Source organism: Sesamum indicum, linkage group LG5 (genome assembly GCF_026168435.1).
Source record: "Sesamum indicum cultivar Baizhima isolate 11 linkage group LG5, ASM2616843v1, whole genome shotgun sequence".
Lineage (NCBI taxonomy): Eukaryota > Viridiplantae > Streptophyta > Magnoliopsida > Lamiales > Pedaliaceae > Sesamum > Sesamum indicum.
Window position 1 is genome coordinate 12,977,742 of NC_142661.1, and position 67,496 is coordinate 13,045,237.

Here is a 67,496-nt window from a genome sequence, read left to right on the forward strand (position 1 = left end):
TGTTATTGGAGAAGCCAATTTCCTTTATGAGACCATCTAACCATATAGCCTCTTTGAATGCTTCCGTTGTAGCAATGTATTCTGCCTCTGTAGTGGAGAGTGCAACTATATGTTGCAGTTGGGATTTCCAACTTATGCAGGAACCACAGAATGTAAAGATATAAGACGTAGTGGATTTTCTGCTATCCCTATCATTTGCATAATTGGAATCAACAAAACCAACAAGTTGAGTGTTTTCACTCCTTTTTGAAAACCGTATGCCTATGTTTTCAGAGCCATGCAGATATTTCAAAAGCCACTTTAGGGCCTCCCAATGAGGAGGGCCGGGATTTGACATGTATCTACTTAAGCAGCTAATAGCGTATGCAATGTCAGGTCTCGTACAAACCATGAGAAACATGATGGATCCTATCACATTAGAATAAGGAACTTTTTCCATTTTAGTTTTTTCAATATCACTATGAGGGCTCTGGTTTTTACTAAGTTGGAAGTGGGCAGCAAGAGGCACAGAAGTTGGCTTGGATTTTTCCATTGAAAACCTTTTTAAAATGGATAGGATATATGACTTTTGGTTTAGCAGGATAAAGGACTCATGTCTAACAATGTTCATGCCAAGGATCCGTTTTGCATCACCTAAGTCTTTCATTTCAAAAGTTTTGTGTAAATCAGTTTGCAAATTATTTATGAGATGCAGGCTAGGACTAGCAATAAGCATGTCATCCACATATAAGACAAGAAAAATAGGTGTACTATCAACATGCTTGAAGTATAGACAATGATCATAATGGCTCCTTTTAAAATCTAGTGAAAGCATGAAGGAATCAAATTTCTTGTTCCATTGTCTAGGGGATTGCTTTAAGCCATACAGAGATTTATTGAGAAGGCACACATAATCAGATTTGATTTTGTCAATAAAGCCAACAGGTTGATTCATGTAAATATGCTCATCTAAATCACCGTGTAAGAATGCAGTTTTAACATCCATTTGTTTCAGATTCCAATTGTAGTGTGCAGTGAGTGCAAGAATAACACGAACAGTGGTGTACTTCACAACGGGGGAAAATATCTCATTATAATCTATGCCTTCTTTTTGAGTAAACCCTTTTGCTACTAATCTAGCCTTATACTTAATGGGGTTTTCTTGTTTAATCTTAAAAAGCCATTTGCAATCAACTACGGAGGAGTTCTTGGGCCTAGGAACTAGTGTCCATGTATTGTTTTGTTTTAATGAGTTCATCTCTTCTTTCATGGCACTAAGCCATTTTTCTGATTTCATAGCTTCCTCAACATTTGTGGGTTCAGACAGTTCTATGTTCAGAGCAGTGTCGAAATCTCTGAGTTTGATAGGTATCCTAGTTTCTCTTCTAACTCGATCTCTAGTGAGTTGGTAGTCATTTAAGGGGTTTTCTATAGCTGTGGTCTCATTGTCAGTGGTTACTCCCTCATTTTCGGTTGTTTGTTCAGCTATATTTTCATTATTCCCTTCCCCCTCTTGGTTATCCCCTAAGTGATTCTCCACCTTATTGAGAGTAGGTTCTTTTTCTCTAAGTTGAATTTTATTAAGGCAAGGAAACTCATTCTCGTTAAAAGTGACATCCCTACTTATAAGTACTTTGAAACCTGGTTGACTACGAACCCAAAGTCTATACCCTTTTGTCCCCTCAGGATAACCAATAAATACACACTTAACAGATCTAGGTTCTAGTTTGTCTATGTTTTGATGAACAAACGCAGAGCATCCAAAAATTCGCAGGTAAGAGATATCAGGTTTTCTACCATTCCACACAAAATCAGGAGTTTTACCAGATAACGGCACAGATGGAGACAAGTTTATCAAATGAGTAGCAGTGAGTATAGCTTCACCCCAAAAAGACTTAGGCAATCCAGAACTAATAAGCATGCATCTAACTTTATCAAGCAAGGTTCGATTCATACGTTCAGCCACACCGTTTTGTTGGGGGGTATAGGGGTTAGTTTTATGCCTCTTTATACCAAATTTGTCACAGAGATTAGAAAAATCTTTATTGCAAAATTCGAGGCCATTATCAGTCCGAAGGGTTTTCACTTTCTTTCCAGTTTGATTTTCAACAAGAGTTTTCCATTTTGTAAATTTCTCAAAAACTTCGGACTTGTGTTTCATAAGAAAGACAAACACCTTCCTAGAGTAATTATCAATGATGGACAAGAAGTAACGGTTACCCCCATGCGTAGGCACACTAGATGGACCCTAAACATCGGCATGTACATAATCTAAGATGCATGAAGACATGGAAGGGAGTGATTTAGAGGGAGTTGGAAAATGTACTTTATGGTGTTTTCCTAAAACACAATCATCACAGAAGTCCAAGTTTTCAATTTTGTCATTCAAAATTCCATCCTTTTTCAAAAAACCAAGACCTTTCAGACTCATATGCCCTAGTCGTTTATGCCATAATGCTGTCATATCACATTCATTCACAGAGGCAGTCAAAGAGTCATAGGTTACAGAACATAGATAGAGATTTCGTTTCTTTTCTGCTTTAAACACAATAAGAGAGCCTTTCATGATCTTCATGAGGCCTTTGCCCCATCTACCTTCTAGACCATCCTCTTCTAAGGCAGCACAGGATATCAAGTTGTGACTCAAATCAGGAACATATCTCACATTTTTTAGGGTTAACCTATAACCTTCTTTGAAATTTAAAGAGATGTCACCAAGACCCAAAATTTCACATTTCTTTTCATTTGCCATAGAAACAAAGCCAGATTTTTCATAACGAAAGTTTGAGAAAACTTCTTTGACAGGGCTCATATGGAAAGTACAACCAGAGTCAATAAGCCATTCAAATTTGTTCACAGAATGCACAGAATTTGCTTCATAAACCATAAAGACTTCACCATTTTCATCAGAGACATTATTCACCTTCTCTTGGTCATCAAAGTTTCTATCCCTATTGTCACGTTTGGGTTTTCTGCAATCTTTGATGTAATGACCCTTAATGCCACAGTTATAACAACGTCTTTCCTTTGTTTTATCATCCTTATACGTGTAATCTCTAGATCTGGATTTACTATGGCTGTTTCTACTTTTACCCCTGCTGTGACTTCTACCTCTGTTTTTAAAGCCATTGTTCCTGAAATTAGGCCTACTTCTAGCAAGATTTACCTCATAATTATTCTGACTAGGTCTAGCAATTTTTAGGTCCATTTCTTTGCTCTTAAGACCATTAACCACAGTATCAAGGTTGATGCTATCTCTACCATACTTAATGGCGGCTTTCATGTCAGAGTATGATTCAGGAATTGCATTCAAGAGCACAATAGGAGTGTAATCATCAATGTTTTCATCACCAGTAAGTTTGATGTCTTGTATCAACTTGGTAAACTCATCAAGGTTTTCATCAATATTTTTGGAAAGATCCAATTTATAATGAAAAAACTTTTCTAAGAGAAAAAGCTTACTGGGTAAAGATGTTTCAGTATATAAATCCTCCAATTTTCTCCAAAGTTCTTTAGAGGTTTTTTGTTTTCCCACTTTTGTAAGAACATTATCGGAAAGATTTAAAATGATGGATGAGTAGGCAAACTCATCATTTTCCAATTGTTTTTCTTCAGAAACATTTTCAGAGTATTTTCCGTCAATAGCTTTAAACACCTTTTGTTGTATTAAAATGCCTTTCATTTTCTGTTGCCAGATAGAAAAATCAGTTTTTCCGTCAAAGGGTTGTAAACTATATCCGGCCATTTTGAAAGTAATTAGAAGCAGAGGTCACGGTTTTTAGAAAAACAGAGGTTTTGATTTTTAAGCAAAAACTTTCGAAAAACAGTGATCAAGGAAGAAAATTCACACAGGATCAGTATATCGAAAACAGAGACAGAAATTAATCAGTCAATATCGGTAATAGTGCAGACAGCCAAAGTATGAACAATGTTCTCAGATTATCACAGGTCAAGATAGTGAACACAGATCACGATTTCAAATCACAGATTAATATGATAAATCACAGATCAAGATATTAAACCAGAAGAGTGGCAAGAACAGGATATAGCAGTTATCGCAATAAATCTCACAAATCATAGAGAGAAAGAGAAATAAACAGGACCAAGGCCTTTCCAGCCTAACACCCAGTCCAGATACCCGACGACCTCAGGGGTCCGGCCAGGAGGGTGGTTAGGGGGATAAGCACCTCGGTTATCGAACAGATATATAGTGCTGAAAAATAAAAACAGTAAATAGAGGAGGGGTTCAAGCGAGTTACCACCACCACGGCGCGGAGAGGATCAGAACAGTGCTCTGATACCACTGTTGGGTACGAAACCCACGGTGGTATCCTTTATCAACAATGCCTAACCAACTATTACACTTTATATTTTGGAGTACAAAACTCCTTAAGGATTACAAACCAGAGATACAACAATAATTTGAAAAACACAAGAGCAATAAGATAAAGGAATAAAACCGTATTCCGAAAGAGGCTCAGGAACTAAGCCAGATTCAGTCGTTAAAGGGTCACGGTCACCGGGCACCGCACCCACTCAAGCCAACCCACGGTTGCTCCACACAAACTCAGGATCACAGAGATCAACTCGGCAAGTCACAGGTCTCAACAGACTCAACGTTCACACAGAACACTCAGGGAAATGGGTTTCTCACAGAGAGTATCTATTTCCGGATTTTTTGCTCGTCACCGATGAAGGGATGAGGAACTCCCTTTTATAGGTCTCAAGAACCGGTTACAATGGAAGGTGAGGTGGCTTTCCTAAAGCCATTAAGTTGGCTTAGGAAAGCCACCGTGACTGTCGCCGGTGAACGGAGAAGGAAAGGGGAAGTCAAAAAAGGGAACAGAATATTGAGAGAAGAAGAGAGACATTCCGTCGGCGCTGGTGAAGAGAGAAAGGGGTGAAATGGGTTAAAACTAGGGTTTGACAATTATATATAGAAGAGGCACCTGGGTCGGGTCGTGGATCGCAGCGGGTCGAGCATGGGCCTCCAAGTGGGTCGGCCTTATGTGGGCTGGTGCGTAGTATGGGCCTACCAGTAATTGGGTCCTGGGCCACAAATTACAACAGCTTCTCCAGTGAAACGATTTCTTCTTCTTCTTCATCGTGGACTGAGAGGAAAGTTTGCAGCTGCTGTAGCATCTGCTGTAAATAGCTGAAAAAGCTCCACGAGAATACCTTTCTTTACAGATTCTTCTAACAAATACGTTAATTCGTTAGTCAAAATCGGGATTTGTTGATATTAACAACCAATAAAAAAAAAAATGAATGAACATTCATATTTACCATCGATTAACTTATTACTGAAGATTTTTTTGAGATGTTTGGTCAGAAAAATATTTGTTAAGCTCCAGTAAGTCAATAATAAGTAAATCATGGGGGCAAATATGCGTTTCATTCTATTTTTTTTTTAACATCAATAAATTCAATAAATTTTAACTAAATAAGGGACATATTTATCATATGGAAGCAAACCTTAGAGGTACTAAATATAATTTTTCAAACTATAAAAAATTTACATGTAATTACACCAAACCTCAGAAAACAATGATAAAATTATCCCTAATTATAATTAGGGTCTAATTCGAAGAAAAATAACTATTGAACGATTTAGCCAATCTTTTGCCCTTATATCCAAATCAGACGAATGATTGCACATTAGTATCATTGCTTGACTCTACTAGAGTTTCCTTTGACTAGGCTCAACTCAAGTATAGTTCACCATGAGTTTGAATAGATATGTTCACTCGAACTCTTCTCTGAATATTAAAATTAATTGACGTTGTACCCCTCAAGGGGTTATTGATCAAGTCGAGTTTCTTGTGCCTTATGAAAATTACTAGCGTGTTCACTCATGCACATGTCAGACTTCGAAACTTGTGTTTTTGGGTCGATTTAAATGCTTTCCAAAATCTTTGACATTTTTCTTTACTATCTCCAGCCATATGACACTATTGGAAGAAGAATATTAAAATAAATAAATAAATAAATATATGGTGCTATAAAGATTGTAAAGAATCATATGTATTGACAATAATTTTTATTTTATCATTATAATATTTTTTTAAATTTTAATAATAACATATAAAAAGAATAACAAACGATAATCAGCCATAATAATTCTCTCTTCCCTACAACAATAAAACTCTTTTAAGTATAAAAAAATTCCATTTTTACTGCTAAAAAATAAAATAAAAATAATAAATAATTTTAATTATAACAATAATTAATCTTTAAACCGGCTAAATTTTATTTTACCCCCATGTGTTTTGTTAAATTAGCAAAAAAGCCCCTTGTATTTTAGAAATAGAAAAAAAAAGAAAATCCTCCTGTTTTCAAAACCCTAACAAAAAACCTCATTCTGTTAACAATAACGGAATGTGGCATGAACGCGCAGGTGGTGTGCTTCGTTGTCAGTTTCTGGCGTTTTAATCAGTATTGTAGGTCATTCTTGACTAAAATACCTTTATATGTCTATATAAGAGACTAAGAGTTTTTCACTTGTTTTGTGTGCATTTTTTTGCCATTATGACTAAAATATTAAATAAATTATATTTAAATTTATTACATTATAAAAATTATACATTATTATTTTTTTATTTCAAAATTTTTTAGAAATACCAAAAAGATAAAAATATATTTTTATACATATTTATATACATTATTTTTTAATTATAAATTTTTTAAAAATATATTTATATTAAATATAAAATACCAAAAAAATAAAAAAAAATTACATTAGAAAAAACAATATACTAAAATTTTATTTTTCAAATTTAGGTTAAATATTTGTAATGGGCGAAAAAAAGAATATTTTAAATAATATACTAAGTTTTATAAAAAAAAATTCATATACTAATTAATTATAAAAAGTATTTTAAATAATATACTAAATTTAAAATTTAGGTTAAATATTTTATTAATTATATTATTTTTCCAAATGATATTTTTATTTAAATTAGTAATGTATATATTTAAAAGAAAAAAGAAATCAAATATATATCAAACAAAATAATAATTAAGTATCTAATAATTAAGTTAATTAGCACTAACTATAGTTAAGTTAATTAAAAAAATTAGGGGCTCTTTTTATGGGCGACGAAGCTTTTTCTTTTCCTTTTTTTTTTTCCGTTGTCGCCCTCTCTCTTTTTGCTCGCTGCCGTCGCCGTTGCCAGTTCGGGGATTGGCCGGGGCGGGGGTGGGGATGGGCGTAGGCGGCGGGAGTGGGGTGGGAGTAGGGTTTTTTCTTAAAAAAAATTTATATACGTATATAATAATTTATCATTTTATAATTTTTAATTATTAGTCAATATAAGGGTATAACAGTCAGACAATGCAAAAATTTAACGCCGTCACAGGTCAGTCAAGAAAAGGGAGAGTGGATTTGAATTATTAAAGCACAGGGAGGGTGTTTTCCTTGTTTTTAAATCAGAGGGAGATTTTTTTACTGATTTTTTAAAATACAAGGAGGTTTTATCAAATTTTACCCTTTTAAACCTGATACACGTAGGTTGAGTATGACAATCCTCCATAATTTCTTATAGTGTGAGGAAAAGAAGAATAAATTATATTGATACGTATTTGAGATTATTCTAATTACACGAACATTTTCCTATTATTTTTTAAACTCATATTTTAAAAATTATAATTATAATTACAAATACATTCTCTATATACTGATATTTTCTAGGAAAAAGTATTATTTTAGTCCGCTAAATATGTCTAATTTTAATTTTAGTCCGATAACTATGTCCATTTTTAATTAGATCCAGTAACTTACTAAATTGCTTACTTTTAGTCATCTGACAGATTTCGGACAATTTTACCCCTATGCAACTTTTGGAAGACAATTTTAGTTCATATGCATTCATAGGGGTAAAATTGTTCGAAAATCTGCCAGAGGACTAAAAGTAAGCAATTTTATAAGTTACTGAATTTAAACAAAAATGGACATAGTTATCGGACTAAAATTAAAATTAGACATATTTAGCAAATTAAAATAATATTTTTTCCTATTTTCTAGATATCGCACTAAACCCCCCACCCTAAAGGTATATACATAATTTTATAAAATATAAAAAGTATTTATATAATTAAATTTAATCTTGTATTCGAAAATACCAATGTAATTTATTCAAAAAAGAAAGATAAGATAAGATAGAGATAAAAAGAGGGACGAAAAAAGTGGAAGTGAGGTAAGATTTCATTGTGGAAAGACAAAAGGGTGACTGTTGATGATAGTGAGAAGACATCGTCCCATCTCACTTCATCCAATCAAGTTTAAAAATTTGTAAAGATTTTTATTAGGAATAATTATACTGCCCTCGTCTTAGATTTTGTGTAATTATATATGGATTTTTCGTGATTTATAAAATTATATTTATTATTTTTTAGGTTTATTTCCTTATATTGAATAATTTTTGTTAGTAAAATTACTTGATTTGATATTAATAAAAAACTTAGATGAAATTCGATATTTATTCTGAGTTAACTTATTATTGACTTATTACGTATAAAAAAGAAATTGTGACTAAATTACCCTTATAATAATAAAGATATACCTCATTACATGCATGAACTGTGTGAAGATGTATAAGGATAATTTAGACATAAAAAATTTATTTGACCTCAATAAATCAGTAATAACTCAATTATGGGTAATCATGAGTTTTTATCTAATTTTTTGCTAATATTATCAAATTTCATGAATTTTGATTAATTGAGGAATTTGTTTGTTAGATAGTAGCAACTCCAGAGGTACTAGATCTAAATTTTCAAATTATAGGGGGTGTACGTGTAATTATCTTTTTTTTTTTATTAAATGTGTAATATGATTATTCAATATATATATATGATGTTTACTTCAATGTAATAGATAAAAATAAATTACAACAGACTCTTTTGAGATTTCATATCATTTCAAATACCCCTTATTGTTGTGAAATTATCAATACTCCCTTGATTTTTGTCTCTTCGGGTACATCCGATAAAATTGGAACGATACAGAGAAGATTAGCATGGCTCATGCGCAAGGATGACATGCATAATCGAGAACAATATCCCCTTGATTGTAGCGTTTATCCAACAACTAATTCAATCCATTAGTTTATGTTAGGTTTTCGGTCATTTTATGATGAACTGAGCAAAATACTTTTGTGGATTATGAATTACAATTTTACTTATTTTAACTTTTTCTAATATTTTTTATCCAGTAAATTGCAATCTTTTATATTTTTTCTATCAAACTTATCCAATTTTCTTTTCTAATTTTTTAAATTTTATTTAAAAAAATAGCAAAGGTAAAGTCGATAATACCAGGTATTCATGCAAGGATAACATAATTTCATCAAATACTATGGGGTATTTCTAAATTTTAAAACAACAAAGGGTATTCATAATTATATCAAATCTCATGAGAGCCTACCGTATTTTACCGGATAAATAATGGATAAGAAAGAGTTGTTCAATTAATGTGTTGTTTTCTTGCTATGATACAAGTAAATTAGTGTTAATTACCAAATTGCCCTATGCACTTGATGTGGATGGACATTGGTCCGGGAGAATACTGAGAAAATTTTCCGCCTTACCCAATCATTCTATTGTGGCCTATTTCTAGGCTTAAGCCTAACACATTTATCACATAAGAGTATGTTTGGTTCGGGTGAAAAGTTGGAGTGTAAGAGAAGAAGAATTAAAAATGAATGTATAAGAGATAGTTTGATATTTGGTTAGGAAAAAGAGATGGAGGTGAAGTAAAACTCAATGTATATGAAAACTTTCCGGAGTCCAATTTTATTTCCGTCTGAAAATAGATGGAAAAGTGAAGTATAAGGCCAAAAAGAAAAAAAATTAAGTTTTTACTTTTATTTACTCTATTACCCATATATATCTATATATATAATTTTTCTCCAATTATTTTCTTCTTCCCGCTGATAATACTATACATAATTGTCAGAGAAAAATAACAAAATCGCTAGAAATGCGTGCCTTCTTTGTATCTGCCTTCTTCAATGCGTCTAGAGATGATATACAAAGTTATTTTTTGTACCAACAAAGGTGTTGATGCTTGAATTTTGAATTCGTTAGTAAAAAATATTGTTAGTAATTTTATTTTATTTAAATTAAATAATTTAGAACAAATAAACAATACTCATTTTGATAAATATTTTTATTAATAAAAAATATTTTTTTTCTTATTTGATAAATATTTTCATTAATAAGGTTTTTAAATTTTTGATATATTAAAATTATATTAGTACAATATTAATTCATTTATTTTCTAATACAAAATAAAGAGAATGATTATTCCGTAAAATTATAAAATTTAGTCTTTCTTCTTAATCTGTTTTCCTCATACCAAACAAGGAAAAGTATTTGAAATTTACTCACCTTCCAATAATACCAAACAATTTGAAAGAGAATATTATTCTTTCTCTCCCCCTCCCCCTTCACTTTTTTTTTGGACAAAATGCATAAAACCACCCTGTGTTTTAGAAAGTATGAAAAAAACACCCTCCTGTTTTTAGAATAGGTTAAAACCCCTCTCATGTTTTGTTTTAGTCAGCAAAAAACCCCTATTCTGTTAGCAACTAACGGGAAGTGGAGGAGACGCGCGTCTACTGCATTTGGTAGTCATTTTTTTGCAGTAATATATAATAATAATATACTTTTAAAATTATAAATTATTTATATATAATATAAGTTAAGTAATTTGTTGAATCTAGACCTTTTATTTTTTTTAAATCTAACGGTTGAGATTAATTGATTAAATCTAACGATCAGTATTTGATCAAAAAAGATCCAACGGTCATTAATATAAAAAATAATATATAATAAGTAAAGGTATAACGGTTATTTTTTAAAAAATTAACACTGTTAGTTGGATTTAACGGAGAGGGGACGATTGAGCTGAGTTTACAAAACACTGGGGGGCTTTTAGCATATTCTCATAACAATAGGGTTTATTTTGCGAACTTTTTAAAATATAGGGGGATTTTATGCATTTTGTCCTTTTTTTTCTCTCACTTGAACCACACGAACCCTAAGGCCCCGTTTACTTCGAGGATTGTATTAAACAAATGATAGGATTATCCTTTATTAAATGAATTATAAAAAAATCTTGTATAATTAGTTAGGTGTTTACCTATATGTCCTATCGAAACATGATAAATTTATCAAATATTTACTTTGATGTATCCACATACTTTTGGTAGAAAATTACCTTTGTGCCCTTGTTTACAAAATTTAATAGACAATAAAATATTATTATTATTATTGTTGTTACTATTATCATCATCATCATCATCATTATTATTATTATTATTATTATTATTTATTCTTCTTCTTCTTATTATTATTATTATCATTAAATTATTATTTTTATTTTTTATTATCATTATCATTATTTATTATTATTATTTTATTCTTATTATTGTTATTATTATTATTATTGTTATTCAGTCAAATTCGAGGGTACAATGGTCATTCACATTTGGTGCAACCTTGGGACTAATTTTATACTACCTCCCAATGTGATATTAGTTATCAAGTGTAACAGTAATTAGTACAGGATTTTGATTTTATACCGAGCCCCCATACAACAAAGTAAATACTATATTTACCTATACTAATTTTTTTATACAGACTTATATATCAAAGTAAACGACGCTTAAATGTACAATTGCATCCTTATCCTCTATTTAGTTCTCCTTTTTGTGGACAACATTCTTTATGTATGGGCAAATTGTATTTTGACATGATTGTACATTAAGATGCGCGGTAGTTCGGATTGAGCTATCTCAACCCAAGAGCAAATTGAACCAATTGAAGAATTGGTTGGTTTGGTCCATCTCTGTTTGGAATTGGGCCGATCATAGGTCTTCATATGTGGGATCAACCCAACCCAACTTAGTCCAATAGCTCAGGATCATCTGTACTTGGGACCAGTCCAACCTGGTGGCTCAGAACCATGTAGTCTTGGACTGGGTTTATTGGGTCATTTTTTTCCTATAACAATGATTATATATAATTTTAATTTTATTATTCTAAATTGACTACTTTTGTTAGATTTTTTTTTTTTTTTTACTTTTGAAACTCTAACAATTTTTTATCTTTATTGTTCAACTTTTAATATTTTTTGTACTTTAATTCATTAATACTCTTAAGTTTATTTTAAGTACTTTTTGAATCTATTATCATCTAAATTTATTATTATAAGTTTGTTAGTCAAATTATTATTTAAGTTCATCATATAGTCTTAAATATTATCTTTTCTAGTTATAATATTTTTCTGTGATTAGCTTTAATATTTATTTATTTTCTAATACCACTTAAAATTTAAGTATTGTTCAAAAGAAAACCTCAATTTTATAAAAAATATAAATAAGACAAGCACATCCGAGCCTGATCTAGGCCGAGTTCGGGCCTCAATCAGGCCGATTCATGAACTCGGCTTGGATTTAAAAATAGATCCAGACCGCCATAAATAGTAGATCGATTCTGGACCAAGTTTTTCTGCTGAAAATTTTCAGTTTTGAGTAATTGAAATAACATTTTGAAATATAACAATCGGATTTAGAAATCAAAAGCAATTAAAGCCACATTGGAACAAATAATATAAAACAATTAGAAACGCTATTTATGACAAGAAAAATTAAATAAAAAACTTACAACGAGAATTTTGTTGTAACAATTTTTAGTCCAATTGTAATCGTTAATATTAATCGAATCGGAGAATTACTATTTGCCTTGAAGAAAATATACGTCCTGTATCAGTAGTGCACCGTGTACAACGTCATTTCTTTCAGGATAAGACGGTTGCAGTTCTTTCGATTTTAACACTATATCAGAGAACACCTCGATCAAACACTCACATGGTCGTTACCGAAACTAAATTCAAATCTATAAAAATATTTTTTGTAGAGCAGCCGAGAGAGATCTTCAAGAAAGAAAGAGGAATTGTTCCAAGTTGTGTGTTGTGAATTGAGGAATAACAACTTTTTATAGGCACGCGCAAACCTCACCACTAATTGCAACATTTAAAGACCAATAATGCCAATTAATTTCCCAAATGAAAGAGCCATTTTGGTCAAAGAAAAGGTCTATGACAGCAAAGTGGTTAAGACTCCATAATGAGGAAGCTGGAAATTAATCAATTCTCATCAAGTTTCAACTGTATGGGTTTCTACAATCAAAATTTCAACAGTTTCTTGGACCGATCCAATCCACTGTACGCCTTATATTGCAAGGCTCTCTGTTAATCTACTCTTGGGATAAATTACTTTGATGCCCTTGCGCATACTTTCATTCATCACAGGAACTGTAACAGAAAATCAATCATTATGTTTGGTTTTGTTTTTAACTTGTTTTGGTGTGGCTTATGGAGATAGAGAGAGAAAAACAAAGATAAATAGGTGTTAGTTAGAGAGAGTGTATATGTTTGGATTTGTTTTTGGAGATAATATAAAATAAGTATATTATATTTGATGTTGGTTAGTGGGAGACAAAAATTACTGTTTATTGTCAAATCATGTCTCGTTTATATGTATTTATATATATATATGAATATATGTATATAATTTATTTAGTTGTGAGTGGATTAAATTAAATAGTATTTTTTAATTATTTTTGTATGAAAATAAAAAAATATAATTTATATAAATACACTTTTATAAATAGTTAAATGCACTCTAGTAATCCATTAACAATATTTTTGTTAGCCGTTCTATGCAAGGTGATAAATTTAAATATATTATTGAAATAATGTATTATATGAATTAACCGCGTAGAATTGACATATTATTTTGGATTTTTTAAATTTTCTAATTATTCTAATGATGTAGAAAAATATTACATACAAAATATTAAATGGTTAAAATGAATATATTTATATTTAAAAATTAAATACAAACCTTTAACATGTAAATCAACCCTCCAATGCATCCTTCATTTTTTATAATTTTGAAAATCCACAAAATCCAGTATTAACTAATTAAAATTTATAACTACATATTGCAATGGTTCAAAAAATATATTTTGGATTAATACGGAGTAGTGTTCAATTAAACTACGACAATCAGTTCACATCAGTCATTGAATGATAAAAGAAGCACAAAATCATGTTCCCGTTATAATTGTAATTAACATATGACAACAAGTGACTGGTTCATATATTCTACAACAATACCACTATGAATTAAGGACCGTCACGTCGCCGTGGTGGAATTCCTTATGGTCGCCGTGAGCGTGTTGTACTGTCTCCCTCACTATGCGAATGGCCTCCACGGTCGGATTGCACGCCAAAGCGACGAATGTAATCTGTCCATGATCCAATCCCGCCAACTCCAGAACCCATGTCTAGACTTCAACGTGGCGCTAATGAAATATTGCGCACCAATCGTGGGCCACCATCCCCACGAGCTACCTGTTCCACTACATCCTAACTGGCAATATGGGTATGCGTTTGGTTCGTTGCTACAGTAGATCCCGAGATGATAATGGGGGCATCTTCGCCACATCTCACAAAACTATGCGGTGCATTACTACTCTGGCTATGCCCCCCGTCACTATGCACCTTTGTTGGACCAAGCGGCAGTCTAATTGGGCCCCATATCTCGAGCATGCTGGGGTAATGAGGCTCTGGGTACTGGTAGTATCGTCTAGCCAACGGGTAAATCTACAACAGGTTCATATTGACAACCATGCATTGAAAAATAAATATTAATTTGAAAATGGCAGTTGTTAGGTTGCAATGATTGAATTAAAGTGATAACATGTCATACCCGTGTCATATGTGGTCGTAGCTCGTGGGGAAAATCCATACAAAATGTTTCAACGTCATAATAAATCCCTGGTATCTGAGTGATTTCGTGGAACTGACGAAAACGCTCCTTCAATTCATAAAATTTCTGACGGACCTGATCTAGTGTGTAATGATACCCAAAATGCCGTCGTAATGCACGAACCCACTGAGACATGTGTGCATCCGCACGATGATCATCTCTCATGGGGACCCGGGTGATGTCGTCAACGATCATCCACATTAAGCACTGCTCAACGTTTAATGTCCAATGCTCCTCCTGTGGAAAGCCAGCCCGCTCCAAGTATTTGCGATATGCCATCCCTGCAAAATAGAAACTCATACGATTGTGAAAAATAATGTTAACAAGAATAATTATGTAAGAAACGTCGTTGGTTTGGTTTATGCTCAGGTTTGCAACATCTAATCTAAGATAATAAAATATAAAACATATATACACTGAGCTGATACCATAATTAAATTCTTACGAATATCTAAATTATATGTTGAACACATTTAAAGGTAGTACACTGGGCCGAATGTAACGATCCTAACCATTTTTTATTCATAATCATCATTTGTGTACTTGTTACACGCTTGTCAAAAGTTGCACATTAATATTACATCTGGATGTAATTACTTTATGTTTATCAATGCCTAGTTTGGATTATAAGATGCCCACATCTGCATCGCTATGTTGTCACGGAATATGCGTTGTGCTTCTAATTCAGTCACGGTAAGATGTCCTCTATGGTAAAATGCATCCATATCAGGAGGAACTTCATCTTCGGGTTCGTTGAAAATGATGTCATCATGACTGAATCTACGGATGAAGTTGTGAAGTGTACAACAAGCGATAACTAAATCCACTTGGTGTTGAAGAAGGTAGCTCGGCATCCCCCACTGCAATATTGGAAACCGCTTTTTTAGTACTCCAAAACAACACTCAATTACATTTCGCAAATGAGAATGGACATGGTTAAATAGGTCCTGTGGGGTACGGTATCGTCGACCATGGCCCCTATACTCGGCTAGGTGGTATCTAGTACCTCGGTAAGGCGCAAGAAAACATTGGTAGTTTGTAAATCCAGCATCCACTATATAGTACTTGCCTGCAGTACTTCATAAATCAACATCAGAATTGATAATATAAGAATTGCTAGTCCCCCTTTAATGGTGTATAATGGAATTGTGTTAACCAGTTTACTCACCATTTGGAGGAAAAGGGAAAGTTGGGTCCTGTGATATAGCATGGTTCAAGATACGGGCATCAGCTGCACTCCCTTTCCACCCAACATACACATACGTAAAATTCATATCAAAGTCACAGATAGCCAAAATGTTCTGTACTAGTCGCCCTTTACGAGATCGATATCAATTCTGATCTATTTGCGGGACCCATGCAGGGACCAATGTACCGTCCATCGATCAGACACAATCCTATGATTCGCTGAAAAAAATATGAAAGTATGACCAGAGATTAGTTATATGGATGAATTGGCAAGTAAAGAGTCAACAATGCAAGGCGAACTCTAGTAGACCTGATGATACAACTTATACCTTAAAGTATGGGTAGAAATCTGGATTGCTAGCCACCCTTGGATGAGTGTCTGCAAAATTGGGGCGAGTGATTAGTTCGGGTGCCATAGCGCACAAAGCGGAAAGCACCTGGTGGAATCTATGGTGAATAGTCTCAAGTGAGTGTTGGAATCGCTCTATATTGTCGCGTTGTCGTTTATGCATGCCAACCGTTTGCATGAAGAGTGCAACCTCTTCAATGGAGCTCACTCTCGAGGTCTGACCATGAGGCAACAATCCCCTAGAAGTTAACACATCAACTAATGCACAGAAGGATGCTTTTATCATGCGAATATTGTCGTAAAACCTGCCAGTGTGTGGGGTTGTCATTATCTCGGCTACCCATCCTTCGCCTTGCAGTGCACTAGTGTTACGAGGTACAGTCTCTCTAAACAACTCCGGGCATATCAAATCTTTAAACGCATAAAACTCTTCAGGGACAGCAGATTCGTTGCTGCCTGGAGTCCCGGGTGTATCCGGGCTGTCACTGGAGGAATTTGTGTACTCAGCAGCTCTATCACTCGCACTCGCCATGGTTCTGCAATTGAAATTTTAAAAAATAACGACAATATGGGATCTCGAGTTGAGATAATAAGCATCAACAATCATAATAAACTGACGAATAATTTAAAGTAACAGAGTAAGGATGTTCAGCCCCATGACGATTGCGACAACACACCAATTAAGGATAACATGGCTGTCCGAGATGTCAACATACCAATTAAACACAAATACCTATTTAACCCATGATCATCCGAGATGACAAGCATGAGTTACTTTCCCAATGAATACAACCAGCGCAATTTGTTCTCATCATCTAAATGGAGGAAGATCGTTCGAGTGCTATGACTATGAAAACGCTCTAATGCTGTGGTAAAGATTATGTCAGGCAGATCCTTAAACTTTATCAACTCATCTACACAACGCTCGATAGCCTCCGTAGCTTTCTGGCCGGTTCTGTCAATCTTTCCGTGCAGTGACTCTTGCAACTTGTCCAGTGTCTCACAGTTCTTGTTGTGCAATTCGCTCATCCCGCGCCTTGTTGGACGCTTGCTACTAGATAGTGATGTAAAGCTTTGTGCCCACGGAGTAGGAAAGTATCCGCCAGGAGTCGGCATCGACTGTGTGTCGGAGAATGCTGTATCTTCATAGTCCTCCCGCGAACGGCGACTGCCTGAATTCTCACCCGCCATATGATGATCGTCCCCGATAGATACGGTCTGGGTTGCTCGGGTTGGTTGTGCGGATGACCGTGCAATGCCTCCCGTTGCGGTGTTCCTTGCGAATATTTGGGTGCACAGGTCAAAATGCGGTATCCCATGTTCAACTATTTTTTTATACTCGGAATTTTCCTACATCAGACAGTTATTAGGCAATTTATGTACGTCGCAAACGTGGAATGTTTCTTTACTAGATGTCAAACAAGATGTTAGGTGTGGTACGCATTATATGTAAAATTAAGATAGAAAAAGTTAATACCCGATAAAGCTCCCCCAAACGTCCAAACTCATCTGTAATAGTGTTCCGATCATAGTCCCACCCCCACCCAGTTCCCCTATTCACAAGGTCATTCAACAAGCGCCATGCACGATGCATCCTGTTCAACTTACCCTTGAGTTGTTCCGGGGTAAACACATAGCTTGGGTTGAATGCCGAATTCATCCTATCGGTTATACGAGCCCAAACAGAGGGTGAAAAAGTTGATGACTGCAGGCGGTGGCTTACAAACTCTTCGTGCATAAATTCGATGAAAATTCATTCCATATATTGGGTCCAATGAATTTTCTCTGCACGAGACGTATGCGAAGAACCTATGTCGTCCGCCCGATGCATCTTTGCAACGAGGTGAAAAAAATTAATATTTTTTTTAATTTTAATCATATCAAATCAAATTGTTATTCCTAACAATTTTTAGGTTGTAGAATCATATTAATTCAAATTTATTATCTAATTCATGATATCATAATTTATTTTATATGCTTATTTTTTTAAAATTCAATCATGATAATTCTATGTAAACAGTTTTAATATTTAATAAGGAAATAAAAAATAACACATAACAATTTTACTAGCCAAATAATATTAATATGAATCTTGAATTGATCTCACATAAATGTGCTTTACTTGTCCATTTTATAAAATCTAATTAAATTGCTTAAAATAGTTCAACCAATGAGAGGTAAAATTAAAAAAATTCATGTACTTTAATAATGTGTCAATAATTAAAAAATGTACTTTAATGACATTTTTGAGTGTAATAAATATATTTTTACGTATAGGTACTAATTAAAACTAAAAAATACATCAAAAGATTTTTCGCAATTCTCAATCAAAATATTTCGTCTTTATCTTTTAGCCAGTTTATTTTTCTTTTCATACTAATTATCAAACTTGATTACCATATTTTTACCCTTTTCTTTTGGTAGTTTCTAGCTACCATCTTTATTTCTCAACATTTATGAGAATGCATTGTTTCAGTCACTTAAATTAAAAGCCCAAAATGCATAGCAAAATTTAAAGAATATGTTTGCATTTATTATTATTTTTTAATAATAAATAGTCATTTTATTAACATATCTATTTTTGTTTAGTTATAAAAAAAGTACATGATGCTTTTAATTATTGATAAATTATTAAAATTAGTGGAATATATCAACCACTTTAATTAGATCATTAAAATTTAACGGTGAGGAGTATATAGAGTTCTGTTTAAAAAATAAGAAATATTACGGGACATTTGAAAGATGAACTAAAATAGTGACTAGTGAAAAGATTTGACCCATTTATAATTGTCACATGTTGTATCTAAGTCAAACGTTACGTGTCTCTACCATTTACTTACCACAAGAAAATATGCTAGAAATCAATGTCTGAACTATTTTAAGCACTTTAAAAAATAATTTATAAGAATTTTTCAATATAATTAGGCACAATCTCTAAATTTTACTGGCTATGGAAAGTTAAATTGTTAAATTACCATTTAACAATTGGTCTCATATTTAAAATGAAGAGGTTTATGAGTGTTAGTAATTAATTAACAAATAAGACTGAAAATGCCTTTTGTACTTATACTAAAAGAGATTGTCCCATGCACGTGGGCCGGCCTTGTTCTCTATATTTCTGATCCTCCAAGTGAAATAAATAAAATTTTACTTACTTTTCTCGATAACAAAAAGGAAATTCAAAAAGAAAAAATCCAATAACTAGATACATGTGTATATTATTTTTTTAAAAGTTGGTCTATATAAAAATTATAAATTAAAAATTTATAAAAAAAACCATACAGGTAGGATGAAAAAGAATACCAAATTGTAAAATAAATAATTCACTTAGTTCATACAAAACAAGGCCTAAATCAAGAATGCTTGTTTACTATAAAAGAAAAAACAATCAGATGTACATGTAATGCAAACTTCCAAATCAGTTCTAGCAGCCTCATTGTGTAAATACTCAAGGAAACCAAGTTAAAGATCTTCAATTACCAAATTAATCATTCCAAACACTTGCCAATTTTCAGGTGGGTGAGATTAGAACACAAATCACCTATACATCAATGAGTGTCAATCATAGTGCCTAGGGGATATTCCTGGTGCTATAAACAACTGGAAAATAGAAAAGATGGAATGAAAAAAAGCTACCCTTCACCCCCTCTGTGGGGATATAAAGCTAAGACTGAAATCCGGCTCAATAACATGCAAAACATTCATTCAGCAGTACCTAAAGTGGGCCTTCTCTGAACTCTCCCGAAAAGCATCACAAAAGGAACTTCACTCCTCATATACAGTGCCAAGAATACAGTTCAAGTAATGGAACTACAAAAATGCTGACCTTTTAATAATAGAACCTAAGTCAAGGAGCCCAAATGAGGTATCCAAACTGTATAAAGGGCATCGAAAGGAAGTCACAAAAAGCAATCAATTTACAAGAGACCACCAAAAGAGACATTGGATACACATATGTATGAATTAGCCCAACACAAACAAAATCCACAAACCATTTGAAGGCAAAATGACATCATATTTACAACAAAAGCATGCTATATCAATCTAAAACATTAACTCCTCTCCAACTTAGACAAAGTCTAACCAAATTGCAGACAAAGCCATATCGTAGAAGCAAATTACATCTCAATATTATGATATCCGATTGAATCCATACACAGACAACAAATATCCACAAAGCTAAAGTTCATATACATACCTTAATCACAAAAAGTAGTAAAGGACAATGTTAGATGGATGACAAAACTCCACCACCAACAAAAATCTCCAACGAAATAAGCGTGTAAACAACTACAACGCAATGCTTTACTCTAAGCAAAGTAACCAAATTGACTACTCATACAATGTTTGCGAATGCGAGGAAAGAATGAAAGTGCAAAATGCATCTAAAGTTACATAAATATATAGAGGAAGGAGTACACTCTCCACCATTATTGTTTCACGGGCGAAACAGTGAAATATTTTGAAAGTATCGATGTATTCATACAGTCTCCACCATTATTGTTTGACGGGCGAAACAGTGAAATATTTTGAAAGTATCGATGTATTCATGTATGAATACAGTATACAAGCACTGATGTATCTGACAGTATAGTAAAAATTAATAAAAGAAAAGCTGATAATATGTCGGTAAAAGTCAGAAACGAACCAAAAGAGCACATGCTCGATTGCAGCAATAATAATGGCGATACAATTGATTCAATAATTCAATTGAAGCCATTTCAATAAATTACAGAAAAAAATAAATTTGAAACCGTATTCACTTGAAAATACATAGAAAATTACCCAACCTTTGTGACATCACCATCAACTGCGAAGAAATCTGTCGGTGAAATGATCGGCATTTCGGTGAAGAAGCTCAATCTCGCCGTACAGTTGTCGAAACTCGATGGGTGAGGGTCCGTTGGCCTCGACGGACGATGGGCAGACGAATGGTGGTGGTTCACGGGCGTAAGGCGCTCAAACGACTGCAAATCGAAGCTTGAATGTACAAAATGATTCAATATACTACACATTGAAAAGATGGATGAGAATTGAATTGAAACATACCGGAATGTTCGCCTTGAGGAGGGGAGTTGATGGGTATACATCTCGGCCGGTGGGTCTTCGGAACGACGACGATGGAGTCGAAATCAAAGGTGGAGAGAAGATGTTCTTTTCCTGCACGAGAAGTCGTTCTTTTGCAGTGTTCTGTAATTAGTTGCAGAGTTAGAGTGGGCCTGCAAAATAAAGTAAAATAGTCTAAAATATGGCATAAAACAGGAAGATAAAGAGAACCAAACATATAAATTTTTGGCCCATCTTTGAGATGGGCCAAAAACAAAAACAAACATATTGAATGTGGCTTGCTTGATGCCATATCCACATATACTTGGTTTTGATGTCATTTCACCTAAGACTCAGTGGGCGAGATAAATGAAGGATAGACCAATCCTAGCCCGTGAGGTGGGATTGGTGATCGGGCCTAATCAATCAAATGTGTTCGGCCCGCCAATTTTATCAGGGCCAAAGTCTTGCAATTCAAATATCGGATTGACTGTAATTATAAATTAGTAAATATGATACATTCTAAAAAATTTTTAAAACGAGAGTTTTAGAGAAATATAGACCTAATTCTCTCTGTTCCCTTTCACACACTACTATACCTAAAAATACACACACTTCACACGGAATTCACGTTGACGCCGCGGCCGACAAGGATGAAGACGATATGGTGGCGGGGGATAGACGGCGGCGAGTTGGGAAATATTGTTGATGAACATGGAGGGCAGGCGAACAACAACAACGACCGATGACAGTTTGGATGGGGAAGATGCGATGGCGATTAATCGGTCCCCCATGGAGTTTCAGTTTGCTTACTGTTTTGGCCAATGGAGTAATCGACAAAGGGAATGACGAATCAGTTCGTGCACTGAACGATCTCCACCGGCATTGGACAGCGAAATATGGAGAAGGCGATAGGAATTCGCAGGAGCTGCTATTTTACCGTTTGGTGCGCTTGACGGCCGAACAGGTGGTGGAGCATCCTCCTTGCTTGGAGCAGTCGCTGCAGATCTTTGAAAATAGGGCTGCTGTAGATTTGAATCTTAGGGTTTCTATGGTGCCGCTAGTGGCGCGAGATGAAGCTACCATGGTTGCACAGCCAATTACTCCTAGCCCAGATCGGATACAGAACATTGGCGAACCAGAGATGATGATGATGATGGAAGTTCCCACGGGTTTGAATCGTCCATTGATGACAGAAAATCAGCAACCTTCGCTGTAGGTTCTATTTGTGGAGAATGCTTCGCGACTGGGTGTTGTTTGCCTGCTAAAAACTGCTTGGATGCCGTCGCCTATCCTTGCTGCGAATACTGCAGCCACTGCACAAATGGGGTCGGCGATTGGACAGGCTGAAACTGCCAAAACCACCGCTGCAGCAGCTTCGGCCGTTAAAACAGCTGTTGTAACTTCTCGCCCGCCGATGATGTTGCCGGAACTGCCTACTGCCGATCCTGTTTCTGTTGATGCTGCGCCAGTGCACGTGACTGCAGATGCCACGTTACAATTACCGATATCTTCGCCGACCGGAATCTTTGTCGGTAATGTGCCATTACAGCCTTGTTTGAACTTCGTGAATTATTACGATAAAATTGCCAATATTTTCCATAATTCGTCTAAAAAAATATTGACTTATGTTCCACCTATGATGCAAAATGGTGAAATTATTGTACGACCCACGTTGGGTATGGTTCGAGATGGTTCACATCGATAGAATGTGACAACAATGGGTTATTTTTTGGGCAAAAGACCGTATTTTCATCACATAAAGGACTGCGTCAAATCTATTTGGCCATTGTTAACAGAAGTCACGGCAAATGGATTTTTTTTCTTCTCAACAAGCCCTTTCGTTTCAATGGTACCCATTTCCAGAGATGGAAAAGCAAAGTACTTTTTTACCTAAGCCTTCTCAAGGTTTCCTATATTCTCACTGATATAAAAGCCCAAACAAGGTGTTGACTCTAACATGAATAACGATAAGTATGTTATCCACCAAGAGAAAGTGGAGAACTGCAACGACAATGCATTCAAATGTCTGTATTATCTTCTCAATTGTCTATTTGATAGTTTTTTATGATGTAACATATTCTACTATAAAGAAAATTTGAAAAGCATTATAGAGTAAATATGACACCGAAGAAGCAAGTGCGAGAAAAAATACTGCTAGCAAATTTTCTCGGTTCCAAATGGTGGAGAACAAATTAGAGGCAGACCAAGCTCAAGATTCTATTGTGATTGTTGGAGGGGTCTAGTCAGAGGACATCAAAATTGGAGGTAACCTTTTTGTTTGTGGCATCATTGACAAACTTCCACCTTTATCGAAGGAATTTCAAAAAACAATGTGTCATAAGTAAAAGAAAATGATGCTTGAAAAGTTGATAATCCGAATCCACATGGAAGAAGAGGCAAGGGCTAAGATGCACTTATGCAGCCACCTGAGAGCAATGCACAACCCATCACAACAAAGGTAAATTTAATTTCATCAAATAATGTTGCACCCAATTCTCATAGAAATACCTATTTGAAGCCAGAAAAAGAAAATTTTCAAGAAAAAGTTTTTGTAAAATTTCCAAGAAAAATAATGAAAATGTCTAAGTACAAGATCAAAATCCAAAAGTATGTTATGTCTGTGGCAAGAGTGGGCATATTGCTCGATTTTGCAAATACAGAAAACGAGAGCCTGCTTCGCAAGCTAACGTGATTGAGGAGCCACTTGTGGTAATGATAACAGATGTACACATGGTTGAAAATATTGACAGGTGGTGGGCGGACTCTGGTGCAAACCGCCATGTTTGTTATGAGAAAAATTGGTTCAATGTGTATACTCCGTTTGATGAGCACTAATATGCTTGGTGATTCTAACGAATCCTAAAATTCTAAAATTGGGGGTAAAAGTTACAACTTTTGATTTTCTTTGTTATGCTTCTAATATTATAGCTTACAGATTTTTAAATTTAGAAAATAATGTGATTATAGAATCAGATGATGCTATATTTCATGAAGAAAATTTTCATCTAACTCTAAAAATAGTGGAGGTCAAAATATTGAAAAGAATATTTTATCTTTACCTAGCTCTTCCACTTCGATTTTGGAAAATGAGAAAAATTATGTTGAACAAAGAAGAAGTAAAAGAGCTAGAGTAGAAAAAAAAAATGGTCCTGATTTTTATGCTTTCAATATTGAAAATGACCCTCTTACTTTAAAAGAAGCTTTTTCGTCACCTGATGCTGTTTTCTGGAAAGTTGTAAATGGTAAGATGGCTCTAATTTCTAATAAAACTTGGAAGTTAGTGGATTTACAATCGAGTTATAAAACAATTGGGTGTAAATGGGTCTTTAGGAAAAAATTAAAGTCGGATGGTTTAATTGACAAATTTAAAACTAGACTAGTTGTTAAAGGTTTCAAGCAACTTGAAGGTATAGAGTTTTTTTTATACATATTCTCCGATAACTAGAGTGACATCATTAGACTTTTAATTGCTATTGCTATAATATTTGATTTACATATCCATCAAATGGATGTAAAAATTGTATTTCTGAATGGGGACTTAAATGAAGAAATTTATATGGACTAACCCTATGGTTTTGTGAAAGCAGGCCGAGAAAGCCAGGTGTGTAAATAAATAAAAAAAACCTATATGGCTTAAATCAGACACCTAAGCAATGACATGAAAAATTTGATTCCTGCATAATTGAAAATGATTTTAAACCAAATAAGTGGGATAAGTGCATCTATCATAAGCTTTGGAATAATTCACATGTAATTGTTTGCGTCTGTGTGGATGATTTGTTGATCTTTATATCTACTTTGAATGTTATTAAACAGACAAAAGATATGCTTAGTAGTCACTTTGACATGAAGGATCTTGGTGAGACAAACTTTATTTTGGGCATGAAAATTACCAGAACTTGTGATCGTATTTTTCTAGACCAGTCGCATTATATTGATAAAATTTTGAGAAAGTAAAATTTTATTGATTGTAAGCATATTACAACTCCTTTTGATCCGAGTATTCACTTATTTTCTGTTGAAAATGATGATGATGTGATAAATCAAAAGGAGTATACTAGCTTAATTAGAAGCTTGAGATATGCAATTTATTGCACGCAGCCTAATATTGCCTATGTTGTTGGAGTACTTAGTAGGTTTACATGAAAACTGGTATTGAACATTGGCGGCCATAACAAGAGTTAAGAGACATTTACTTAATACAAAAAACTGTGGTTTATTTTTTAAAAATAATCCTATTGTACTTAAAGATTTTTCTGATGCTAATTTGAACACCTTATCAGGTGATTCATGTTCTACCACTGGTTATATTTTTACTTTGTTGAAAGTCTAAAAAGCAAACAATTATTGCTAACTCTACCATGGAAGCTGAGTTTATTGCTTTAGCTTCGGCTAGTGAAAAAGCAAATTGGTTGAGAGGTTCATTATTTCCAATACCATATTTTGAAAAATCAATTGCTCCGATTTTAATTCATTGTGACAGCACCGATGCGATTGGTAGAGTACAAAACCGTTATTATAACGGTAAATCCAGACCTATAAGAAGAAAATACAGTACTACAAGATCATACTTGATAAGTGGTAATATCAATGTTGATTCTGTTAAGTCTTGTGATAATCTTGTAAATCCATTAACCAAAGCCTTGGCAAGAGAAAGAGTTTGGAACACATCAAGGGGGATGTGGTTAAAGCCCATACAATCATAAGTCATGTATGAGGAAACCCAACCTGGAGGGGAAAATTCAAAAATAATACTGCTGGATCAATGAGAATTTTGCTGCAGTGGGCCTGAATTTCCTTAAAGAGGGTGAGATATCCGTGTCTCAACCTAAAAATTTATTTTTATTTTTTCAACTGTAAATTATTATTTCTACAACAAGAACTAATCCCCATCTTCCATGAAAAGTTATTAAAGAGTTAAAATGTTTTTAGAAACTAATCATCCACCGCACATCCACCCTTCTTACGGTCCTCCATGTTCTCTAGCTCTAGGGCAAAATATCTTATAAGGGTAATTACATTTATACTCTTGATTTGTAATTTATTTATATAAATTATTTTTAATTTTTCACAATTACAAATATTACTTTTGATAGTTAAAAAGAAAGGTAATTTGTATAATAATGTTAATATTTTTATTGGGTGGTATGTATAATTTTTCAAAAAAATAGAGGTAATTTGTGTAAATTGTGTTGATATTTCTGATAAAAATTTATATAATTATATAAAAGATAGAAATACTTATATAAACAAGCTATAACTAGTATACAACTCATACTACATATATTTATATTTTTTATTACTTAAAATTGAATAAATTTTCTAATAATATATTATACTATAAGTTATTCTTTTGTAAATAAAATCTTAAAATTTTGATAAATAAAAAATAATACTTATTATATTGATGGAGTTATCGTGATCAAGGTATGCAGATTTTTAAGTTCAGTAAAAATAACATTTCATGACCTGAAAAGATTATTACCCAAATCAGGTTTAGTCAAATTAAATTAATCATAGAACAAGTACAGTGCACTTGTCATGTGATTGATCATTTTTCTCAAATTACATACCGATCACACCGTAAATGTACGACCCTTAGCATATAATTATTTCAAATTCGAACGAATGGAGTTTGATCAGAATTCGCCAATATAATAATTAGATTGATTTAATTGGGATGGTTTATAACACTTTGTAAGCTTCGGTTAAAATATTTAAATGCATTAGTTAGATATCAATCTTTGACCCATTGGCAACAATCCAATTTCAGCAGACGCTCTAACAGACTCGAATTCAAACTGTTAACAGTTGGCATCGAAGCGGACTGGAACAAAGTGTTACCTGCATGTAATTTATTTTATGAATTTGATGGATAAAGTGTTACATGTGTAAGAGCAAATCAATTTTCAGAATTTGTAAATAAAAGTAGTACATGTGTGGCTGCCGCCCGTTGAACTTGTAGAAGTAATATTTAAAGAAAAAATAGTATTTTTCTTTCCATAGTTTAGGATCTTTTTAATTTTGGTCTTGTAACTTTTGAAAAATAGCACTTTTAGTCTCATGACATATTCCGTTATATATTTTAATGGAAAACAGCACGTGGGTGTTTCACACTTTTGGTCTCGTATGTTATGGGATTCTCACTTTTGATCCTATAACTTTCAAAACGTAACACTTTTGGTCCCATGCACTTGATGACCATTTGGCTTTTTCAGTTAAACATCTAACGAAAAGGTGCCATGGGACAAAAACTACCAATTTTTTTTTTTTTAAGAAAAAGTTATGAAACCAACAGTGAAAATTCCGTATAGAATAAAAGTGGAAAGCCCTCATAATCTGGTGCAATCACTCAAATGTTTACCTATTTTTGCATCGACCCCATATTTTATGTAAGATTTTATCCAAAAGAAATGTCGAATCCACGAAAAATACCAATCCCACCAAATTTCGTGTCAGACTTTATCATTAATTCAACCATTCACTACAAAACGTACAACAGTTAATTATGGCTAATTACTATAATTAAAAATAAAATAGTCATAGCAAATATATAGTTATTGACCACAATCATGCAACGGTTGTTGGTTGTGATATCTGAAGGTAGCTAAAACATTTGCCATGACTATATTTTTACCATAACTTTTAATCATGGCACATAACTTTTTATTTATGGAAAATCTATATTTTACATCGACTTTATTTAATCTTGGTCACTAAAAATTATTTAACATGACTTTTTAGTCCATTGCTATCAAAGCCAATAGTCAATTTTTTTCCTAATGATTGTACTTTTCAACACCACAAAATAAATAATATACAACAATTTCATCTCATTACATTCAAATTTTAATCATCTATGACTTAATTAGTACACATTAATGCATCCGCAAATGTGTTAACCTACCCAGAGTACATACAAAAAGCAATTTTCATACCCTACTCACTCAGGCTTGGGGCATGACATTTAATTTAAAATTTTATAAGCTTTTTATAGTATCTCAAAATAAAATATTTAAAATTTTATAGGCTTTTTAAGAAAAAAATAGTTCGACCCGTCTTTTTTTCATAAGATCTTTTAAATTTTTTAATTTTAATTACATTAAATATACCAAAACACCATCGCAATGGAGTCTGTTATTATTATTACAATATGAAAAATTTATTCCGTTAAAGACTCTAACATCTTATAAATTAAGATATTTTATTTATTCAAACACTTTAAAACTTATTTTTAAGTTAATAATATTCAATATCTTTAAATCCTTTAATGCATCTTATAAGATACACGAAATTTTAAAATGTTTTAAATCAACTTAGTCAAACAAACTCCTCAATTTCTATGAAACTTCTATATAATGATAAATTACAACGAGTTTTCCTGAAATTTATTTTAATTATAAATACTTCTAGAAATAATAATCGTTTAACAAATACCTTCTTGTGACAATCCATTGTATGAGGTATTTACTACCCAATCATTAATTTCATGAAGTATTTATAATTTTTCAAACAATTGGAGAGTATTTATAATTAGAGTTAATTACACTTATACCCCCTCTGCAAATTCATCATTTACACGTGACCGTCTTTAATTAGGGTCCGGATGGAAAATATCAGCGTTTAAAAAAAATTACATAAATTTTTAATTTTACCCCTTATTTGACATTCCCATATAGTAATTTTGTATTTCCCCAAAAAAGAATATGCAATTATGTTAATCTTATTCCAGGTACATATATATATATATATCCTCTTATAAGTACAAAATATACATAAAATTATTAAATGAGGCACTAATTTCAAATTTATATAATTTTCTTTTTTTTTCTAATATTAGCATTTTCGTTCTAAATGCTAATGAAATGAGTCAAATGTAAACGGAGAGGTTTCAGAAGAAGAGTAAAAATAATACGAAATTATAATTTTACATTTTAAAAAAGATCTAAATATAATTAATACTCGTATAATTATGATAAATTTAAAAAAAAACCTTTAATAACCTACCTAAAAGAAAGAACAATAGAGGCAAAAAGCAATCCCCCGGACCCTCTTCTCACCAACCCGCCGAAGCAAGAACGAAATTTCCAAACTCAAAAGAACAACAAAGGAAACACGCACGAAACTTCAACCACACTTCCATCCACAAAACACAAATTCTACATATAAATAATACTACTCTTCTCTACTCCCAATCACCCAAGAATACCATACCCACCGTTGATTCCCTCTTCTACTTAGCCAGATAAATGGCTGGGATGCTCCCCGGAGTCGAAGCAGCAAGAAGAAGGAGATTTCACCACAGCAATCCCATCGACGGCGCCGGCGCCGCCACCTCCACCACCCGTTCTTCTTTCTGTTTGTATGCAACCAATTACTCCCATCAACTCAACATCTATCCTTCCTCTTCCACGGTACCAAGATTTCATTATTTCCATTTTCTTTTTTAATGACATGAGAAATGAGAAAAAAAATTCCATATTAAAAAAAAATAGAAAATCAAACAGTTAGATATAAATAATGTAATAGTTCATCTTTTTTATTTAAAAAAATCAATTTTTTTTCTTTTTTTCTGGTAATATTTGGAAACAGGAAAGGAAGACGGGAGAGGAGGTGGAGTGTGAGGATGAGAAGCTGGATGCGACGGCGAGAGAAGCTAAGTGGAGATTGGATCAGAGGCTGCAGACCCATTTGAGATCAAAGATCAAGAGGTACTGACTTGTATTAATTCAAGAATCTTATGGGAAAATTCTTGCTCACGACGTGTTTGGTCGGATCAAATTAATTATAAAGTAAGAGTGTATTATACTTGTCATATGATTAGACTTAAATTTGGTCGAATCAAATTCGAACTAGAATTTTCTCGATTTTAAGTGCTTATCAGCTTATTTTTATCAGAAAATAAGCTGAATTTTGAATTGGTTAATGACAGTATAAGAGTTATTTTTGATAGGTAGTAATTAGATATTATGTGTAATTTTATTATTTCTTTAGAATTTGATAGGGATAAAAAAAGGAATATCATAGATATAATAATCATAAGTAGTATATATTTAGATAAAAATATTTATAATAATTTACATTAATTAAGATTTTATTTTTTAATTTAATTAGATTATTCGACTTTAATCTTATAAATACACCAATTAAACTGATTATTCAGTATCTCTAAATCGTTGAATAAATATTTTTTTTAAATTATTGGTAAATTACAATGAGTTCTAGTGAAATTTGTCATAATTACAACTACTCTCTCGTTAATATTTTTTTCTCTTGCTCTGTTTCAAATATTTTCTTATCAGAATTATTTTTAAATTATCACTTCTCCTACAACAATAAATTTTAGTAAATAATATTAAATTATTTATAATATTTAACTTTCGTATGAATATACATCGAATATGCCACATACAGTCAGTCCGACGGAAAAGAAAAATGTTCTAATTATGTGAAGGAAAAACTATTGAATTTTCAGGGGCACAAAAGGAAGAGAAACATCAATCTCTGTGGAGGGGAGGCTAAAGGAACAGACGGATGTACCAACAGATGTGTATAAAGAAGTGAAGAAAAGTGGATATCAAATATTTAAAGCAGCTAAATTGTCAAAAATGCCCTTTAGTTTATGAAGATTCATGGTTTCACAAAATTTTGGGGAAGATCAAAACCTGGATTAGATTTAGGTTAATATTCCAATCCACCACATATTCTTGTAAATATTTATCTATTCTTGGATTGTAAAGATTGTTTTACATGTTGATGTTGCTTGAGACTCGCAACCGTTGCGCGAGGTGTTGTCCGCTCTAATTTTATTATGAGCTTCTAAAAAAACATTTTACTAGGAAGATGAGACTGAAAGCAAACAGTGGTTGTTGAAGAATTGAAATTGAATAACTGATATTGTGTATTTTTGACACAAGATAAAACACACCTAATATTTGTTTTTATGTTTTCTACATATTATTGTATTTTTTATTTTCCAACTTTCCATAGATGATATATATAATACAAAATAGACATGATTTGACAATGAACAATGCTTTTTGTCTTCCAAAAATACAATATCAAACATATAATACTTATTTTAAAATAATTTAAATTACCTCAGAACACAAATTCAAACATACCATCAATTTCCAACACACACTTATTTATCTCCATTTTTCTTTCCCTATATTTAAAATATCAAAACAAAACACTTAAAACACAAATTCAAACACTGCGGAAGATTTTTAGGAAAAACCCAATTGGTAAGAGAGTGATTGGGTTTGATTATGAAGTGTTAGGTTCTATGATTTGATGTTTATTGATATTGTTATATGTTTTATTTAATTGTTTGGGACATAATTAGGTCATGTTTGGTACATAAAAGTGCATAGTGTGTGACATTTATGATCCATTATTCTTTGTTTGGTTGGAGCATTTGAAATGTCCAAAAATGGATTTTCACATGGGTGTTGAACATGGGATTGTCTAAGAAAATGACAAAGTTACCCATTATTTTCAATTGTGAAATTACGAAGGCCGGGGTAAAAGGGTAATTTTAATTGCTTGCACCCTCCTTGTTGTCTCCCCATCTGCCCTCGTGGCTGCCCAATATTCCCCTCCTCCACCTTCATCAAAGCCATCTAAATATGTATGTATAAATATATAAATATATTCGTATTTATTACTTTAGTAAAATGTGGTTATAAATAAACATAAAGGATAAATAATCTTTTACTCTTAAGAATTTAAAATAATATATACAATTGTAATCATTTTTTAAATTAAATGTATAATCTTTAAAATAAGTTTATTAATATATTAATTAAATAATTAATATTTTAATTATTAAAAGGTGTAATTTTATATAGAGATTCAATTAAAAAAAAATTAATAAAAAATATATGGGTCATATTACTCATCCCCATAAATATTACTTTGACACCCATTCGACCTTTTGGTAATTATAAAAACACCCCCGAAGGGTATTTTTATCTTTAAAATAGGGACATTTTTTTTTATTTTTAACTACATTTTTTGCCAAAAATGACTGCTATGGGTGATTTTTGTAATTTTTCAAAAGGTAAGCGTGACTTGTGTAAAAAGACAGTAAATGAGGGGCGTCAATATAATTCTTTCTTAATTTTATTATTTGATTCAAGTACTAAACTCACAAATTGAACTCAGTAAATGAAAAAGGATCAAGGAAGCCCAAGAGGGCTCACGGAAGGTCTATGGGGACATCGGCATGGCGGCCGCCTAGACATACCCACTCCCACATGGTTGGGTTCCAGCCGGACAACAGAAAGAACCCTTAGGAATATGATAAGCTTATCTCGGAATGATTTTATTGTCTTGGAGGATAAGCCTCCAATGATTGATAACTCAAACTATTTCCTCTATGATAATTAGGAGTCTATCTCTTAGTAACCGCCTTCTCGAGTCTCTATGGGATTGAACCCCCTCAGCCGACAAGAGACAAGCACTGTAAAAAGGAGTGTCTCTCCCTAGTAATTGGTTAAGTGTTTGTAATAATCATTGATACATCAAACGATATTGCTGAAAATACTTCAGTACTGAATTACTGTTTCACATATACTCTTTTCAATTTAATTCTTATTTTCATCATTATTTATGGACTTAAGTATTAAAATGCTAACGTGTTGGTTTTGCGGATCTCATTTTCAAAACTTGTGAAAGCTAGGTACAAAGACCTTAGATTTTATGTACCCATATGAGCAACATTTCCTTGCATCAATATAAAATAGGGATAATTACATTTTCACCCCATTGTCATTTTACATAACTACTCTTATTTTTTGAAAAATTACAGAAATCACCCCTGGCAATGTATATGGGGATGAGTAATATGATCCCGTAGATCCTTTTATTATTTATATTAATTTTTTAATATATTAACTTCTTTTAATAAAATCTCTATATAAAATTACACCTTTTAATAATTAAAATATTAAATTATTCAATTAATATATTAATAAAATTAATTACTAGATTATGAGTTTAAATAAAAAAATTATCACACTTTTATAAATTATTTAAAATTATTAAAATTAAAAGATTATTTATATCCTCTATTTTTATTTATAAATAAATTTTACTAAAATTAATAAATAATAATTCAAAACAATCTATGAAGTTTATATAAATCATATTAGAATTAGTAAAATAAATAATTTATTTATTAAAGATATTTTAAATTATTAAATTATTTTTTTTAAAAATTATTCTCTTTTTTCAATTTCGATTTCTTTATCACAATTCTAAATTCGAATATTATTCTATTCGATAGTCAATCTTAACTATTTTTAGATAGTCAAATTTTCTTTTTTATTTGTGATTTTGCATTCACATGACATTTGAAATTCTTTTTGTCATCCACACGAATTAGCTTATCGACTCCCCGAACAGTACTATAAGAATCAATACTGAACATTCCTTCTGTAATTGTACAGGTTCCCATAGAAATAACATATTTTGGTTCGGGCATTTGTTCATATAATCTCACTAAGGAGGGGGCCATTTTCATTGTTACTGTTCCGGTTGTTAAAATTAGGTCTGCTTGTCTAGGACTCGATCTTGGTACTAGTCCATAACGATCAAAGTCAAATCGTGATCCTATTAGTGAAGCAAATTTAATAAAACAACAACTGGTTCTATAGAGAAGCGGCCATAAACTAGAGAGTGTTGACCAATTTGAAAGATCATTTAATGTAGTTGAAATAATAGAATTTTCGGCTGTTCGATCAAGTAAAGGAAACTCAACGGAATTCATACCTTTTTCAATCTATTTTTCCCTTTCTTTTTTATTGTCTGAATATTCAGGAGCTAAGACCATTCCAATCTACCAATATGCCTACTCTCAACTCCTCCCTATGCCCTCACCTCCATCGCCCCATTGCGGCTTACGGCCTTCCCTCGCTTGTGCCCATCCTTCGCCCTCTTTATTATCGCCAACCATCAAAATATGTATGTACAAAATGTATAAATATATACATTTAAATATGTCTAATTATCATATTTTTCTATATTTATAAATTTAATTAATAAAAGTAAAAAATAAATCTTTTAATTTTAAAAATTTAAAATAATTTATATAAGAGGTGATAATTTTTTATTTTAAATTTATAATCTAGTAACTAATTTTTATTAATATGTTAATTGAATAATGTAACATTTCAAATATTAAGAGATGTAATTTTATATAGAGATTCAATAAAAAAAAATAATAAAATAATTTAAAGTTTTATTAAAAATTGGTACAAATAACAAAAAATATAGGGGGTCATATTATCCATTCCCATAAATATTACTTTGACACTCCTTCTAACTTTTAATAATTACTGAAACACCCCTGAGGGCATTTCTATTATTAAAAAATTAAATTAAAATTTGACTTGGTTAACAGGGATATTTTTTAATTTTAAAGGCTATTAGGGATGGTTTCTGTGATTTTTTAAAGACAAGAGCAATTTATATAAAAGGATAATAGGTGAGGGGATGTAAACCTAATTATCCCTATAAAATAATAAATTTCTCTTAATATATTTATTTGTCAAAAAAAATAAAAGATGCATATACAAGATTTAAATAATTAATTCATTTTGATAATATTAATTATTTCAAAAAAAATATTTTTTTAAATAATTTATACTAATATAAAAAAAAAGTCGTTTCTCACTCACAATTCTTGCGAATTATGACACTGCAATACCAATAATATCCTGAAATATTTGTACCGATACGAGTTATATTCATTTTAAATAATTCTTATTTTTTTAACTTTCATTATATTATCATATTTATTGTTCATTTTCGTTCACATTCATCACTTGCTCGGCTTTCAATTATATTTATTTTTTATTTTTAAAATCTATATCATATCTAAAAAATTATATTTAAAATATATAAAGCTATAGCCTGTGGCAGTGGGTATCAGACACAGTCCAATCCAAAATCTAAATAAACTATTCCAATGTGCAGGCCATGTTCAAAATGTATGTACCTATCAAAAGGGTCTTGGCGATGACATTCCACGCGCTATAACAAATTAATAATTCTCTATAAATAATTATAGAGAATTAGTATTATTTATTATGATCAGATAAAATTAACACAAAAATTAATTTTTGACCATAATTAATTAATATTCACTATGATTTTATCTATTATAAAAATATTTGGCAGTGTTTTTAGCTGCATCAAATATTCTGACACTGCTTGCAAAAATAATGACTTATAGTCGTTATGTAGCTGTGACTAATTAGTATATACCGTGATGTTTTAGTTTTAATTATGATAATTAATCATGATTAAAAGTCAAACTTCTTCTGCTGCTATTTTTTCTATATAAATTTTTTGAAGAAATTCTTTCACTTTCTCATCGTAAAAGAAAGGTAAATAATATTGACGCTTCCTCAAGAGTGTTTGTGTAAAATCTTCCGAATGAATAAAGATGTATTTATAAGTAGGGGTGTGCATTTTGGCGAACCAAATCGAGTTCTCGACTAATCGAAAATTCAGTTCGGCGGTTTTAAAAATAAAAAATCGAACTGTAAAAGGTTCGGTTAAAAACGAACCGGTTCTGTTTTTCGGTTAAAACAACCATAAAAATTAATTTTTTTATAATATATAGATAATATTGGTATTTTTTAATTTTATCCAAAAATAATGTACCAAAATATCATAATTTAAAAATACAATTCAAAATTTCAAATCAAAAGAAAAAAATAGTAATTATGTCATATTTCAAAAAAACCCAATATGATTTATTTATTTATTTTTTATATATCTGTTATTTATTTATTTTGGACATACACTTTTCATCCAAGTATGTCGCCATAAGATTGAAGTCTTTGAATATATTCATTTAGGACAAGTTTTTCTTTTTCTTTTTTCATTTTAGGTAAATGCTATATTTGATCCCTTAATTTTTCATTTAAAATTATTTTAGTCCCTCAAATTTATTTTTCGACCTTAGCTTTTCTCTTAATTTGGTCATTCTGACCATTTTCCGACGAAAATGTGACCAAATTTTGACTATTTGGAGGGTAAAATGATCAATTTAAATTTAATTTTCTCCTTTAAACCTTAAGTTTGTAAAATTATCAAATTAGTTATTTTTAGGCAGAAAACCAATTTTTTTTGTATACTTTTTGTATGCTTGATATAATTATCTTTCATGAATAATGAAAACTTTGAATTCTTGTGAACATAATAATAACAGATTGTTAATCTAAAATTATAATAAGTTCAACAATATGTTATTATTATGTTCATAAGAGCTCAAAATTTTCATTATTCACATAAGACAATTACATCATATTCAGCATATAAAAGTATAATAGAATTGTTTTTCAGCTTAAAAAAAAATAATTTGATAATTTATAAACATAAGGGACGACCATTTTATCCTTCAAAACTTCAAAATTCAATCACATTTTCATCGAAAAATGGTCAGAGATACCAAACTGAGATAAAAACCAGAGTTGAGAGATGCCAAAATTAAAAAATAAACTTAAGGGACTAAAATAATTCTAAATAAAAACTTAAAGAATCAAATATAGTATTTTCCGATCCAATTTTCAACATATTATTATTTAATTATACATTTTAATTTTCAAAAGGAATACTCGGCAATTGTATATTATTCCATTTAATTCTTTCAATTTTTTTCGATTTTATAAACTATACATACTTTCTGTGTTAACAAAAGAGTTTATCTGTATTTGTCAGTTCTTTGTATCTTGAGATTTGAGTAGTATTTTCTTTATAGAAAAATCTACCTTTTGCCTCATAAAGGTATCAAATAATTTGGATGTACTTAAACGTCTCAATCAAATACACTCGAACAAGGTATTGTAACATCATGAGTTTGTACTTGAAAAAAAAAAAACGTCTTGTTGAGAAGAGAGAAATGTAGACATATGTATTTTTTAAATTCTTTATCTTCATCTTATATGAAACGATAATATATGCTCACGGTGGGAAAATTGATTGTCCGTCACATAACTTAACTTTTGTACACTTTTAATCCTATCGCTTACATAATTTTTAAAATAATCCCATAACTTTAAAAAGATTCTTACTTTCAGTTCTCCTAAAAAATTAACAAAAAACGCTACGTGCAAGTCACGTGGCCGTCTCCCTCAACTCTTAAAAGACAACAGCCAACTGACCTGCACACGGTTTTTTCTATTAATTTTCTACAAAAAATTAACAGAAAAACTGATTACGGGAATTTTTATAAGTCATCGGATTATTTTCAAAATTTTCATAATCAATCGAACTAAAGATATACTCAGCATAAGTTACGAAACGAAAAATACAATTTTTTCCCTTTCACCATCATTTGAGAAGGGAAAAAAAAATACTCATCCTCAATACTTATCATGAAGTTTGATTATATACTCTCATTATCAACATAATGAATTAAATCAAAAGTTTTATTTATTTATAAAGTTGCTTAATTATCTGGCACAAACCTTTTGGGCATTAATAATTAAGTGTTTTTGTTTGGTTAATCACATGTCTGACACCTCATCTGCAACTGACAAGTTTTTGGTTTCTTATGCACTATGAACTACTATATTATTTTATTTCTTTGAAATCTTTTATTTATCTTTTTTAATTATTACTTTATTTTAATTTAATTAACTCTCCAATATGATCCAAGACATGATATTCAAACCAAAAAGAAAAAGTGATTGCATGTGATGCAGATGATGTGGAGATCACATTTTTTATTTTTTATAATAATATTTTGATTACAATTATTATGTGTTTTAATCATTATTAACTATAGTAATCAATATACTAATTATAATACCAAATATTTATATTTAAAGAACAACTGCTATTAAAATAGAATGATAAGTACTGTCACGACATTACAGTCACGAGGTGGGGTCTCAACTTCTCGAATTAAGTTAAGTCTCGTCTGTACCAATATAGAGACCACATCTAAAATCTAAAAATTAACATGAATAAATCCGGTCTTATCGATTTGTGCCTTTATTGGCTCCGGACTTGCTTTTAAAATATTTCGGTTGTATCGGTTCAACTCTAACCCATTCGAAATCCGAGTATGTATGAATTCGTTATGGCCATAGAATCAAAATTGTATCATTGGTCCATATATAATAAGTATAATACGTTCATATATACATATAATGGATAATTATAACGTTTTTTTTATAAGATTTGATATAATTATACATAAATTCACCGTGATTCAAGAAATTATACCTGGTATCCTAAATTGTTTAGTTCCAACATATTAATTCATCTATTAGTAAAATTATTTTAGATCCTAAGAACTAAGTTCTCTAAATCTGGACTCAACTCAGCACAGAACTTTGGAAAGTTGCAATTTTGTTTAATGGGTTAATTATACATTTTTCCCCAAAGAAACTTTTAAATTATATTTACACGTTCTTAAAAAATTCAATATTTATACCTGGCCCCTTTTCATTAGGGTACGGACGAAAATATTAAAATAACTAAAAAAATTACATAAATTTTCAACTTTACACTTTATTTAATATTATCATGTAATAATTTCTTACTTGTAAAGAAAAAAATTTATAATAATGTTAACCTCATTCCACGTATATACATTACATTAGCATATTATAAATACAAAAATATATACAAAAATGTTAAATAAAAAATAAAATTAAAAATTTATGTAACTTTTTTGATCGTGCATAAATGTATACTACTTATCCATAGTTATTGCTTCATTAGTTGTAATCCACTTACCAAATTATTAATTACTTAACTAACTTTTTTCCTATTGGGAATTTAATTAAATCCAACAAATTGTCAAATGGCTATTCAGTAGTTCCAACCGCCAAGTAAATTATGTCTACGTATCTTAGGGTTAAATTTAAATTAAATAAATATAATTCTTTTGTAAAATTATAAATACAGTTTTTGAAATTGTATTTCTAATTTACATCCGCGTTCTCTCAAGAACAAAAACTTATACAAATATCCTCAACCCTCAAAAGATATATTTATAATTTTACAAATAGCACAACATATTTGTATACTTTAAACTTAATATTAAAAAGTACTGATATACCGTATCTTTCTTCTTCTTTTTTTTTTTTAAGAATAAATTGCATAAAATCCATCTGTATTTTCAAGATTTAGCTAAATTTTCCTAAGTTAAAACTGAGCAAAAAATCCCTTGTGTTTTTTTAAAATATTGCACTCTCCCCTTTCGTCAGGCAAGTTTAATGGTGTTAAATTTTTTGATAAATTGCTCGTTATACTCCTTTTATAATAACCATTGATCTTCAATTATTAAAAGTAAAACGGTCTAAATCTTAAATAAATTAAAATATAGTTTTAGTTTAAATATAATATATATACACAAAACATATATTATACATATATATATATATATATATATATAAATAAATGGGTGGCGAACAGCGACGAAGGCATCACCGCCCAGACTGGGCGACATTGCCGTCGTCACCGGACGTGGGGGGATGTCACTCCTAACGCCCAGGTTCCGTCGCTGGAGAAGAACAATTTCCATTGCCCAATCTTCTTCTCCTCGGCAACGAGGCGCTGACGGAGAAGAAAAACTTACAAAAAAAAACTTAATTTTTTGGAAAAAAATAAATAAAAGTATTTAATTTTATAAAATTTAAAAATAATAAAAATATTAAAATTTTAGTTTAAATATATATTAATAATTTTAATATAGTATTTTATATAACTTAAAAAAGTTGATATTATTTTAAGTGTTTTGTTATTTAATTAGTATATTTTATAAATAAATATTCAAATATATTTAAATTAAATATGATGATGCCCCCTACAATTGGATGAAGCCTACCAGTAGTGAAACAAAGCCCACAAACTAGGCCTACCAATCCAGTCGGCTAAAAATCCAGCTGGCCCATCAGCAGGAAGGCGAGGCTCATCAACAGAGAGGAAAAGCATATAGACATACCTTCTAGTCTATTAAACAGGCAGGCCAAATATATAGGCTCATTTCAGTTGGGCACATCATCATACAGTTGGACGAACACATCATATAACCAGCTAACACATTTGTACATATCACTCTAGAATATCTCCACGTGATTCCAAATAAATCGGTGCCAAATAAGCTGAAAAATCCACAAGTAACCGAATCCCAAATTTGTAGGTAGATATGACAAGGTTCAGTCCACCTCACATATCTCAATCAAATCTAGTCCAGATCTCAAACGGTTTCTTCAGAATGATAGTTAATTCAAAGAGCTTCCAACGACGTATGACACTCCCCAAGAACCCTATCCTGCTCTATACACGATATAAATAGAGACTTTGTACAGTCATTTGGTAAAACATCATTCTTCATTCTAAATTTCTCATTTATTCTCTCCATTTCCTCTCAGTTTGTAGGCTACTTTAAGCTTATATTTTGCACTCCACAAGAAAACCTACACCTTATAACTATTTTATACCATTATTCTCACTTTAATTTAAGTTTTTCTTTTAATTTCTTAATAAACCATTACTGACTTAAACATTGGATGGCTACTCTGTTTTGCAGCGCTATTCTTCTAATAATTTTAGGATTTTCTCAAAGATCCTTCCTTCCCTATAGTATGCCAAAAATATTGGTACGCATTATTGGTGCCGTCTATGGGAACACTTGAGCTTTAACATGAGAAATGGCTAATTCCAACAATGAGTGTGACAACGGATCCTATAAGGGAAACTCTTCCCTCCTGTTGCAGCTAGAACTGTTGTTCCACCTCCAGATCCCACTTTGGGTGCTGCTAATGCTCTTGTTCTAGATCCCACTTTGGGAGCTATTAATGCTCCTTGCTTTGCAGGCAAGGAGGCAGCTGGCCATTAGCCCCCCCTGGAATTTGGCAATCGTCGAAAAAAGAGATGGTGGAACTTCGTCAGCAGGTGACAAAGGAGGTTAGGCCTTTGAACGCGACACTCCCTTCAATGAGTATATCATGGTGGAAGAACTCCTTGCTCATTTTTGGGCACCCTTACACCTACTTGCTTATGACGATACTTTTGATCCAGCTGAACATATCTAAGTCCGAAAATGCAGCCTTGTTGTATAGGTATATTGATGGAATTAAATATTGTGTTTTTCTTACTACGCTACCAAATTTTGTCTGGCAATGGTTCGTCCAACTTCCAACTGGATCACTTAGATCTTTTGTAGAATTTAGCTCCCTCTTTTAACACCAATTTCCTAGCAATAAGAAATACCAGAAATCAGCCATTAGCCTTTTCGGGATCAAGCAGGAAAGAAGGAAACCTTAAAGGCTTACATCTAGCATTTTAACACAGCCATTCTAGAGGTCCCTACAAACCACTAGGATGTACTGGTCAGAGAATTTACTCAGGGATTTCGTGGAGGGCCTCTATTTGAATCCTGAGCCAAGAAATCAGCTAGCAACTTTCTAGATGTACTAGCTCGGGCAGGAAAATATATGAATTTGGAGGGTGACTGGCAGGTGAAAAAGAACGGCCGTAATAAAAGAAAAGAGAATAAACTATCTTCCACTCGCAGAACTAGAGGAGAGCCACAGGGATGTTTCAACCCCTTGATCCAAAAAAACGAACACTACGAACCTCTCATAACTAGTCCGCTAGGATGCTTATGGCAATCAATGGATACCTTGTTATATGGATTTGTAGGAGAGGTCGTACACTCGCTGGGACAAATCTAACTTCCCCTTTCCTCAGGCACGGAGCCCGCCAGGAGGCTCGTAGATATGCTATCAGTATACAACATGATTCTAGTACGACCTGCTTTGAATACTTTTTAGGCAATTGTTTCTACTTACCACATGAACCTAAAATTCCCTGTTGGGACCAAGATAGGAGAAGTTGCAGGTGATCAATACATAACTCAAAAGTGTTATGTGGAGGCGATAAGATGCAACAACATAAAGATGGATGTGGATTTTCCTAACAAGGAAAACCGTCGAGGTTCTATTCAACGGGATGATCAGAAATGCATCACTCACGTTATGTTCAGCCGGCCGAAGAGCTACTAAGTATCTAGGTGGTGCCTAGAGAGCCAGACAAAATCACCAAGATTGGTTCCCAGATCATTCCGCACTAGCCGGACAGTTAACCTTCTTTTTACAATAGAATGTTGTTGCCTTTGCCTGGCCAACTAGCGACCTCGTGGGGATTGATCCCAGCATAGCAGTACATAGTCTGAACTTAGATCCAGCCTTCCTACCGGTGAAGTACAAAAAGAGGCATTTTGGGCCTAAAAAGGATAAAATCATATAAGAAGAGGTAAGTAAATTTTTGGCAGCAAGTCATATTAAGGAAATTTAGTTTCTAATATGGTTATCTGGTGCCTAAACCAGGTCATAAGTGGTGCATGTGTGTTGATTTTTGAGATGTTAATAAGGCATACCCTAAATATTTTTACCTTTATCCCGTATAGGCCAGTTGGTGGATTCCACCTCTGGTCATGAATTGTTGAGTTTAATGGATGCTTCGCAGAGCTATACCAGATTATGCTTAACTCTAATACCAGAAGCGAGTTAGTTTCATCATATCAGGGGGAACCTATTGTTATGTTTTTTGGGCTATGGACCGCATGTTTTGAGAACAGTTGGGGGCGTATTATGGAGATCTACGTTGACGACATGCTGGTAAAGAGTCGGCAGATGGAACAACACCTCACTGACCTTGCTAAGACATTCAACATACTTAGGAAATACCACATGGAGTTAAATCCAACCAAATGTGCATTTGGAATATGGAGTGGTAGGTTCTTAGCGTACATAGTCATCGAAAAAGGAATTGAAGTCAATCCAGATAAAATTCGAGCCATCCAAGAAATGAAATCTCAAACCAACCTCAATAAAGTGCAGAGACTAGCTGGACATGCAACAACTCTCAATAGATTCATATCTCGTTCAGTAGAGCGCAACTTACCATTCTTCAAAGCTCTAAGAAAAATCATAAACTTCGTTTGGAATGAAGAGTGCAAATAGGCATTCTAAGATTTGAAAGTATACACGGCAGAACTGCCCTTGCTCACCCAACCAACACCTGGCGACAATAGTAAGACAATAGGTGGTCAGCTCTGTGCTCATCAAGGAGGTAGAAGGACACCAAAAACCTATCTATTATGTAAGCAAGGTATTGCATGGTGCTAACCTGAGGTAGAAAAATTGGCTTTCGCTTTAATTATAACAGCGTGCAAATTAATTACATCTTTATTTCTTGCACATTCCATTTGTGTGTACTAAATCTACATTACGAGCGACATTAGGTAAGACTAAGACCTCAACAAGGATGATTAAATGGGCTATTAGTTTAGTGAATATGATATTTTCTATCAGTCCAGGACAGTTATAAAGGCCCAAGCACTAGTCGAATTTGTAAATAAAGCCACGCTCTTGGACGAGGATGAAGGAAACTGATTTCTGCATGTAGATTGGCTCTTCCACCCTTGCTGGCAGTGGAGTTGGAGTGGTGCTCACTGGACCGGAGGGGGACGTGCTGGAACATGCTTTGCGATTTGACTTTAAAAAGCCTCCAACAACGAGTACATGTGTACATTTTTTAATGGAATGGCCATGATAAGTTTGAAGTCAAGGGATGGCTTGGTGATAGATGGACAGTGGATTTAACTTCAAAAAGTGGGAGCTTACTGAAATTCCTTGTGTTCATGCTACAGCTTGTACCTTCTACAGAAGGGAAAAGGTTGAGGATTATGTCGAGCTTTGGTATAAGAAGGAAAGATTTCTGAAAGACATACTCATACTTGCTCCATCCTTTGAAAGGGCCTGAATCTACAGTAGATCCCTTGCTGCCATGACTTGAAAAACCATAAAAAGCGGAAAGACCACTAAAGCATAAAGAAGAAAGGAAGTAAACCAAAGGTGGTCCTAAAAAGAAATGGACCCAAGTACGTACTCCTGCTCTAGATGTGGAGAATTAGGACCCAACAAGAAAGCTTGTAAATTTCCATCCATAGATCACAATATGACCCAACCCCCTTTATTTTCAAAGAGATCAAAATTGCCAGTAAGTAGTTTCTTATCTTCATTTTGTTAGCCTTAGAGAATAACCACTATATATATACTATCTCCAGGTGAAAAAACAACTCGGACAATACCACAGGTGATATTAATATTTGTGTCCAATCGTGATGATGCTATTTTGAGGAACCATCATATGGGACATCAACGCCATTAGTTCCAACAAAAATTTATAGAATGGACTTAAATAGGCTGGTAACTCAACAGAGTGATGGGATTAAAAAGTTACGTGCGTTGTGGTACAAAAAAAATTTGGACTAAAAAGGCATGATCACATATTTTTAGTCCTAAAAAGTCACGTGCGTTGTGATTTTGGGATTAAAAAGGCATTGTAATTTGGTCTAAAAAGGCCCAAAATCACATTTTTAGGGCTAAAAAGACGTAATTTTGAATTTTATGGAACTAAAAGCGTCATCTACCATAGTTGTGGTACAAAAAAAAAAAAAACTATGCCCTTATTTTATGGGGCTAAAAAAATATTTTGCCCAAAATATATTATTATGTCAGACATGAATTATTTTAAGGAGATTTGTGGAGTAATGCTGCTGAATTAAGAGAACCAAAACTAGTAATTTAGCGAGTAAATGAAAAGAAAAGGAAAAGTTCTAATTGAAGAGATCAAGAAACCCCTGCCAAAGTCTGCCTAACCTGTTTTTTGGTGTGGATTAGAGGGTGCAAAGTGCAAAGAATGATATATTTTAAGTGTTCAAAGTGCAAAAATGTAACTCTAGGATGCATTTTGCCAATAGGTTTATTTCAAGGGTGCAAATAGGCAATTACCCAAATTTTTTTGGAGGGAAGGTTATTAAATTGATAAAAAAAAAAAAAAAACCTTCATATTCAAGCTGATAAAATTTTCGGGCAAAAATGTTGCCTAAAATGAGTGGAGGGTGTATGGTGCCAATAAATACATAATTGAAGGGTGTAAAATGCTATTTTTACGATTTAAGCTTGCATTGTGCAAAACCTCTATAATTCGAGGGTACAAAATGACAATTGTCCCTCAAATATCAATATTTGTCTTTTTGTTCTATTTTCTGTCTTGTAATAATAAATGGAGTAACTGTATATGATATTTTTAAATAAAAATGATGTAACAATGGTGTCAACCTTACACTATATATGTAAGGTAATAGAATAAAAAATAATGACTAATTTTTCATTCCTCAACGGCTACTTATTGTCCAATGGCTATAGTTTAGGAATAATATTTTCTTAAAACACAGCCTTTTCAACTTTCTATATATTATATTTATCTCGTAAGAATCTTTATCAATAAATTATACGGAATGTTGAATAATAGATAAATAAAAAAATTACGTATTTTTAAACTGACGTTAGTATTTTTTATTTAAACCCAAATTAAAATAATACATTATAAACAAAAATTTGTGTAAAAAGCGTAAGTGTAATTTTAATTTTTTTAAACAAAATGTAATTACTTCATATTTTTAAAAAAATTTAATTGTAATCAACCCTTTATAGAAATACAAACACCATAGTTGATTTCATAGTAGTTTATTATGAACTATCTAATTATATTTTTATTTAATAATTCACACGATTTACTCAAACACCTAAATGCCCTACACTATATACTAAGCAATACGATTTCTAGCGCACTCTACTTTTTATTTGTACTAAACAAGATACTTATTTATTTATTTGAGAAATAATAAAGGTTGGGATCTCTAAAATTGAAATATTCCATTTAGGCCCGTGAAATTATACTCAAAGTTTCTTAAAATAGGAGGTGCAATATTTTTAGTTATCCGTTTTATGAAATTCTTAAAATGATTTAAAATTGAGAAAACTTGACACATTTAGTCCTATACTTTATAAAATTTTCAAAATGATTTCAAAATTCAAAAAATTCAACTCATTTAGTCCTATAAATTTTGTAAAGCAGATGACTAGATGTGTCAAATCTTGTAAAATAAATGACCAAATGCATCGAATTTTTTTAATTTTAAAATTATTTTAAAAATTTTTATTAAAATAGAAAACTAAAAATATAAATTTACCCAAATCTTAAACCCAAACAACTTTTTAACAAAATAAATAAATAAAAACTCCAACACACACACACACACAATCAGAATCATGAATGGTAGGTCCACCCTTTGTCTTCCAATTATTCAAACCTACCTCTATATTATTTCTCCATTTGCTATCAATTCATTCAATCTATCCCAATTTCAAGGAAACTTCATTCTCTCTCTCTCTCTGTATCTCTCTCTCTCTCTCTCATTCTTGAAACAATGAATGAAAGAACCAAACACTAGCAACAAAATAAAGTAAATTAAAAAAACAAGAGCAATTACTATTAAATACCTATTTTCAGAGATTTTCGTCTCACTCATTCTCTTTGCCTGCTAATCTCCTCGAAAATACCGAATACCAAATATTCTAGAAGTTGTGTTTGTCTGAAAAATCAAGTATTGATCAATGGCTGGAATGCTGCCAGGAGTGGAAGCTGCAAGAAGAAGAAGATTTCACAAAAGCAACCTCATCAGCTACGGCTCTGATCTCTCTCCAAACACATCCGCCGCCACCTTCACCAGGCGCTCTTCTTTCTGTCTCTATGCACCCACTCATGACTTCCATTCGAATTCTAATTCCCTGGTAATATATACATATATATATATATATATATATATATAGATATACTCACACACACAGGCACGTGTTTCTGCGTGTGTGTTCATTGCAATTCAGTGTAAAAGGGGGTTTGATTTTATTACAGTTTTGATCTGAATTGTTAATGTACTGTTCTGGGAAGAGCAGAGGAATCCGGGTGGAAGCCTGCAGCAGGTGTGCGATGAGAGCAGGCTTGGTGCAGCAGCTAGAGAAGCCAAGAAGAGGTTGGATGAGCGGCTGCAACAACAATGGAGATCAGTACAAACAAACAGGTATTTATATTTATATTTATATAATTAATATTGGTTAAATACAAATATTTATATTTGTTATGATTTTTAGCTTCCGACAAAATATTTATTATGATTTTAACTATGACTAATATTTTTACTTCAGTTGAAGAAACAACGGTTAATGGCCATTGCAAAACTATGATGAATTTGTATCCGTCATAATTTTTTTTACTATAGTAATTAACTGTAACGAAAAATCACACTTTTTTTAATGTGAAGTTCAATAATTTTTATTTCAATTTTATTAACATTATTAACCAATTTTTCTACTACATTTTAATTTCTTATATTCTTAGGGTATACATAGAAAGAACACTTGGAATTTCTTTGAAATTATTTATCAAATTTAATTACTCAAAGAACTTTGTGCACACATCAAAATATCTAGCAATAATGGTTGTCTAGAAAAGACTGGTCCAAAAATACAATCGTCGTGCTATTGGTTTTCAAGAATTTTTATTTATGTGTATTTTTTTTTTGGTTAATTATCGAGATATTATAATTACTCTATCGCAATTTATATAATTTAATTTTATTTGAACAGAATCGAGTCTACAACTCCCAGCTTCCGACACGGATCAGGATCTGTGGAGGATCGACCAATCGTTCAATCAAATTTACGAACGGAGGCTCCTAAATTGAAGAAAAACGGATCGAAGAAGCTGAACTGGTTGAAACTAAGCTGGAAATCATCGGAACAAGAGGAATGTGCCGTATGTCTGGAGCAGTTTAAGGACGGCCAGGGTCGTGGGGCCGGGCGAGGGCGAGGGCGAGGGCATGGCGAAACCCTAATGCAGTTGCATTGCGGCCATAGGTTCCACACCAGCTGTTTGGTGCCATGGTTGGAGGCCAAGGGGCACTGCCCTTGCTGCAGAATGGAAATCCCTTCTTCATGAGAAGAGTTGCATTTCTTTTGTTCCACATAGAATTTACATCTACTTTATGATTTGGTTAGTGTATTTAAACTATATATATAGCTTTAGTGTTATCAATAGGAAAACTGTAATTTTAGTCCGTAATATAATGGATGATATTTTTTGTTCTGCACAAATTGATTTTCGTAATTTAGTCCTATGATTTTAAATTTTTTTAATTTTAGTCATTTTTCGACTAAAATTTATTAAAAATTGCATGTGACTTGCACATGACCCAGTTAAATTCAATTTGAGTCCTGTAATTTAGAGGGTTGACTTTTCTGGTCTGCACGAATTGACTTTTTCTTTTGGTGCTGGATAAATTGATTTACAGGACAAATATTACAACTTAATTAGATTATGTGCAAATCACAAACAATCTTGCCGAAAAAAGGACTAAAATTGCCAAATTATTAAAATCATATGACTAAGTTAAGAAAATCAATTTATGCAGGACAAAAAAGGTCATCTTCTCTAGATTATTGGATAAAATAGCAATTTTTTCGTTATCAATATATAGGACAAATTTTTTTTTTTTTTAATCTTGTAACTTAGGTCCAGTATATCTTAATTGCATTGTGTACAAGATTTTTTACAACAATTTCATGACTTACAAAATATCTTATTTTTCAATCCTCTTGTTAGCTTTCGTTGGAAAAATCACTTGCAAGTCACGTGGCCGACACTTTTTCAGAATTATGATATTTCTTTTGTCAATTTCCCAACGGAGTTGGCAGACGATTAAAAGTAAGAATTGTTTTCAAAATTCTATAACTATTTTTGAGAATTCCATGCGTAATTATAAAATTTAATATATACAGTATATTCAAAATATGGAACAAAAAATACTATTTTTGATCAATGTATATCATATTGTAAGGACCCTTTGCTATATATACAATGGTGATATATTTTCCTAATTAACATATAAGAAATCAAATGAAAATTTGGTGATAAGTAGGATTTGCAGATGTGATATAGAACAGTGATGAAGTTCAAAATGACAGAAATTTGAGATTCCAAAACCATCACATCTTTAATAATGGTGATGTTACAACTTGACGTGATAGGAGGGGCTGAGGGCCGTTCAATACGTTTGATCTTGGAGACTATTTTTGGACTCAAAATTTTGAAATATTATTACTTGTTATTTTGTTTTTTAAATTCTGAGACTGTTTCTTTTTTCTTTTATATAATATATAACATTTTTTAAAAAATAAGAATTGTTTTTTAGATCAGTTTGAATATAATTAAAATGAATGTTTAACTATTATAATTGATGTAAAATGTTTAAAAAATATAATAATTAATTACAATTAGTGTGGCATATTTCTTTACAAAAAAGGAAACTGGAGAGAAAATATTTTGATGTAATAGAGAGAGAGAGAAATGTGTTGAGAAATTCTGAAGAAAAATAAGTTCTTTATGTTTGGTTTTATTAATGAAGCGTTTTGTTATATTTTATTGAGATAAAAAGATAAAGATAAATAAATATGTATTAAAAATAATGTGAATGATCGGATTTATTTTCGAAGATCATTTAAAATAATATAAATTAGTTATTGTATGTTTGGTTTTGTATCCGGAGAGACAAAACTCGTCGTTTATTTTCAAATCATGTCTCATATTATATATATGTATAATTTGTAGATGAATTGAACTATATATAAATATATATTATTGTATATGTTAAATCATGATTTTTTATATGTATTTGGGATGCATTTAGGAATGAATTAAATAAAAGTACTAAAATATAATATCTCTGCACAACTTCAAATATTGAGCATATTTAAACTTATCATAAAAATGGACCGAAAATAAAACAAGCATAGTAAAGTTAGGGCACCCCAACCCCACTTCTCTCTATATACAAAATAAGAATCCCAAAATCAAACTACTAATAGAAGCAAGACAATGCAGAAAAATCATGTTAGTGTCAATTCGAGTTGATGTTACATTTTTAAAGTCATTTTCCACAACCTATTAATTCAATTTGATCTCCGAATCACCATGTGGGAGTGTGTTTGAAGATTAAAATTACCAAAAAAAGCATTATTACCAACGTGGTTTGTGATTTGATTGGTTATTCCATTACATAATTAAAGTATAATTTTTTTTAATTTTATATGAATTTTATGATTTCGTCCCGAGAAAGTGCCTCGATAGGGAGAGTGTTGGTATCAACCTCCAACAAACACGCCTAAGTAAAAACCCTATCAAACTATTACAGAAATTGGAAATAGGTCTGGAACCCTTAAAATACAAACCTTTTACAGAATACTAATGAGTAGCAAAATTATACAAAAATTTACATATCTAAAAACAAAAGATGTACATCAGTTGAAGATTTACACCAAACAAAAAAAAGGCTCACAAACCAGACCTAAAAAAGGGACCCAAAAGGCCACTAAGGCCAGCAACCCAAAGACTCAGTTGCTTTATCACCATTAAGCCACAGAGCATAAGCCGCAAAGGCTTCTAGGATCAGCTACTAAGGCTAGTTAACCGAGACCACAAAGGCTTCTAGGAACAACTACTAAGGCTAGTTAATCGAGGCCTCAAAGGTACAAGATCAAATAACACAAGGCCACAAAGACTTTAGAACTTTAGGATTTTTAGGAAGAAGAAGAAGACAGAAGATTAGAGATGATCAACTGAAAAGTCAGAGGCCAAGGAACCAATATTTATAAGGGCCGGTCATTAAATAGTTGGAGAAGAAAATAAGAGAGAAAGGATCAGAAGATGGGGGGGGGGGGGGGGAAGAGGCGACAGAGAATCGAGGGAAAGGGGATTAAGGTTTGATAGAGAAATGAGGGGGTGGATAGAAATAGGTCAAAACAGGCAAGCGGGTCGGGTGAATATGTTAGGTCGAGGAAAGTGAATAATAGCATTAGGCCAAGCAACCTTGAAAGGGACCAGCCATCCAGGAGGGATGGGCTGGGCCTTAGTGGATTTGGGCCATCAATTTTATTTACAATCTCCACCTTGGACCAAATCCAAAGTGACGGATCAAAATGGTTATCATCATAACCTTATCCACTGGGGCCCTATTAAGAAAACCTACAGTACAGAATAAGACGGAAACTGCACGGAAACCTGCAATACCCTTACCCCATCTCCCTTCAAGCCCTTCTTCCTCAAGGGCAGAATAGGAGATCAAATTATGTGCCAATTGGGGAACATGTCTTACATTTTTCAAGGTTACTTTAGAACTATTTTCCAAGATCATGCAAACATCACCAAGGCCATGTACATCACATAATTTTTCATTTGCCATGGAAACGGAACCTATTTTTTCAGACTTATAATTAGACAAGATTTCTCTAAATGGGTTCATATGAAAGGTACAACCAGAATCAATAAGCCATTAATTCATATTCAAGGAGGATTTAACAAAATTAACATTAGAGATCATATATACTTCATCAGATATTTCTTCAGACATTAGCAGATTCTGTTGTCTTATTTTTCTGAGGCTTTTTACAATCTTTAATGAAATGCCCACAATTATAACATCTACTATCCTTCTTTTCATATGGTTTATCTTGATTACGCTTATCATCTCTATATTTAGGTCTAGACTTACTTCTTCCCCTACTTCTACTTCTACTCTTATTGTGTCTTCTAAATTTATAACCAAAGTCTCTGTTTTTGGTTCTTCCTCTTACAAAATTAACTTTATTTTTATTTTGATTAGGCTTATTTGTCTTGAGATCCATTTCTTTACTCTTAAGACCACTAATTATAGTTTTCAGGTTTACATTATCCCTACCATACTTAATAGTAGCTTTAATATCTCTATATGATTCAAGAGTAGCATTTAACGAAATAATAGGAGAGTAGTCATTAATATTTTTATCACCTGTTAACTTAATGTCTTGAATTAACTTGGTAAAATCATCAAGATTTTCTTCAGAGTTTTCTTATAGGTCAAGTTTATATCTTAAAAACTTTTCTAGTAAAAATAGTTTACTAGGAAGAGAAGTTTTAGTGTAAAGCTCTTCAAGTTTTTTCCAAAGTTCCTTAGTAGAATTTTGTTTTCCTACTTTTCTTATTACAACATTAGAAAAATTAAGAATAACAAAAGAGTAAGTATATTCATTGTTTTCAAGCTCTTTATCATCAGAAACAATATCAGCATATTTACCATCAATAGCTTTAAAAGAAATTTGCTGAACTAAAATTCCTTTTATTTTCTGTTGTCATATTGAAAAATAAGATTTACCATCAAACGGTTGCAAATTATCTCCATCCATATTTTCAAAAAATAAGCATAAACACAGAACAATAAGCAAGCAGAAGAATTTATCAGAGTAATAACTGCATATTAAGATGGTGCCTTAGTTATTCCTCAAGCCAGATACTCGCAGCGTCTAGGGCTCGACCAGGTGAGAAAAATAGCAAGGGTTTAATCTAAGTCAGAAGAAGAGAAAATTTAAATTTTTTGATCCAAAAAGGGACCCAAAAGGCCACTAAAGCAAGCAACCCAAACACTCAGTTGCCACAGAGGCTAAGCCCCAAAGGCTTTAGAATTTTAGGGTTTTTAGGAAGAAGACAGAAGATTGGATATGATCGATTGAAAGGCCAGAGGCCAAGGACGATGGGAGAAGAAAACAAGAGAGAAAGGCAGTGGGAGGAAAACCAGAAGACAGGGAATGGGGGGAAAAGGCGAGAGAGAATCGAGGGAAAGGGGATTAGGGTTTGACAAAGAAATGAGGTGGCGGATAGAAGTAGGTCAAACTAGGCAAGCAGGTCAAGTGAATGGGCTGGATCGAGGAAAGTGGATAACAGCATTGGGCCAGGCAACCTAAAAGGGACCAGTCATCCAGGAGGGATGGGCTGGGGTTTAATGGATTTGGCAATCAATTTGATTTACAGAGAGGATTCTTAGGGCTTCAAATTTCTCATCTACAATTAATATAGAATGCTTACCTATATCATTAGCCTCTTAGTTAGATGGAGGGTTTGGGATGGACACATGCTTCGTTCCCACAAAATGAAAGTTAGTTATGATCGTCAGTTAACCAAAAAAGGTACCTCTATTACTGTAAACGATGAACTGACGGTCAAGACTAACTACGATCATTTTAAAAAGAAATCAGGATCAAAATTGATGAGGTCGAAACATGGGATACAAAAAATATTTAGTAATTAATTTAGGAAACCAAAAAAAAAAAGTGAAATTATCCCTTAACTGTATCAATGAGTATTGTATCTCATAATTTAATTATATGAACATGATCACACATAGAATTCTTTGTATTTTAGAGGGTATAATTTTATAATTTATGTATGAATGAATAATAAACCCAAATATACGAATTCAAAATAAAGAAGAATTTGGACTGGTTACTTACTCCCCTGGCATTTATTGAAAGTCCAGCTTCCAAACAAGTGGTTTCAGTTGCTTTGAAGTTCAAATTCTATCTGTTGAGGTTCCCACCCACGAAAGCATTCTGGAATAATTCACCACTGGAATCAATTTCTTGTACTCTGCCCTTTCATTTTTTGCACCAACAACTGTTGATATTGATTGATCACCTTTTTTTTTTTCTTTTTTCTAGATAATGAGTGGTGTTTGAATCACTTTAATTTGACAGTTCTTTTTGTCTGTTCCTATTTTATCAAGTTGTCTTAAAAACAATAAAAAAACATTGAGTAAATTGTATTAAAAAAATTTCGTATTTTAAAAATTTAGTTAAAACCTCCCTATGTTTTCATAATTGAAGCTTACATGCCCCTCTTTGTTAAATATATTTGTCGAGATTACATTTATGTCAACTGATCATTATGCTCTAATATATTATATACTATTTTTTATTTTATTGATCGTTGGATTTCTTTTGATTACATAAAATTAATAGATTTGACGAATTATTCTCAACCGTCAGATATTAATTTTAAAAAGATGAAGGGCTTAAACTTTACAACTTCACAAATATACTAAAAAGAAAAGTTGGTTCCATTAGGGTAGTAATTGAAGCCAAAACTGAAAAACCCGCCCCGAATCCGTCCTAATGGATTGAGGCGGGTAACGGGTCCTAAAAATTAAGAGCTACTTTAGGCGCAGGTTCGGGTCCATGAGCCCTCCCCTCATGGGTAGAATTAATATATATGTATATTTAAATATTATATGTAATTTGACTAGTTTTTTTTACCCATTCCAAGGATCCCAAAAAATTATAATTTTAGTTTTGAAATATATATAGAGTGCTTTGTAATATTGGTCACATGCTTTTTGAATGGTCAATTAGTCCCATACTTTAGAAAAACGTTGCAAATTTAGTCTCACCATAAAAGCATTGGACTAATATTGACTATTTCATGAAGTATGCGAATAATATTGTAAACCACCCTATACTTTGGGTCAAAAGTTGCAATTTTCTCCAAGGACCGCAACCCCAAACTTTTCCTATAATGTTTAACGACAAAAAATATGAAGAAGTTGTTACTAATGTTAAATTGATACGATTATTTGGGTTTGAAAACTGTTTTGATTTGTTTAAGTTGCTATAAACTATCTTATCTGTACTCAAGAATTTTGGCTTTTTGGACTTGAATATTTGAGTTAGAAAATCAAACAATTTTATTTATAGTTGGTATGTTGAATTTTTTTTCTTCTTTTTATATTTGCAGAAAACAATTGTATTTTTAAAATAAATAAGTTTAGATATAAAAATTAATTATAAAATTCATGGTTATATAAATGTAGGTTTTGATATTCAGGAAATGATTAACTTTTTATTAATAGGAATCGAAATTTAGTGGGTCTTCTGCTACATCGAGTATGGAAACAATACCGAATGTGAAAGAAGCAAGATTGAATGTGGAGGAAACAAGACCAGATGTGGAAACAAGAACAATATTCTAAATTCTAAAAGAACTCCTGTTGATTTTAATTCAGATGATATTATTGTTAATCTCAGATTTCGAAGATCACTTGATGATTATTATGTTGCAATAGAGATGCGTTTAGGAGGAAGTATTTTCTAAAAGGTATGTGTCAACCAATTGTACAAAATTTTCTAAAAAATAATATGAAATTAAATGGAGTTGCTTTATTTTGGTTGGAGTATAGTGTAGCAAAAGATGTAACATTTTATTTGTATTGCTATATGTTTAAACAATCAAGAAAAGGTGCAAAACATGACGGGTGATTTCTTTTCAAATATTGGATTTAGCCATTGAAAGAAGACAGTCGATGCCTTTAAAGAATATGTTGGTGGGTTGGTAGTGCTCACAATTACGCCTTTAAAAAATATGCTGGTGGGCTGGTAGTGCTCACAATTACGCAAGACGACAAGTAGAAAATTTTATGAACCAAAGGCAAAGTGTATTTCATATATTTTATTCTCATGACTAGAAGACGGAAAAAGCTTATTAAATTCAAATTACTATTGTTTTACATATAGCAAAACTTTTAGTGATGTAAGGTCTTACTTTTCATAGTCACGATGAGTCGACCACCTCCAAAAATAGAAAAAATTTCTGGAGTACTCAATTGGTACGGGAAATAGGTTGATAGAATTGGGAGTATGCTTAGTAAAAATGCTCTTGAAAATAATCAAATAATCAAGGGGTAAAGGAGAACAGGTAACTTTCCATTATTATGTTGAGGTTGTTCTTCCTGTTATTGATTGAAGTGCTATTCAAATTAATAATCAATTTAGTGAGGCATCTATTAAACTACTCGAATGCATATCATGTATTTGATTCAAAAAAAGTCCGTTGTGAAATTCGAAAATAACATTCTCATTCATCTTGTTAAGATTTATTTTACTAAGTTCTCTTCTTATGATATTATTATATTGAAGATCAGCTCGAAACATATAATTTCCATGTGAGATGAAATTTTGAGTTTTTCATCGGTGTTTCGCTTTATTGAACTAGAAAGAGTTTTTTAGCAATGAATTTCATCAAAATCGAATTGCAAACTCATGGCTAAATGACTTAATGATTTGTTATATTGAGTGTAAGATATTTACTAATATCAATAATGAAGTGATTTTGCAATATTTTCAAACGTGCAGACTCGTGGTTTTCAACTTGCCCATCTTTGTCAGAGTTATAATTATGAGAATAGTTGTATTTATGTCATTGTATGTATTTAACTTGCAATGATGAATTACAGTAATTTAATTTTTTTTTATGAATTGTCAATAATTATTAAATTTTGACAAGACTGAGCCAAGTTTTTTTTCCTACATAAAAAATTATTTAACTTTTTTAGACATATCCTTAACTCCAAAGATAAAACTATTGACTTAAATTTTTATTCATATCAAAAAAGTTTTACGAAATTTAGTCAAAACTTTTGATTTTTTTTGTGACTTCTGAAGATGATAAAATGATTATCTATTTTAAGTTAAACAATATTTATTATTATATTCATAAGAATTCAAAGTTCTTATTATTTATATAAGATAATTACATCATATTCAGCATACAAAAAATGTAAAAAAGCTATTTTCCCACTAAAAATTGTCTATTTTGATAAATTTATAAATTTAAAGGATTAAAGTAAGAAAATCAAACTTAAATTGACTGTATTACCCTCTAAAAACTTTTATTGTCAAAAATGCTTTTGTGTATTTAATTGAGAAATTAAAATTTAATCGCAAAACTTAAATTTAGATTTAAAAGTTTCAATTTTGGATTATAAATTATTAAAATTTAGAATGATTGCAATGCATTTTGAATTGTATTGTTAATATAATTATTACTAAATAATGATATATCCTTAAACTTTGATAAATAAAGTGACTGGAAAATAATAAGCTAATGAAATATTATATCAAGAATAATACTCAACTGTAAAAAATAAAAAGTCAAATGGTTTAAAAAAAGAAAAAATATATTGATTAAATATCATTCAAACTTTTTTTTGGTACTTTTATTATCAAAAGGCAAAATGGCCATTACATAAAAAAGAATAATGCAAAAATAAATTAAAAACAGTATTTTGGTATCCAAATGATATTAATGACGAAACTCGAATACTGATTGGGTCATTTATAATTATTTAGGTAGCAATATGACATTAATAGTAAAATTTAGGTACCAATTAAGTCATTTGTAATTACTCGAGTACCAATATGACATTAATAAGAAAACTTAGATGCCAATATAAATGCTATTCTATACCTATACTAATATATAAGAGAAGACATTTTCTTCTCATAAACGGCGTTTATAACTCCTCGACACCAATTTTATTGTTATTCCGATAATACTCTTAAGGTTTTTTTTTTTCTTTTGTTGCTTTCTTTCTTTTATTTTTAAATATAAAATATTATTTATTATATACATGTAGGAACAATATGTCACGGAAGCTAGGTTCTTTTTATGGTATATTAATTTACGATTTTTTTCATTCCCTCTTTTTTTTTTTTTTTTTGATATCCAATTCCACATCTTTTCTACGCCTTTTAGACATTATCTTTTACGTTTTTTTATGATGAATTTACTATAAAATGGTATTTCTTACTTCTTTAAAGTTTTATGATTTTGTAATTAATTTTTAGATTGCTCTTATTATTTTCTTACTTGAACATTTTTGTTTTATTGTCTAAGTTTCTTTTTTCCTTAATCTTCCGTGGAATGATTTTGTTTATTTCATTGATTAGTTGATTTTCTATGTATTTAAGTATTATCTTTAGCCACATTTATCCATTCATATTATTTTATTTTTAATCCTAAAACTTTTCAATTAAATAGCCATTATTCTCTACTTAATCACTAAACAATGAATACATATATTTTTAATACCTAATAATAGTTCATCAATATCTTTATTTTTCAATTTCACTTAAAAAAAGAAAAAATTGCAAGCAACCTCTTGTGATATTACAAATGATCAAATTATCCAAAAATAGCAATTTACCTCCCTAAAAAAATACAGTAATTTATCAAAATGAAGCATTTTACCTCCTCAAACAGGAAAGTAAATTGTTCATTTTAAAAAATACAGTAGAGTAAATTACTATTATTTTTTTATAGAGGAATAAATTGCATTAAATCCATTTAGAAAATATTAACTAAAATCTTGGATTTCTTGTCATATGTTTTTCAGGCGTGGAGATATGATTGAGATTTTCCATATTTTCCAAAACAGTTGCATTCAAATAAAGAGTAATTTGGAATCCAGATTCCAAACAAGTGGTTTCAGTTTAAGTTGAAATGGTGTGTGTTAAGGTTCCATCCCACCATGAAATCTAATTCAACACTCTGTCCCCAATTTCTCCCACTTTGCTCTTTCAAACCACTGTTGATGTTCATTCATCTCATCATCTTTCTTTTTCCTTCTCCTCTTCAGATAATGCGGTCATGTTGAGTGCTGTTTGAATCAAAATCTTAGTCCAGCTTCACAATTTTGCCCTACCTTAATAATGAGGACAAAAATAATCAACAAAGTGCACGCAACCAACTTAATTCAATGCATTTTTTCAGCCATTTTAGCAAATTGCAATCAGTTTTGTCCTCAACATGTAAATTTTTTAAAATTACATAACAAAACTACCAAAAATGAATTCGCACAGGACTAAAATTGCAGTTTTACCTGATTTTATTTCAGGGTTCTCCAATCAGCAAAGCAGACTATTTCATTAAACAATTTAGCACTGCGTTCTTTTCAATTTTTCGATATTTGAGAGACATATAAAAAATATTTCCAAAATTACATATGTATTCTTACAAAATACACAATTCATTCCATGTATTTAAATTTATTTTACAGTAATACAAACTTAGACATATTAAAAACTCTAAAAAACGCACACTTATTTTTTTCTTTATTTTTTTTTAACTAATCCACATATGTATATATATCACACACTAATAATAGATTGATTACATGGGGTGGACTGAACAATACTTGAGACATATAAGAAGTCATACCTTAAGACATAAAGCTAATATTGTTTATTATATAATCATCATGTCAATTACTGCAACTGCATTTTCTAATTGCAAAAAGTTGTGCTTTACTTTATAAATGGCATATGGTTCTGATGATCTGTGGCAACAAAGAGAATACACACAGAAATGGTACAACGAAGACTAACCCGCAGTTCTTCTGCCAAGACAAGGTTAGCAGCAATGCAGATGTATTTTCACTAAAGGATCGCGTTCGATGTTGTAATAATCACAGGTCATCAAAACACCAACTATGTTGCCAACTTACAAGTCACGATATTCTCCAGTTCGAGGCTGCAGCGAGATAGCTGATGCCAAATCGGGTTCCACTTCGGTATCTTCTGCTCAGATGAATCATGCACAACACTGATTCTGTAGGAATTAATAATAAATAGCTAAGTTAATCAACAAACCAAAGCCATCTTTATAAGCTAATAGAATGTAAGCTGCTTGAAACTCAACTCCAAGAGGTGGTTGTTTGTAAAGCCACTACTCATTAATTCTCCAAAGATATCCAAAAACATGTATTTCTTGCTGTATCATGTTATCAATTCTATTCAGCCAAAAAAAGATCTGCAAACAAACAGGCACTTAATGATCATATAATAAATGGGTTAAATGTAATCTATCCCCTACGATATAAGAAATGTCCAAAATACCTCCTTGTGAAAAAAAAATTAGCAAATTAGTCTCTTGTGTTTTTCAACATAGCGCAAAAGAAGTCCCCTCATTCATTCAATGTACTACACGCAATTTTTCAATTTTTTTATTTTTCAATTAAAAATTACAGTTATACCCTTATTTAAATACCGTTGGATCTTAATTTCAATCTACGGTTCATATTTGACTAGTGTATCAAAGGTGTAGATTTTATGTAATTTAAATCAACGGTTTAGATTTAAATAAATATATAATTAAAATTATATATAATATATTTATATACAATTAAAAGTTAAATAATATATTAAAAATAAAAGTTAAATAATATATATACATATATGTGTAGAGAGAGAGAGAGAGAGAGAGAGAGAGAGAGAGAGAGAGAGAGAGAACAGGGGAGGGGGCAGTGAAGGAAGGGGGAGCAGGAGGGGATGGGCGCGGTTCTAGGAGCATCAGGGTGGGCAGAGATGAAGGGGCTGGCGGAGATGGAGGCAGAAGGAGTGGCCAGGCAAGGCAGGGGAGGTGGGGGAATTCGGCACATTATTCACTTGGTCAGACAGTAGATGAAGGCACAGAAGGCCATTTGGGATCTTTTAGAGAGACACGTCGACTGTCGGCTCATTCTTATTATACCCTACTTGGTGCCACAAGTTTCAACTTAAAAAGAAAAACAAATTATTTGTTTATCTATTGACTAGAGTGTTTTATATATGTTTTCTTGCATAATAGCTTAGTTTTTCATTTCTCTTCAAGTTATTAAAACTCAATAAATTGTGGACTCATGGAGTCCAAGACCAACATAAAATAAGCAAAATTTCAACACATAAATCCAGTACTATAAACATGTCATTCAAACTTAATATATTTCAAACCTTAAAAAAGTGCAGAAGGTACTTTTAAACCATCACATATACCCGGTTTCCAAAAAAAAAAAAAGGAAAACAAGGGCACACAACCATGTATAAACATTATCCATCCATATTCCACACTACTATAAAAATTGGTGATGGTTCAAAAGATCATTTGAAATCTTTATATTAGACTCATCCACAGATGTTATCATTTCCACATATTCCTTCAGAGACGTGTCCCTAAACATTTACCGAAATTAATTTCTGAAAATGATAATGAAAATAAATCCAAAATACTTAACACTTTGCAATGTGTCTGGCACAATCACATCCTCTAATTGGGAATAACGTGGAGGAGACGTTCGGAATATATTAATTGCAACAAAAAAGCTTGAATCAAAGAGGGAGAAAGGGAACACTGGAGAACAAAATACTAACGCCAGTACTGCTTATCAGAAATCAAGCTTACCAATTTTATTAGTGAATTGTTGTCGTCTTCTTGTTGTCAGTATAACTTCAACAGGCTTTCAGCACAGATTCTCATGCTACACCAAAACAATCATGCAAAACCTACAATCTAATGCAAACAAACCAGCTTAAAACACATAAAATATCTTCATCTTACTATTCATCTATGCCTATATATGTGCAATTGAATACTAGTATGTAAAAAATAGTGGGCAGATCGCACACCATTTTTAATTAGAGATGCTCATCAGACAGCCAACCTTCCATTCCAGGTGCCAGCTCCCAAAACTTGGGTTGTTCTGCATAAGATCTGCAGGATCAAAACAGGTATAGAATTTCAATATGATAATAGTTATAGTTTTACTTCAAATAAAGACACAAGAAAACAATCAAGTTCTTAAGCCAATTAGACATTGGACAGAAACACAAAGTGCTGCATCCAGAGAAGTCTCCTGGGCAGCTGTAACACTCTTAAGCTAGACGGAGATGATCCATAAGCAATTATAATCAATGAAGAACAGTATAGAAACACATGCAAGCAATAGGAACCTTGAATTGGCTTGTAAGTCGAAAGGAGCAACGGCAGTATCATGTTAAGAAATGTATGAAAGATAATTTAATAACGGTATCAGAGTAGTTTCCCTGTGTTTTTTATGGTTAATATGCACCATATATGGCATGATACTGGATTGGATATAAAAGTCAAGAGTTTCAAGTTTCATTAAAGTAATTTCAGCAAAAAGAATGCCCACACTCACTGCAAGAAGAAATGCTTGCAGGAAACTGCTGGACCTGGTGTGAGGATTCACAGTTTTATCAACAAGAGCTCAACTGTTTCTACAAAATAAAGAATAGATATACTGCAGTGAAGACAAATCACTCACTGTTTCCTGAAATTCACAAAGATTTCAGTTATTAATTGAAAATTATGAAATTAGACTGTTTTATGCTGTCATTTCCATCATAAACAACTTCTCAAACCTGAGACCTAAATTGACCCTCAGAAACCTGCCACATTTTGTATTTACTTGGCTTAAATTGTTTTCATGCAAAGAATCCTACTTTAATTAAAAAATTATCAACAAACATAAATAAATAAAAAAACTCAAGAACAAAATACAAATTGGAAGAGCATTAGAGAGAAATTCACCAGAACTTTCCATTCAGGCCATCAAGAAGAGCTGCTCCAGCGGCCTTTCCTCCTGACATTTGCTCCATAAACTGTGAGCCAAGAGATACACAAGTAGTAGTGCCTGTGAAATAGGACTGTTACTCCTCTGACAATGGAAATTCACAGAGTAGGACTTGTAAGTTTGTGAGCTCTCCTTTGAAAGCCCCACTTGTCCAAGAGATGAAGAAGAAAGTTTTGAAGGAAATTTTGACCACCACTTTCCATCAGCAGCGCTAATAGACTAAGCTTGATGGTATAGTGGAGATGGCAGCCATTGGTGATCCTTGTTTCCCTCAACAATATAAACACAGAAGACAATCATCTGAATGAATTATGCTGATCAAAACTTAATACCATGAAAATATCCAAAATTCTTAAGGTGTTAACAGGACAATGTTGTTGCCATCTGACTGTGTCATCTCATTCATAATTGTCCACAAAGTAATTTTAATCTCTTCAAAATTTACATGAGATTTATCTCCTGAAAGAAATAATTTAACCTCGTCCCTCACGGTAATCCAACTACAACCTGGACTCTTTTTAACGCCTCTTAATTTTTTGGACAATCTCATTTGTTCTTCATCCCCTCTCTTCTCCATAAAACTATAGATATCTGACAATACTACATATGGAGCTGCATTATTTGGTTCAAGTTCTAAGATGTGTCGAGCTGCAAGCTTTGCAAGATCGAGACGCATGTGAGTCCGGCTTGTACCAAGAAGGGCACCCCAAACCCCAGAGTGAGGCTCAACTGGCATTGACTTGATCAACCTCATTGCTTCATCAAGCAGACCAGCTCTACCAAGCAGATCAACCATGCAAGCATAATGATCGGGACCAGGTTCAACCTTAAACAAAGTCCTCATTGACTTGAAGTGCTCCCATCCCTCTTCTACAAGTCCCATATGGGTACAGGCAGAAAGAATACAGAGAAAGGTAACTTGATTAGGCTGATGTCCGTCATGAACCGATTTCCTAAACAATTCAAGTGCTTCTCCTCCAAATCCATTGTGGGCAAATCCTGCAATCATAGAATTAAAAGAGACAATGTTGGGTGTAGCAATGGATTTGAATACCTTGTAGGCATCATCTACACTTCCACGCTTAGAATACACTGAGACAAAGGAATTTTGGACGGATAATTCATGTTCCATATCCAATTTAAACGCGAGGGCATGAATTTGTAGACCAAAGCTCAAAAAGGCTGAACTAGCTGAAGCACTAAGCAAACTACTTAAAGTAAGAGGGTTGGGCCTGATTGAATTCCGGATCATCTGAAGGAACCAACAAACAGCCTTTTCATGCTCTTCATTGTTCACAAATCCAGAAATAAGAGCTGTCCAGGCAACATCATCCCGCTCAGGCATCTCGCTGAATAATTTAATACATTTTTCAGTTAACCCTTTGTTAGAGAATCCTGTAATCAAGGTAGTCCATGAGACTGAATCTTTGGTATCCATCTTCTCAAAAAGGTCATATGCCTCTTCAAGCCTTCCAGCTTGAACATAACCATAAATGAGGGAATTCCAAGAGACGATGTCTTTCTCACTCATCATTTTAAACAAATGTCTTGCTTCATTTACACAGCCAAACCTTGAGTACATTGCTATAATAGAATTTCCCATAAATACATCAAACTCAAATCCCAATTGCGACACCAGGCCATGCACTTGGCACCCTTCTTTATACCTCCCAATTCTGCCACAAGACTCAAATATTACAGTAAGAATAGTAGGTTCAATTTCCACCTGACTTTCTCTCCTCATTTGTGAAAACAATTGAAAACCATCCTCAAAATGTCCTGTTTTCATATACCCATCAATCATAGAACACCAAGTAAACTCATTTCTACTCTCTTCCATCAAATCAAACAATTTTCTAGCCTCACCAACTTTCCCATTCTTACAATACCCATCCACCATTGAGCTCCAAGTAACAACATTCTTCTCCACCATTCCCTCAAAAATCCTCACAGATTCCTCCAATCTTCCAATTTTCAAATACCCATTCATCAGAACATTCGAGCAAAATGGGTCCCTCCATTCTAATGGTGTTCCCTCATATAGTTTCTCAGCCTCATCAAACCTGCCCGCATTAACAAAACCCATCATCATTGCAGTATAAGACACTGCATTTCGCATTGGCATCTGCAGAAACAACTTAAAAGCTTCTTCAACCCCATCCACTGTGTTCATGTTCTTCACATAAGCTGTAATCATGGCGTTCCACGTTGCAACAGTCCGTTGGGGCATTTCATCAAATAGCTTCCGGGCATTTGCGATTTGACCGTTGTTGGCATATGCAGAGAGCATGGCAGTGTACGAAATGATGCTCTTGTCAGGCATGCGATGGAATAGCGACTCCGCCTCCCTGATGTTTCCCTTTCGGCCATGGCTCGTTATCTGTGTGTTGCAGTAAACTACAAACTTGTTAGTTTTGGTGGTGGATTTTGGATACGACAAGTTTGAATCTGTAGAAGCAACAAAAATGAAGCATTAGCAACTGTCTGACTTAATGCAATGAACTTTCACGAATTAACCAGAGCTTCAATGTTACTTACTTGACATTATGTTTTTGAACTTCTCCTGCAAAAGAAGACACATTAGATTAGAATTAATTAGAGAAATTTATTGAGTCCTAATGCATAACTTCAAATAAACAATTCTTCTCTTGCAGTAACGTGGACTAGCATTGTGCATGCATAAGAAGTCTTCGATGCAAACTAAAAATTTGCTTTACAAAGAGACAAAACAACTGCTGTCGATAGAGCCATTCAAAACTTATTGCAGCAATATCGATCTTGTTAATAATAAAGAAAACTTAATCATAAGCAGTTCTCTGAGATTGGATATCATATTATACACTAGAAGCCATAATTAGCAACCGATGGTTTTTTTGGCTGGGGAATCACCTCATCTTTTATCAGGCGGGGATAGAACTGCATCTCCTCACCCAAAGTACTGACCTAAAAGCAGATGGGCGTGCATAAGCAACTTCAGTTGTGCATGCATCAAGAGAAAACATGGTTTTAGATGTATTTACTTACAGAAAATGCCTTGTAGTCATAAGCAGGGTAGACAAGTGTGTCTTTGGGCAAAGTTAAGATCTGTTTTAAGGAAACACTCAGAGTGTTATGTATTGTCTGGGAAATTTTGAGGGTAAAATTCAGACTTCTTAAGTTTATTCAATTATGAACGATATGTTATCTGCATTTACTTACCTGTGAATGAACGGACTTGTAAAGCTGCTCGGAATTTCCAGCCTGGACAAAAAGTAATAAGAGTCAATACCAACATACATAAATAACTGTATAAACCATAAAACCACACTGCCCTTGCCCAAAATTGAGTCATAAAGGGAAAGAACTGATACTTGGGGAATTAATCATATCCCTTTTGAGACAAAGGTCTGGAAACTGAGAGATGAAGCTTTTGCAGTCTGTTCACCTTTTTTCTTCAAGGCCATTTAACTGAATATGCACTCATTTCATAGAACAGATAATCTTAGGAGCTGAAACATCAGTAAGAATTCTTATTTTTTATCTCCTCAAGAATGAAATTCCATTACTTGTACAAGATCAAACTGTCGAAAAGATTATTAATATTACTGCTTCAAAAAGCACAGCGAAAATTGACAATGCATAAGTAACATGATGCCAATCATTTAATCCAAAAAGAGAAATTGTTTCAGTTCACTGCTCTTCCAATGGGGTTCTATCACCCTTCACCTATGATGATTGAACTTTGCATTAAAGAAAGTATCTCGTGATGGGAGCTGAGGAAAATCATAAATTTGATTTTAAGGTTAAAGGTATTTCAAGAAGAGGTGATGTTGGAGTAGAGTTATTGTCATGAAGCAGATAATACCTGAAAATCTGTCCTACCAAATCCACGTAACGATAAAGCATCACCAGTAAAAGCCATCCTTGGTTGAGGCTGATGAGGTCCATCACCGGTGACATAGGTAACACAACCGCGTGTGTGACCCCGGGTTGCGCGGACCTGCAAAGGATAGGAAATCCAAACTCAGTGATATAATAGGACAAACAAGACATAGACATGACAAAAACCGTAAGCATGTAAAATAGGACGAGTGACTGATGCATATGTTGGCTTAATCATATGTTTATATACTCTATACAGTGATATACGCATCTAATGTCTCACTGATATTACTAGAGTCTTAAAAGATTCAAATGAAATCTTTCAACATCCACCATACTACTTATCTTCTTCTGCGCTTCGTGGACAAACTTAAAACTCTCTCTCATGGTTTTGCAAATTCTTTTAGCAATGTCAAAAGGCTCAATAGGCACTATGATGTGGTTATAAAAGTTAACAGCCAATAGATACCACATGGGCAATCTAACATTTAATCTCTAAATTTTTTTGTATAGTAATATTCTAACCAGTTACCTGCTCAAATCTCTAACCCATGCCCACCAACATATTACAACTTTCCCTAATAACAATCTCCTGGTGTATCTGATATAGATAAAAGTGTCTTTGATTCAGAGAACTATAACAGTATCATATACCTCAAGAAAGAGATCACCAAAACAGATTTTATCTCCAGGTTCAACAAATAGATCTGCTTTTGCATTGCTTGCTTTAGAGATGATAGATTTAACCCCAGGGACCTTACTCTGAAGGATATAGCCAAGTCAAATGAGAAATCCTGTTAGAATGCTGCCTCAAATTTGTGAACCATAAGCAAGATAAGTCTTGCCCAGTACTGGAAAAGCACCATTCTAATAAAATCCAGGGGCTACCATAGTTACGAATTTGAAGGGGAAAAAATGGAAAATAATAACAAGAAATACTCATTAGTGTATTCAAAGAATGAGGAGTTAAGTCAAACCTTAATCAAGGCAGTTCCAGTGACATGATCTGCATGTACATGAGTATTGATTGCATATATAAGATTTAAGCCTAATTCTTTCACAAGAGAAAGAACCCTATCCACTGTTTTGCCAAATGGGTTGACCAACTACATGAAGAAAGGTGCATCAGTGCATAAATCATGATTTAAATGTGAAAAAGAAAAAAATAAAAAGAAAGAATGAACCAGATAACATCAAAGTTAACAAAACTCATAGAATGCGTGAGCTTATGAAAAACTTGGAT

The 67,496-nt window shown here is 32.4% G+C and overlaps 2 protein-coding genes and 1 non-coding gene across 3 annotated transcripts; all 3 read left to right on the forward strand.

Moving 5' to 3' along the window:
* Positions 1-8,946: 8,946 nt before the first annotated feature.
* On the forward strand, positions 8,947-9,048 carry LOC148788146 (U6 spliceosomal RNA). Its single transcript, XR_016065647.1, has one exon. It is a non-coding gene; the product is annotated as a U6 spliceosomal RNA (small nuclear RNA).
* A 20,492-nt stretch (positions 9,049-29,540) lies between these two features.
* On the forward strand, positions 29,541-31,247 carry LOC105162272 (uncharacterized). Its single transcript, XM_011080276.3, has 3 exons — positions 29,541-29,819; positions 29,998-30,116; positions 30,881-31,247. Exons 1-3 carry the CDS (start codon positions 29,655-29,657, stop codon positions 31,029-31,031), a joined length of 435 nt encoding a protein of 144 aa, XP_011078578.1. The 5' UTR covers positions 29,541-29,654; the 3' UTR covers positions 31,032-31,247.
* A 15,384-nt stretch (positions 31,248-46,631) lies between these two features.
* Positions 46,632-48,440, forward strand: LOC105162271 (uncharacterized). The gene is made up of 3 exons (XM_011080275.3): positions 46,632-47,081; positions 47,244-47,368; positions 47,934-48,440. Exons 1-3 carry the CDS (start codon positions 46,905-46,907, stop codon positions 48,283-48,285), a joined length of 654 nt encoding a protein of 217 aa, XP_011078577.1. The 5' UTR covers positions 46,632-46,904; the 3' UTR covers positions 48,286-48,440.
* The last annotated feature ends 19,056 nt before the right edge of the window (positions 48,441-67,496 follow it).

Excerpts from the sequence above, each read along its gene's own strand:
- LOC105162272 (XM_011080276.3), top strand. The coding sequence starts at position 29,655 with ATGGCTGGGATGCTCCCCGGAGTCGAAGCAGCAAGAAGAAGGAGATTT. Across the intron at positions 29,820-29,997 it reads TCTATCCTTCCTCTTCCACG|GAAAGGAAGACGGGAGAGGA; the intron begins GTACCAAGATTT and ends ATTTGGAAACAG. Across the intron at positions 30,117-30,880 it reads TTGAGATCAAAGATCAAGAG|GGGCACAAAAGGAAGAGAAA; the intron begins GTACTGACTTGT and ends TTGAATTTTCAG.
- LOC105162271 (XM_011080275.3), top strand. The coding sequence starts at position 46,905 with ATGGCTGGAATGCTGCCAGGAGTGGAAGCTGCAAGAAGAAGAAGATTT. Across the intron at positions 47,082-47,243 it reads ATTCGAATTCTAATTCCCTG|AGGAATCCGGGTGGAAGCCT; the intron begins GTAATATATACA and ends TGGGAAGAGCAG. Across the intron at positions 47,369-47,933 it reads AGATCAGTACAAACAAACAG|AATCGAGTCTACAACTCCCA; the intron begins GTATTTATATTT and ends TTATTTGAACAG.